Source organism: Gopherus flavomarginatus, chromosome 1 (assembly GCF_025201925.1).
Source record: "Gopherus flavomarginatus isolate rGopFla2 chromosome 1, rGopFla2.mat.asm, whole genome shotgun sequence".
Lineage (NCBI taxonomy): Eukaryota > Metazoa > Chordata > Testudines > Testudinidae > Gopherus > Gopherus flavomarginatus.
In genome coordinates this window covers 104815841-104875962 of record NC_066617.1, presented here as the reverse complement: position 1 = coordinate 104875962, position 60122 = coordinate 104815841, and the positions used below count along the sequence as shown (strand labels likewise).

Sequence of the window (60122 nt, the reverse complement as noted above, 5' to 3'; positions counted from 1 at the left end):
AGTTTTTCTATGCCCTAGATCATTCTTGTCAACATTCTTTTAACCCTTTCTAGTGCAGAAGGCTGATGGTAAAGAACAGGCCTTTTTGAGGTTACTGGCTCAACACTTCATGTTGCTTGGCTAATATCAAGTAAAAGGACTTGTGAGCTCACTGGCTCAGGACCTCTAGCTTTCTTGGCTGATGGTAAGGCTGAGCCCTCTGTGAGGTCACTAGCTCACTGACTTTAACATACCGGGCAGACGTGAAAGCACAAATCTCTGTGAGATCACTAGCTCAACACCAATGGTAAAGAAGATCAGTATAGCAGAGGAAGCTCACAGTTGTGGTGATGGTATGTTTTGAATATTGACATCATGTGGAATAGTGACATTGCATCATCTAGTGTGATGGAACATGGTGAAGAGAACGGGGGCAAAATAAATAAAAGTATCTGACTGGAGTCCATATCTCTGAGCAGGCCCTTAGCCAACCAAACAATTGTGCATGTGCACATGCCAAGTGTGGCTCTGTGCAGGGGAACGCTTGTGCTCCAATCCATCCTCGATACCCTGTGTTATGGTATAATTCCCCACTCTGAACCTTAGCGTCCAAAAGATGGGGTACCAGCATGAATTCCTCTAAGCTCAATTACCAGCTTAGTACTTGTAGCGCTGCCACCAACCAGGAATTCCAGTGCCTGGTACACTCTGGTCCCCTCAAAACCTTGCCCGGGGACCCCCAAGACCCAGATCCTCTGGATCTTAACACAAGGAAAGTAAACCCTTTCTCACCGTTGCCTCTCCCAAGCTTCCCCTCCCTGGGTTACTCTGGAAGATTACTGTGATTCAAACTCCTTGAATCTTAAAACAGAGAGGAAAATTCACCTTCCTCCCTCCTTATCTCTCCCCCTCCCAGACTCTCCCTGAGAGAAAAAGTAATCCTAACACAGAGAGAAATTAACCTTTCTCTCCCCCTTCACTCCTTTCTCTCCACCAATTCCCTTGTGGATCCAGACCCAGTCCCCTGGGGTCTCACCAGAATAAAAAAACAATCAGGTTCTTAAACAAGAAAAGCTTTTAATTAAAGAAAGAAAAAAACAGTAAAAATTATCTTTGTAAATTTAAGATGGAATATGTTACAGGGTCTTTCAGCTATAGACACTGGGAATACCCTCCCAGCCTAAGTATACAAGTACAAAGTAAAATCCTTTCAGCAAAATACAAATTTGAACTCCTTCCAGCCAAATACACATTTGCAAATAAAGAAAACAAACATAAGCCTAACTCACCTTATCTACCTACTACTCACTATTCTGGACATATAAGAGATTGTATCAGAGAGATTGGAGAGAAACCTGGTTGCACGTCTGGTCCCTCTGAGCCCCCAGAGTGAACAACCACCAAAAACTAACAGCACCCACAAAAACTTCCCTCCCTCAAGATTTGAAAGTATCCTGTCCCCTGATTGGTCCTCTGGTCAGGTGACAGCCAGGCTCACTGAACTTGTTAACCCTTTACAGTCAAAAGAGACATGAAGTACTCCTGTTCTATTAACCCTTAACTATCTGTTTATGTCACCCTGTCTGGATGCCCCACTATGGAGTGCCAGGAGAGGAGAGGAAACTGACAGGACCATTACCCTAGATTCTTTCTATGGGAAGGGGGAGGCTAGAGACAAGGTCTCCCTTTTCCTCTGGAGGCAGGAGGAGGGAGAGGAGGAGGCTGCAGAATCTCCCTTTTTCCTGCTTTGCCCCCTGGCCAACAGGGACCAGGGTCGGTGCTACCATTAAGGCGAACTAGGCGGTTGCCTAGAGCGCCAAGATTTGGGGGCACCAAAAAGCAGTGCCCCAATTTTTTTTTACAGTGGTTCCTCCCCGAGCGTATGGTCACTGCTCCACTTCTCCCACCTCCCAGGCTTGCAGAGCCAATCAGCTGTTTGGCACCGCAAGCCTGGGAGGAGAATTAGAGCGGGGACAGCATGCTCGGGGAGGACACGGAGCAGAGGTGAGCTGGGGTGGGGAGGTGCCGCAGAGCTCCGGGGGGGGTGCTTCAGGGGAGCTGCCATGGGGGGGGCGCCTCAAGGCAGGGGGGCGGAGGGGAGCGCAAGATGGACGTTTCGCCTAGGGTGAAACTTCCTTGCATCAGCCCTGACAGGGACAGAGATCTGCCTGGAGAAATAAGGAAGCAGGTAGGGGACTGACTCCCAGCAGGAAACAATTCATCCTGTCACGTCAGTGCTGTACCACCCACAGGCAGTAAAAGCTCCACAAATTCCCTCGACAGCCACCAGTTCCTCCTACTGCTCCCACTTCAGATTCTCCAACTTGCTGAGTCCTCACTTCATTTGCCAGTGAAGAATCAAGAGGAGAGGGGATGGCTGAGCTCCCACAAGATCAGGAGAGGGAAAGAAAGGGAATGGAAACTCACCCTCTTCTTTGAGCAGAGAAGAAGGAGCTGTGTTCCTAACAGGAATCGCTAAAAGGATGAAAATTCAGTGGCCTGTGTTATTCAGGTCAGACCATAATGGTCTCTTCTGGCTTTAAAATCTATCAATGAATAAGTTCCTCTCACACAAAATTTTAAGTAAAATAAGGTAGCTAAGTCAGAGAGGAAATTCCTGCAAATCCTGTTTCTGGGGCTATGCATAGTGGCCTGGACATGAGCTGGTTATGTTTGAGAGGGTGTGGGAAGAAGTGAAAAATTGTTTTTCATGCCTGCCCCAAAATTCTTGGCCAACTTAGTGCAACCTCATTTGAAGCGAAATGGACCAAGATATGTATTTCTGGCGTAGTTTGAAGGAAAATAAGTTAATAACAAAGTTTAGAAAAATTGGGTCAGGTTCTCGCCTGCATCCAGCTTTGCTGAGTGCAGGAGAGAGGGCAGGCTATTAGGGAGTCATTACAACTCTGACTGTTCTGCCCTGTGCAGCTCCAGCCCTGGCTCTGCTAAAAGTTACAGCAGTCTAGGGCTTGTCTGCCAGCTGAAAATTGCTGGAGGCAGGCAAGTAGCACTCCAGGCATACCTCCTCCCACCACTGGCATGCTTCTTAGGGCCAGGAGTGCAGGCTGGCATAGGAACTAGCTATGCCAGTCTCAGACTGACTGGGTGAATTTTTAGCTAGCTAGATACAGGGCAGTATCCAGAGCCTTTGCATATCTTGAGCAGCACAGAGGGGCCAATTCCAGGGAAGAGAATCTGCCCACTGCGTTTTGGTCATGGAGGGTTATTAATCTTCACAAGAAAATGTTCTCTTTGACCTGCCCATAAGCATACACCATAATCACTCTTATATGACTTCATATGTCATCAGTAATTGTTATTTATTCTGAATGGGCAGATATAAAATGTAATAATACTCCAAACTAAAACTCCAAATTAAAAAATGTCTTGTCTTTTCATAATTAGATGCAGTATATACAGTCATAAATACTATTCTCTGCTTTAAATCTCCATCCTATTGAACAAAAAGATAGAGGGGCATTGAACAAATCAGATATGTAAATTAGAGATAAGATATGGTGTACTGAATCTATCTACATGTAATAGCAATGATGATGGAGAATATGCCTTTCTATTATGGAATAAATATATAAAATGAGAGACACTAAGGTACCCACAAAAGATGAAAAATATCACAGTATTTCCTTTCTGTTGTGGAAGTATTGTCAGCTTTATGGTCAATTTTACATTTATGTCATTGTCAAAATCGAAAGTAACGAAGCAACAGCAAATCACTGTTCAGCAGCAGTTGGTGGTGTGAGGATACTGCCAGAGCCAGGTCATAGGCAGCCTATGGGCATGCGGTGAGCTGCTTAGTATCTGGACTGCAGAGTCAAAGATCAGTCTGGGGCAGCCCATCTCAGTGGTACCCGATGACAGAACAAGGAGTAATGGTCTCAAGTTGCAGTGGGGGAGGTTTAGGTTGGATATTAGGAAAAACTTTTTCACTAAGAGACTGGTGAAGCACTGGAATGGGTTACCTAGGGAGGTGGTGGAATCTCCTTCCTTAGAGGTTTTTAAGGTCAGGCTTGATGAAGCCCTGGCTGGGATGATTTAGTTCGGAATTGGTCCTGCTTTGAGCAGGGGGTTGGACTAGATGGCCTCCTGGGGTCCTTTCCAACCCTGATATTCTATGATCTCAAAACCACAGAGTAAGAGTCCATTACCAAATTGAGAGTGTGAGGTGAGAATCCAGGTCAGGCCAAACCAGGATCTTGCACCAGGGTGAGCAATGGTCCTACACCAAAGACATTTTACCAAGGTCAGGGTTAGGAGCCGGGCCAAAGTTGGGAATCTGGGATTCAGGTGAGTTACAACAAGTGGGATCTGAGGTATTGCTAGACAAACCCCAGAAAGGGCTTTCTAATTTGTATGGCGTGTGCCAGCCAGTAAGGGAATTACAGATTGCTGTCACTCATCCCCTTGAGGGCACGACTTCCTGCAGGGCTAAGCCTCTCAGTACTTCTCAGAGGTAACCCTACCTGGGCCATTGGTGGTAATGAGGAAGTGGTGTGTGCCCCAGACCCTGCTTCTAGGCTTATGAGTTGTTACAGATACTGAGAAAGGAAAGAAAGAAAATGGTGTAGATGATAATCTGAAAGTAATGCCTGGTTTAGACACTTTAGATATTCCTGATTATTCAAATAATTATGATTCTGAATCAAAAATATGATTCTGCATGATTTCTGCCCTCTGTATCTACAGAAACCAAGAGGGAGTTTTTCCACCTTTGCTGTTATGTTATGTAACATCTCCTTGTTCTCAAATGGCCAAGTCCTCACCTTTACACCAATGGAGATCTCACCATTAACTTCAAAGGGAGTAGGATCAGGGCCCAAATTTGCAAGAAAACAATAGACAACACCCATAAAAGCTTCTATACAAAATGAATATTCTTTAGTGCCTTATAAAATTAAAGAGATTAGCATTTAAGAGCTATAATGGGAAAAGAGGAAATGTAATGAGATAAATTCCTTTCTACTGTCAGCCAAGTAGGACATTCTAGCCTAGTTGTCAGAGCAGGCATCAGCGCTAGTTGTTGGAGCAGGCATCAGGCACCAAGAACTAGATTCGGAGTCAGTAGTCAAGACGCTGGAGTCAAACTAGAAGGCTGGAACTGGATACCAGAGTCAAGACAGAGATCAGGAACTGGAGCAAGCAGAGGCAGCAAGAACAAGGTAACACAGGAGCAGTCACAGTGGTGAACATAAGCATTGAGCAGCCAGTAAGCTGCTGCTGGCTTAAGAGCTGGCGTGCTGGTCCCTCCAGCCAATCAGGTGGTGTGGCCAATCGGGCAGCCTGCTGCAAGCTAGCTGTGCTGATGAGGATGCTTGAAGACTAGCTCTACTGCAGTCATTGATTCCTGACATTCATCCAGGAGAGGGTTTGGTAGTTCTGTAATGCTAATGGACCAACTTCTGCTCTTATTGGAAGACTTAAGTGGAGTTATTCCACATTTACACTGGTGTGAGAGCGGAATTTGGCCCCAGATCTATCTAAGGGTTTTACACTGCCACTCATTATCATAGTATCTGAGAGCCTTCTATGTAAAATCAAAAGCATAGCAAAGAAGTAGAAACACTTCTTGAGGGTGCATTGTTTCTTTTTTGAGGTGTGGGAGGTGTGTTTTTGGTGTTTTAGACTGTTAATTTCCTTTGGTTTTGGTGTGTTGGGGTTTACTGGGTAGAAAGTGTTGTTTCATTCTTATGATGGAAAGGCCTCAGGTTTTGCAGCATTTCCTAAAGATGGTCAGACTCTGGCTTTGGCTGATCTCCTCTGGGAGTACATTCCATAGCCAGATCCCCTGGATCAAGCATGCTTTGTGCCCAAGTCTCACACGTCTCATCCTGGGCTTTGTGATCAGCATTGTCCTACAGGAGTGCAGCTGCCACAACGGTTCACGAATTGAAATTCAGTCTTTGATGCAACTGGGGAGTGTGGGGGGGGGCAGGGCTGGCGCTATCATTTAGGCAGCCTAGGCAATTGCCTAGGGCGCCAGAATAATTGGTGGGCGCCGTTTTGCCGGAGGGGGCGGCTGGCGGCTCCGGTGGAGCTGCCGCAGTGGTGCCTGCGGGCGGTCAGCTGCTTGAGCGGCTCTGGTGGACCGCCCGTAGGCAGGACTGCGGCAGCTCCACCGGAGCCGCGGAGCACCGGACCCTCCGCAGGCACCACTGCGGCAGCTCCACCGGAGCCCTGGGACCAGCGCGCGGGGCGGCGAAATTGCCGTCCGCCTAGGCTGCTCAAAGCCCTAGTGCCGGTCCTGTGGGAGGGTGTCCATCACTTGCTTTGAACGTTATGACCGAAATGTTACACTAGCATTAGAAGTTGACTGGAACCCAGTGGAAGGACTTGGGCATGGCCCTGATGTGCTCACGGCAGCCTAACCATAAAGAAGGCAGGCAGCCACGTTCAAGCATCAACACTGTGGGGCTGAAGTCTTCTAACAGACCCCAGGAGCTTACAGGAAGACACAGCCTAGACAAGATCCAAACTTCTGGAACAACATAAGGAGACACATACTATTAAAAATAAAAGTGTTGGATTTTATTTATTTATTAGAAATTAGGGAGATTTTTCCCCATGGGCATATTATTGCTATTCTACCATTCTGCATGTTAACTTACCCTTGCAGAATGGCCAATGGACACTAATGATACAAAAACCTATCAGTGGTAGTTGTGGATGCTCAATACCTCTGAAAACCATCCCACTTATTTTAGTACCTAACTTTAGACAAGTTTGAAAATGTTGGCCTAATGGCTTTCCACCTAATATTTAAATCCTCTCACAAAAAACACAGCATGTGGGTGGAATTATACATCAGATGCATAGATTTTGATATTTAATTCCTCTCATGTATTTCAGTGGGAGGAAATAAATATCAGAACTCAAAGCAATTTCCTACAAATTCTACTTTTCAACACCGAGTGTTTTCCAATTATGTACATTATGTACCTTGCAGACCTGTTAAGTAAGTAGGTGTAATTTGTACATAATCACTTGTCTGGCCACAATCACAGTTAATATCTATGAAGCAGTGGGTATTATTATTACGAGAACTCATGGATACAATACAATGTTAGACAAGGATGTATGTATACCAAAATTGATGGGCTGGTCTTCTACTACTTGATCCTGCAAGATGCTGAGCACTGTGGTCCTGATCCACAAAAACACTTAACCATGTGATTAAAGTTAATGAGACCATTCATATGCTTAAAGTTAAGCACATGCTCATGAATCATAGAGTTTAAGGCCAGAAGGGACCACTGCATCATCCAATCTGCCTGCCTGCACATAACAGGCCACTAAACCCCACTCAATTCTACATTTAGGCAAATAACCTGGATTAGACTAAAATATTACTAAATTATTTTTGCTGGTTCAGGCTAGAGCTCACCACGAAGCAGAATCAAACCCCTAAAGAGTTACATATATGCCAATGTGAATATTCTTAATAGGGAAACCTAGCAACACACCTTCATCCTTCATTTAAATGTATTCTAATAGATGGATTTTTGGTAGAATGAAATGAAAACAGGGAAACCTGTTTCACTAAGTAACAGAGAATATCTCTTGGAGGCAGAGGTAGTTGGCATCTGTCTCCTGCTGCAGATTACAGTAATTCTTCACTTAACGTTGTAGTTATGTTCCTGAAAAATGCAACTTTAAGTGAAACAAACTAATCCAATTTTCCCATAAGATTTAATGCAAATACAGGGGGTTAGGTTCCAAGGAAATTTTTGGTGGGCAGACAAAAGGCATTATATACTGTACAGTACTGTACTGTACTGTGGTTGGGAAGTGCCCCTGGCTTACCCCACATGGGCACAGCCCACTGCAGGCAAGGACACTAGGAAGCACCTTCACAGCAGCAGCTTCCCCAGAGAAGAACAGGCACCGACTTTGCTGGGAATGCTCCAGGCCCGCCTCTTCCTGTCCCCGCTCCACTCCAGGCCCATCTCTTCCCACTCCCACTCCACCTCCTCTTCGGAGCATGCCACATCCCCGCTCTTTCCCCCCTGAAAGTCCTAAGGGCCGCCAAACAGCTGTTTTGCAGCGCTTAGGACTTTCTGTGAGGAATGGGGAGCAGCGGAGATGCGGCGCTTCCCCACTCCTGAACCTCCCTCCCAGAAAATCCTAAGCACTGCAAAACAGCTGTTTAGCAGCATTTAGGATTTTCTGGGAGGGAGGGGGAGGAGTGGAGACACGGTGCTTCCCCACTCCTCCCCCTCCCTCCCAGCGCTTCGCCCTTAGGACTTTCTGTGAGGGAGGGGGAGGAGCGAAGACAGCACTTCCCCGCTCATCCCCCTCCCTCCCAGCACTTACCTGCCACCAAACAGCTGTTTGGCGGCTCTTAGGACTTTCTGGGAGGGAGGGGGAGGAGTGGAGACGCAGGGCTTCCCTGCTCCTCCCCCTCCATCCCAGAAAGGCCTAAGCACCGCCAAACAGCTATTTGGTGATGGGGGAAGCACTGGGAGGGAGTGGGAGTAGGCAGCAAAATGGAACTTGTGCAATGCTGTCTTGTAAAGTCACTGCAGTGGACAGAGCAGGCAGCCAAATGACATTATAAGGGAGCATTGCACAACTTTAAACAAGCATGTGTCCTAATTGAGCAATGATATAACTTCAAAACAATGTTAAGTGGGAGGACGTTAAGTGAGGAGTTAGTGTACTGTGTATTATCAGCCCTGACAGGCCATCCTATTCTGCCACTTAACTTCTTTATATAAATACTTCATTAAAATGATGAGATTCCAGCAGATTCAGGATGTAATGCTGATATTCTTTATAACATTATAACAATGTGTGTGTGTGTGTGTTTATGTATAGTGTAAGGATCTATGGGCTTCAAACCCAGCTCTCTAGTGCCTGGAACAGTATCTATTCCCAGACTACCATCTGCAGGCTATTTTGTGTTTTTAGCTAGGAGCCCTGTAGAGCTGAGACACCACCCAAAGTAATCAGAGCACCAGCACCCTGTGTCCTTCTGATTGGCCCATTATTTAACCCTGGAGGGTGGCCCTGGAAGTTGGCTGGTAACCATGCAGATATCTGGTTTGCTGTGATGCCATGCCTCACTTTGCTGTCAGATTGCCAGTCTCTGATCCCAGCCTGACTCTTGCCTCCTGATTCCAGCCTGGTAACTATCTCTGATCTCTGACCCTGATTCTTGCCTATTGCCTATTGATCCCAGCTCTAGCAATTACTCTGATCCCTATTGTTGAATGTAGCCTTCTGACTATCTATGACTTGTGGACACTAGCCCAGCTGTGACTGCTTGGCCAGACTGCCTACACCTGGGTCCCTTAGATGGTGCCTCTTTCAGCTATGTCTCAACTGGCCTGTTTTGTATTTGTACTGGGTATCTTATTTCACCAATAAAGTAATATTTCAGTGAAATAATAAATGCCTGATCACAGAGATTTATGGGCAGTGAAAGACCACTGACGCTGAAGAGGAGTGGTTATGGGAAGAGGCTGCTGAGAGGCAGGAAGGTCTCTTGGCTATTTAGGCGGTGACTTCCATGGGGCTGTAATGGTGCCCACGGAAGGTGGAGCCTAGCTCCATGAGACCTCTTTAAGAGGCCTAGTCTCAGCCCGCTCCATCAGGTTGAAATGAGGGATTAGAATACGAATACATTATCATGGATTGTGACGAGTAATTATTTGTTACAATTTTTGTTATTGTGGTCAAAGGTTCTGCATGGGAGAGGCCGATCATTAGCTGGATTTGGAAGGATCCCATCCCTCAATAATTACTTACTTATAGTTATATCCGTGTAGCATCTGAGCACTTCACAACCATTCATGAAGTTAGCCTCACAACAGCCCTGTAAAGAAAGGGATTATTATCTCCATTTTATAGATGAGAAAACAAAGATATGGGGAGGTTCAGGCCCCCCAGTTTTCAAAAACATCCCCTAACTGTGGGTGCATCTGTTTTTAGGTGCTCCATGAAGACACACAGAAACCTGATTTTCAGAAGTGCTGAGCACATCCAACTCCAGCTGAAGTCAATGGGACCGCCACCTTCTCCCACTCCTCTCAGTTTAAGTGTTCTTTCAATGCCCATAAATCTCTATGATGACACAAGAGATTATTACTTTATTTAAATATTATTTTTACAGTGGAAATCAGATATACAGTACAAAGCATAAAACAATCCAAAGGAGCATTAATCGTCAGTGTTAAAGTCATATATATCAGCAGGTTGTAACAGAAAACCAACATTTCATCTTTCATCGTCATTAGCCGTGAGTTCAGGTTGCTAGACTGCAACATCCCATCAATACACAATGTACAAAGCAAGGAAATAAGCAGTTAAGTCACTCAACACCCCATTCACACGCCACTCATCACTTCCCTTTCTCATCCTCTATTACCTCCCTTACATCACCCCCACAGTTCTACCCTTATCCGGAATAACAGGCTGCTTTACCTTCAACCACCAATATACTACAACAGCACACTCAGTTTGTCATTTTTTTACATTCTACCTAGTGCACAGTGACTTAACTGCTTATTTCCTTGCTTTACATTCTGTTTAGATTTGCATACCAAATTTAGTGCAATCACTAACAACAAAAATCACCTGTGCACAAAATTGTTCCTAAACATTACAGAGAAATTTATCTTAGTCACCATTTAAAATCTGATGTTGTACCTTGCCTACTGACAATACAATGATATATACAGTGAGACTAATGGAAGCCATACCAGTCCTGTAACCCATGATCATATAACCAATAAAACCAGGCAGAGTTCAAGGGTGTCTGTGGGTTGTTCCACATAAGGGTGAAGATAATGTGGCCTGTGGGTTATGGGAAGGAGATAGCTGAGCTCAGAAAGGGAAGTGGAGTGCATCTGAGGCATCCAATAGCATAATTGCTTATTTCCTTGCTCTTTCTGCTTTGTTTTGGTGGGAACTGTAGTCTAAGAAACTTAACACAAAGTTAGCTAAGTATTTTTGTATGGGAATATAATGAGGAAGAGTGAATTTTTGTCATTTTGACCCATGCATCCTGGTGACTCATAAATAAGATGAAGCAAACAATCTGGGATTTCCTGGTCAGCCTGATGTAATCATGATGTCACATCCACTAAGTTGATCCCTGAAGAGTCTATGGTCCAGATTTATTTGTGACTCAAATATTGCACCGGAATCACAGTCCATTCCCTGGGATGCTTATGGGGTAGTCTAGCAAAGTGCCACCTTTTATTATGGGCTATGTCCTAGGACAACAATCTAGCTCTATAAAATCTTCCCTCAACCTTTGCCCTCCCGAAATTCTTACTAAAGATACTTTGCACTGATGCCTGTGATGAAGAAACGAAAATGTAAATTTTACTCAAACTTTGTTTTGGAAAGGTTGATTTGCCTGTGGACTTTTGTCAGGTTGTATAACTCTTCCACAGCAGGATTCCAGCAATGATATGTGGAACCAATTTTCTTTTAAAATTCAATTGTAGGTCTAGAAAAAGGAGCTACTTTGATGTAGAAAAGGAATGTTGGTAGCCTTTTCCATCTTTTTTAATTATGTATTTTTTTAGAGGTAAGCACAGAATCTAGCCCTAAAATTCTCTTCACAGGTGGTACAGCCATTGGATGGTAATAGATTTTGGACACAATGAGCAGGGCCAGCCTTACTGGTGGATGACATGGGCAATTGTCCAGAGTGCCATGGTTGAGGGGATGCGGTGGTCAAGAGGTTTCAGAAAGGCCATGCCCTCCTGGGAGGTGGGGGGAGAAGATAAGGGGGCTGAGTGGCTGGAATCTGGCACTCACAAATGTCCCCTCTCTGCCCTTCCAGCAGCATGACTCCTGCAGCACCGCAGCGGCTCCACCTGTTGCTGTGGCTGCCCGCAGCTCAGAGAGCAGTATGTAAAGGGCGCCAAAGAAAGTTCACCTAGGTCACCAGTTTCCCAAGATTGGCCTTGACAACTGGCCTAGCTTGAACTTCCTAGTGGAACTAGTTGTCTATCCACTGAACCATCCAGCATATTTTGGGCTATTTGAGACCATTGGCATGTTTTGCATGGATACTGAAAAAGCAGCCATGTAAAATATAGAATGTAATGTCCACTGTGACCATATATGGAGAAAATCCAGCATTCCCTATAATTATGTGGAGCCACCTGGACACTGCACTCTTATGAGTAAGGGACATTGCACACCTGCTTACTCCCTTTATGGAGCATGCGGGTGGGGAAGAAGTGGAGCCTGGGTCCATACTCCCTCTTCCTCCCCACATACACATAGCAGGTTGGCCAACTGCAAATTAATTGCCCCCAGCGAGCAGGGAGGGACTTGTGGCATCCTGAATAGTGGCATCCTGTCTGTTAGTCTATAAGGTGCCACAGGACTCTCTGCTGCTTTTACACCATCATCACAGTCCATTCCCTGGGATGCTCATGGGGTAGTCTAGCCAAGTGCCACCTTTTATTATGGGTTATGTCCTAGGGCAACAGTCCAGCCCTATGAAATCCTCCCTCAACCTTTGCCCACCCCAAATTCTTACTAAAGATACTTGGGACCTGGGATCCTTCAAATTTAACACAATATGCATCATGGCTTCTTTGCATAGCTGTAATTTTGTCTGCATGATTTCATCTTTGAAAATTAGTTTGTCAAGGTTAAAACAAAGCTAAATTAGAAAATACTTTCATGATCAGTCAGAGCAGAGGCTGCCTGCTTTATTTAGCTTAATTCCATTTACTTTTCATCTGTCTGTAGCCATTTCCTGCTTTAAATGCTGTAGCTGCCTACAACTTGTAAATCAAATAAAGTCATAAAATCTGTTAATAGCAACAATCATTTTATGAGATGTGATTACAGTGAGGCAAATAGGATATTATGGCTTTGGGGTATGTACCAATAAGATAGGGTGAAAAAGACAGTGAAATCCCAAAGAGAGAGTGCACACATTTCTTAAAAATCTCAGGCAGTGAGCTGGAAAATAAATTAAATGGTAAATTAATCTGTTTATGTGTTGATGCACATAATCAATTCCTCCATTCAAATCTTACTCAAATGTCAGTCATCCTTTATGCATGTTGCTTAGCTGAGTTAACTCTTTAATCAATGGCAATTTGACTAAATGACAAAAAGGATCAAAGTCATTATGCATAACAGTTGCATTTCATTGACTGGGTAAATGCAGTGAGACAGATTCTCTGCCCCTCCTTGTTTGCTGCTAATGTGGTACTACAAAGGGAGTAGACACGGGCTGAATCCCCATTGCTGGGGATACCCCCAGTGTGGGGGTGTCCCAGCAGACATAGAGCCAATGTCACTGGCTCAGACACCACCATCTCTGGAGTGCTCATGCAAGGAGAGTATCAGGAATGGGGTGGTCAGGGACAGAAAGAAGCATGCTGTGTGCATGCTGTCTTCCAGCTATGCTTACCTGATGGGCAATTTCTAGAGAATTGTTGACAGTTGGTGCATATAAGCATCTCTAACCTAATCTCGGTGTCTCTAACCTGCACTGGCAGAGAATCATGGAGCCATGCATACCTGTGTAAATCTGGTCAAGCAGAGAATCTGAGCCAGGATCTAAAGCTGCCTTTAAATTTGACTTTTCTTATCGCTCTTACAGAACTGGAATGGTCTATCCTGCCTCACGAGAATTAAATAAAAATAAAGCCCTGTCAGGCTTGCAGAATGCATAGCAGCTACTAGTAGTGTTACAGTAATTAAATAGATTTACTGTTTAGACACTGTTTGGAGGTCAGTTTAAAAAAAAGTATTCGATGCTAATAAGAAGAGCAATGTGATCTATAGGCTGTTTTTCTTTTTGCTTGGTTTCAGGGCAGAATAAGGCTCATTTTAATCCTGCATATCCTGACTTCAGCTGGAGTTCTGTGAGACGGAAGTCTACAGGATTGGTCTCTTTGTCAATTAAAGTGACTGCATGCTTATACACACATGACACCAGTTCGCCTTTTCAGAATAGGCTAGACTGTGCCACAAGGCCACTGCAAATTACTAAACCTCTCCCACCCCACATGCTGCCTCGGGTCCACTGACTGGTTTGCTCATTCCTTCCTCACTCACCTGTTCCAGGAAGAAGTAAAGTATGCAGAACTCATTTCCACCTTCACACCTAGATCCAAGGCTTAAGTGTTTTCTAAATCAGGCCCCTAACTGCCTCTATGTCAAGGCCTGGATGTAAAGGAAGGGCTTTGGAACCTACCTATACTCCCCCCACTCCCTCCCCAGCATATCAAGTGCCATCCGATCCCAAATAAAATGTGGCTGGGATTTTGCATAGTTAGGTGCCCAACTCCCACTTTCAGTGTGAATACCTGAGTGTGCAAGCTGAGAATTCATTTTCTGCTAGCGTTAGTGCAAGAAAAAAGGTGTGGCTTGAATGTCTGTGGAAAGCAAACACAAAAGGGGGAATGAAACAAATGCATTTTTAAATGCAAATAAATGCTTGTGGGACACTTTCCTCTCCAGTACTCTCTCACGTCTATTGCAAATGCATAAATCGAATAGCAAGTCACTTACTCTCCCTTTTTCTCAGTTTCCCCATTCATAAAATGATACAATGATACTGCCCTCTGCTGTAAAGCACTTGGAGATCTATGAATGAAAAACACTATATAAGAGTTAGGTATTATTTGTTATATGGGAAATGATTTAGCAGAAGTTATAACTTTAAGTACATGTGCAAGCAAAAAAGTTCAGATGGATTTCTGAGTCTTTAACCCTCCCATAGAGAAGCTGTATAAGGTTTAGAAATGAGAATGGGGTAACCTTGTTCACTGCCACAGAGTTACCCAGTTTGATATCTGCAGATTCTTCACATTGGAAACACTAACATACCTTGCAGTAGCACCACTAATTGGCAGAGTATCTGTGTATAAAAGTATAGGATTCAAAACACACACATACAGGATCTTTTTACAGCAACATTTCTTAATCCTTCTCAGCATTTTAAAGCATCAAGCCTGGTTCGTATGTTACTGACACTGGTGTAAATTATGAGTAACTCCCTTGAAGCCTATTGAGTTATACCACTGTAAGTGAGAGAAGACTCAAGCATGTTGAGTTCAAAGAAAACAGCTATTAGGGTCAAGAAAGGAGATAACAAAACCCGAATTGTTATTCTGGTGGTCCCTAGGAGCCCCACTCATGGAGCAGGATCCCATTGTGCTCAGTAGTAAAATTCTGCCTTGAATATTCAGTCACTGGAAGAAGCTGTGCTTTCAGATAGCCTTGAAGAATCAGAATCACTGTTCTGGTCATCACTGAGGGGCATTCCCAGTCACTTCCCTTGGTGTAGTACACAGAATCTGGAAAGAAATAATTTTACATGATCAACATTTTCTAGCCCGATTTAGAGCAGCCTTTGTTCTCCTTGCTCTTATGCTAAGAGCATTTTAGTCAAACCAAAAAAATCTGCCCCCCAGAGAGCATAAAGTTTATTACAATGGATCAGATCATGGAATTTCACCAGTAGAAAACTAGTGTAAATGAACTTAGAATCAGGGCCAAAGTCCTCAAGCTTTTAACAACATTTAAACCTTCAAAAATCTATTCAAGCTTATTATGTAACACATAGGTGTGACTTTGGTTTTTGCCAGTGGATATTCCTCTCTGCCCCCTCCACCCCATGTGAGTGGTGGGCAGGGCCTCAGGGGGAAGAGGCCAAGCAAGGACAGGGCCTTGAGGTGGAGCAGCAGTCAGAGCCTTGTGGAGGGAAGAAGCTGAGCGAGGGTGAGGCCTTGGGGGAAGAGGCCAAGCAGGGGCAGGGCTTTGGGACAAAGCATGGGTGGGGCGGAGCCATGGTCCAGGCACCGGGGCCCACAAAAGATTAATCCGGACCTGTGGGTGCTGTGTACCCCCTATGTTTTTAGGGTGTGCTTAAACCCCAGTGCACCCACGGAATTGGCATCTCTGATGTACCATGTCACTCAGCTTCTATGCGTCGCTTAAAATCTCTACATTAACCGACTGTAAATATCATTATGGCTCAGTTGATGGCAATTTGGCTCTTGGTCAGAAGATCACAGGTTTAAATTGGGCACCAGAATTTGCATTCATCATGGCCAATGTTGACATTATACAACTACCCCTTGCCACTGCATTGTTAAACATGCTCTACTTCTGCCCATCACAGGTGGCTGACCAGGCTGAAGAATCCCCGGAAAGTATAAAGGACAGCTTCCTGTGTCCCGACCATCATTCCTCTGCTTAATAAAGCAGGTGCTGATTGGCTGCTCTGTTTGCCCACATACAGAAGTGCATCTGAAATAAAGTGTAAGAAGCCTGTAATGACTTGCCCCATTTAGAAATGCAGCAGGAGACCCAGGAGCCGCTATGACGGCAACACGTGTTTGAAATGACGTTTTCAGCATAAAAGGCAAGGCTCAAAGAGGCCTTTTGAAGCAAAGGTGAAGCTTTGGGGATCAGTGTTTCCAAAACAGCAGCTGCAGATGCTGTGGTTGCTGGACTGCGATATGCTGCAATGTGTTCCTGTGGTGTGGAGTCCTATGGACAACAAGGTGCCGCTACGCTTACAAAGTGACAGAATCTGAGGTGGGATTTCTTTACAAAAAAATAATCGATCTATGCTGTTTTTTATTTAAAAATAAAATAAAATAAATGCCAGCAGCCCATCACCCCTCAGGAGCAAACATCCACCAGCCAAACATGATGGGGCTGATTTTCAGAGGGGCTCAGTACCCACAGCTCCAGCTGCCAACGACGGTCACCATTCCAGCTGAGAAGCACTGAATGGGGACTCCCTTCAATAGACCATTAAAGCCACTTGTTAATTGTCCAAAAGTGGAGGATGGAGGGGGGGAGTTCACCCTCTACAAGGCACTGACCTCACCCTCAGGGTCTGGCTGTGCAATCTACCGTTCACTGCCAAACCAGACTGCAGTTAAAAGCACAGGCCAAGTCAATATAAGTAGGTGGAAAATAATAGTCCAGACAAAAAAGCAGCATTGTGGCTTGCCAGAGCAAGTCAAAAAGACTTAACGCTCTATGGGCTTGAGTGTATAATGGCGTGAAGATAATCTTATGTCTTTGTACAATAGAGTTGGCAAATGTAAATACACATTCATCTTTGCTTCCTTTGTTATTTTTCTTCCCCTACTAGATTGTAACATGCAGCACATTCTTCCAAAAGCCATTTTTCTCTCTTTAGGGAGCTGGGTTCATGTCACGTTTGGCTTTTTATGTGTTCTTAAAACAAAATCACAGTGGGCTAGGCTATCTGAGTGTCATGCTGGAGGGCGTGGTGTAAAAGGTTAAAATAAAAGCTACTTTTCTCAGATGACTGTCCTCTCGCCAACTGTCGTCATTTCCCCTTCATAGCCATGGTTTCAGCATTCTAATAGGTTGAAAGATGAGTCCCTGAGGAGCCTAAATTAAAGACACCCCTTAGAAAAGGGCAGTGCCTGACCTTCTGCAGCTGTGCCTGGGCTAATACTGACTCATTGTGTTGCTGCGTGTTATATTCTGAGGACAGGGCAAAGGAACGATATAGAGGCAGAAACTGGTAGCTTGTTAGCTCATTCATAGACACCTGGTGCTCCGCCTCCTCTCCATGCTTCAGGGCCTCCCAGTCCTATTGTATATAAATCCACGCCTTTAGAGCTCTTAGCTGGTTTGGTTAAACAAAGAACAAAACAAACCCCACAGCTGCCCAGAAAAGGCTTTCTCCGCCAGGGGGTTATTATCATGGAATTCCGATGAGGGATCTAAGTAAGGAACTCTGGCTGTTGTTTGTCGCTCCCGGTTACAGGTTTAGAAGGCTGCCATTGCGCAGCATATATATTTTTGCCTTTTGTAAATGCCTAATTTGGGCCAGAACTTCAGGTGGTGTGAGTCAGTGTAGACCCATTGGTCCAGTACAACTACAGAAGTCTTATTAGAGGTGTCTAGCACACAGCATATGCCTTCTGTTATCTAGCCACACTTTCCTCTCACTTACCCTGTTTACAACCTGAAGGAAATGCTAGGATCACTCAGAAGTTGGGCCAGATGCAGTACTATAGCTCCTTTGGCTTCAGTGGTGTTACATCAGGGATGAATTTGAGCCAGTAAGGGACAAATTCTGTTCTTAGCTACACCAGTGTAAACCTGGGATAACTTCATTAGCTTCAAAAGAGTTATTCTGCATTTACACTGGTGTAAGCGACAGCAGAATCTGGCACTGCAGCAAAAGGAGAAGAATGATTTATATATATAAAAAAGAAACAGTGGCAAGCAGCACATGCAAGCTGCGTGGGCCTTGCTTTGAAGTAAAAAATACATAAAACTAATATTAAATCCCCTCTGAGACTATTAAATGTGTTTTATTCCCAAACCCTCTGTAGAGGCAATCAACTCCTTACCTTATAAAATATATGCAGCAGGTGCTAGGTTTGGGTTTTGTGCTTCACTGCCTTTCCTAGTCCCAGGTTACAAACCATATTTTAAGGACATTAATAGGAACCTTTTGGTCAGTGAGACTATGAGCAGCAACCAGGATTCAAGGGGCAATATTCTGCTCTACACCAATGAAAATCAGGAGGTATGCCACTGACCTAAGCCAAGTTACTCCAGATGTAAACTGGCGTGGCTGAGGCAGAATTTGGCACAGGGATTCGAAATCTGTATCTCAAAAGCTTTGCATTCATCACATTACAACTATCTAAATCTTGTCAAGTTAGTATTCTCAAATATTCTGTTGGTGACTCTCCTTCTGCTCTCTGCCACTAGCTCAGTTTTCCCAAGGCTGCGACTAAGGACTGGCAGGAGGGGGCTTATCAGACTTCCTCTTTTTTTTTTTAATTTATTTCTCTTTCTTGTCTGATGTTTTTCCTGAAAAGCTCATGTCCTCTTCTGTCACATCTATCAACATGAAGCTATTCAGGACAGGCAAGGACAAGTGGCCTCCTATAAGAGTGGTGCCAACCCAGCTGCACAAAGGACATCTAGCTGAGGGCTTGACAATGTGCTTACAGCAATATATGGAGACCTATGTTGGGACTTTCAAAGCAGCCTAAGGGAGTTAGGTACCCGTTTCCCCACTGAAGTGTAAAAAGGTTTGAACTCCTACCTCTCCTTAGGCTCCTTTGAAAATTTCCAGTTCAAATCTGAATTCTGTCACTTGCATGAGCTAGGATGCACTGCTGCTTCCACTCCACTGAGTTACTGCTGTGTAGAAAAGATGAATTAGAGGCTATAAGAGGATCTCCATGCACAAACTGAATTACATGTAAATCACCAACGCCTGGACAGCCTATGTGTTCCCTGCAAGTCTCTCACCCAGCTACCATATCTGCTCAGTGTTAAAGCTTTGACAAGATCTTGGGACAAAGTGGTTCCTTCATCCTTTTGGCAGCCCTCTGAGACTTACTTTGATGGTTGACTGCTGTGCTCTGTCTTAACATTTATTTTTGTCTTTGCAAAAGAGCAAACTGAGCCCAATTCCCACAACAAGTACTTCTAATGCAAGTAATAAGAGAATGCATGCTCAGGATAAGAGTAGCCAGTCTCCTGCAGTTAATTATTGATGGTTATTGCCAAGTAAGGTCAGCAGTATTTCACTGACAGCATGGAAAACATGGTATGCTTCAAGATACCACAAAACCTGGATTAGTTAATAAAATAGCTAAAAATAGACCTACTGCTTGGATTTCTGATGAGTTTTGCAAGAGAACTGTTGTAACACCAGACATTTCTCTTTGACCAGCTACAGAGGAGAATCAAAAATACTGTCACTAGGATATTTTCATCATCAGAAGGATGCATGTAATTACTAAGATCAACATTTATAATGAGAACTGCAACCATTTTCTAAATGTCACTGTTATTATTGGAAGCAGGTTAATCAGCAATCTAAAGCCCTCAACCATACCTTGGACCATTCCCAGGGGAGAATTTTCCTTAAGTGTAGAAGACTAGCTAGACATTTAATTTAGTGGAAAAAGTTTGGAGGAAGGGGAGATCTCCCTTACTAAAAACATAAGAGGGCATATTGGTGAGGAATGCCTACTACCTTAGAGATGGCAAAACACATAACTGACAGCATGGAACAGGGCAGGCTATAATAAGGAAACATTTTTTTTAAAAAAACCTAATTACAAACATGTGTAAAGAGGCAGCAAAATGTAAGAAACGAAAAGTAAAGAATTGCAAGATTTTATGGGGAAATGACGAATAATGGGCTGATATGCCCAAAGCCATAGGTTGAGGCCTGCATTATTGATTGCTCAGTGGAAGTCATTTTTCAACTCAAGGAACAATATTCTTCCTCTGCAGACTAAAAATCCCAGTCAGTATAGCATTTATTGTCCCCTTTGCAATGATATTTTTGTCTTAAGGGTACATTGGTTACCCTCCACTGAGGCTCCTCTGTTCTTATTAAAAAGGATCAAGTTCCATCTGTTCCATTCAGCGCTGTAGACGTGCGAACTCACCCATGTGGCGCCTCCTACTGGTGACTTTGGGAATTAGCTCACTCCAGCTCCGGAGCACCCTCTGCAGGCCAGTGATCCGCCTGTCCTCTGGCCCCTCTGTCCCTTCCTGGATCCGATGCCATTTTACCTGGGGTGCTGCCCCCCGGCAGTAACCCCTCAGTCTTAGGGTCTCCCCTCCCCGGGGAACTCCCACCCACTATCCTCACCTCCTCAGTATAAGGCTACTGCCAGTCATTGTCTAGCCCCACGCCCTGGGGCAGACTGCAGTATCAGCCTACTCATCACTGGCAAGGTTTGGTTTGGACCTGCTCCCTTGGCCTGCCCCTGGGCTGCCCTCTGCAACCCCCAGTACCCCTTGGCCTTCTGCTAGGCCACAACCTGGGGCTTTCCAGGCTGGACCTCCCCAGCTCCATTCAAGTACCCTGTCTCTAGCTCCCTGTAGATAGGTCCTTCTCTCTCTGAATGTAGAGAGAGAATTCTTCTGGGCCTCTGGCTCACAGCCTTTTATAGGGACCAGCTGGGCCTGATTGGAGTGTGGCCCAGCTGCAGCCACTTCCCAATCAGCCCAGCTTAGCAGCTCTCAGCCACAACCTTCCCCCAGGGCTGTTTTAAGCCCTTCAGGGCAGGAGCAGGGTAACCACCCTGCTACAAGCGTCTTACATTCCCGGAACCCAATAGGTACAAGCATCAAGCCTATGTTGGTTGTAGCAGCAAAGTACTTAAACACCTGCTTAACTTTCAGTTTAAATGTACCCATGGCTAAAGCATGTGCTTAAGTGGTTTACAGAATTGGGGCCATAGTCTTGGGCTGGGATGGAGGGGGCGTGGCCAATGCTTTGGCTCCGCCCACTCTCTGTGATCTGTAACTAACTCATCCTCTCAACCATCGCATCAGCCTGTTCCCTATGGAGCTGCTCCAAACCCCCTAGACACCAATGGAAGAGGGCTCATTGACTTGAAAAACCTTTGGATCATGCCTCATAAAAGACAGATAAAAAGTGGGAGCGGGACAGATGCCCCTAAAAACACCATATAAACAAATGTAACTGGCATGATGTCTGCCAGCTATCACCTTAATCGGTGCATTTCTTTGCCTACTCCATCCATTTACTCCCAACCTTTGTCTGCCTTGTCTATTTAGATTGTAAGCTACTGGGCAGGGACTGTCTGTTGCTATGTGTATATATGGTACCTAGCATTATAGGGCTCTGATTCTGAGTGAGGCCTCTGGGTATTGCTCTGCTACAATAATACTAATAATAAATATGTGATGTATAGAATATATACAATTCTCTTAAAGATCCTACTATGCAACCTGCAATCACTGGAGCTCCACTAGCTCTTCTGGAATGCTGTAAAGTTATTTGATTAAAAATTAATGTAAAAATTAATATAGCATTTGAGTAAAGTACAGAGATAGTATCCCAGGATCTGAACACTGTTATTATCACCTCTATTAATTAACTATAAAGATTCAGTTCCTAGAGTCCGTGGAAACCATTAATTATTCTTTCACCAATTTCATGTTCACAAAAGCCTACCAAGGCTGGTTTTATAAATTTCTCCTCTTTGTAGGGTTGAACTGTTCTTTATCTAGCCTGGCTTGTTTTAAAACATGCAACACACTAGAAAGAATATAATTTCTTTTCCAAAAAAGTTATAAGAATGTTGATAGCCTTGATAAATAGTTTATAAACATGTTAATAAACGTAACAGCTGAATAAGATTTGAATGTACAACCATTAGATGGGCTATATAAGGCAAAAGTCAGGATTATCAAAACTGGATGCCTAAAGTTAGGCTCATGAGTCCATATTTAAGTATATAAAAAAATGCCCTAATGGGAGCTGGTGGGTGCTCAACACTTTTGAAAATGCCGCAGGTGTCCAAACATGTATTTAGAGCCCTGACTTTATGCATCTAATTTTGGAAATTTTGGCCTGATGCTTTCAGCACCATGCTACAGAGTCTTTGCTTAGTATTGATGAGAATTTACCTAGTGCTAAATAAACTATAAAAGGGTTCCCTTAATGTTCCCCAAATGTAATAAAAGGAAGGATGGGCCAATGGCACAGGGAGACCCGGGTTCAGTTCCCTATTTCGCCAGATATGCGGTATATGGCTGTGGGCAAGTAACTTAGGCTCAGATCCCCGATGATATTTAGGTGCCTAACTTCTCTGTGCTTTAGTCCTCCATCTGTATAATGGGGATAAGAGCACTTCTTTACCTCACGGGGGTGTAGTCAGGATAAATACCTTAAAAGATTGTAAGGTGTTCAGGTGTGGCATTGTATGTAACTTATCTAGGAGATATGACTAATGTAAACCTTGGGAAGTGTTATGAGTTTCAAAGGACTTTTTTAAACAATGAGCTAAGCCATTGGGCTAAGACAAGAATGAACCGTTAGTTGACTAGGTTTCCTAGGAAATATGTGGGCGGAGGGGAATGCAAATGTCCACTGCCAGACCTGATCCTTTAAAGCTTTGCCGTAGGGAGGGGACCTTTGTCTACAAATTACCTAATCCCAAAATCCAAAGCCCCAAAGATCATAAAGGAGTAACTCATAAATTCATAGGGGTATGACATGACTGAACTGTTGAATAGCTGTGTCCACTCAATTCTCCAGCCTTTTACACAGCTTTGCTGTGAGAACAATTACTCCTGGCCCGCTCACGCACAGCCTCGAGCATGTAAATCATTCTCAGCTATACTGTATGAGTGCTATGGCCAGCCACTCTTGAAATTACACTGCAGAGCAACACCAGCAAACTCCCAGTCCCAGGCTTTTCCCCAGAAATGTGCATCTTGTATTGCCCAGCCCTCTCCTGGACAACACAAGCTCATACAAAGTCCATCATTTTATTAAAAGAAAATTATATGCACAAGTCCTGTTATCTCAAATGGAGTTTTCCAAACTCTTCAGTCCAAACACACTGGTTTAGGTAAATCAATAAAACAAGTTTATTAATACAGAAAGATGGATTTTAGATGATTACACATAATGAGGCATACAAGTCAGAATTGGTTACAAAGACATAAAAGGTAAAACGCAACTAATACCTAATTTAACAAGCTAAGTGAATTCAAAACAAAAGGTCTCTCTCACCAGCTATTCTAGCAGTCTTACTAGCTGAATTCATTTCAGCCAGGATCCCGCCCCAATCCAGTGATGCTTCCTTTGTCCTTCAAGTGTTGTCGATGCCGTGAGTAGAGATGAAGGGAGAGAATATTTTGGGGCATCTGTACCCCATTCTTATACCTTTTCCTCTTCTTTGAGAATCAACTCCAGCTGGGGTTCAGGAGACAGGAAGTCTGTGGGGATGGGAGCCTCCAACTGTTCCTTTGCCATGATGTAAATGTCTTACTTACACCCCTTTTCCTGCCAAAGAATGGCCACTTAACCAGGTGATGGTCCATTTGATTTCATTGAAACCTGACTGAGGTGTTAGTTTGCCTTTTGTCTCTGAGGAACTGGTTTGTGGCTGCTTCCCCAGATTTGTAATGTCTTAATAACATTATATAGTAGAATCTTAAAACTTTACCTACAATGTTGCCACACATATTTTGCCGGGAAAATAATGATCAGCAAATTATGAGTCTTCAAATGATACCTCATACAAAAGATACCGCATACTTTGTACAAAATGTATCATAGTCTCGTAAAAGGGGTGAACATAAGAGTACAGACTGTCACAGGGGGTTCTTCTTCTGAGGAAAAAATTATGAACTTGTAACCACAAGAAAACCCCAGTGTGGGGTTTGAAGTACTATTCACCTGTCAGAGCCCTTGTTGGATTTGGGGGTGATTGTTAGAGAGCTTATTCCTTCACTCTCACCCTTCCCTGGTCCTTCTCGCATGAACAGAGAGCAACAATACCCGAAGTCTGAAGGTGCAAACAATTCGATGTTTATTGGGGTGATCTTCCAGCAAGCTTAAATTCAAGTTCCTTTTCCTTATTTTCAAATCCCAGCTTACTTCCTGTTTACCCCTAATTTATATAGTAATATTTTCAGCTATACCTTAACCAATCATTCTACTAAAATTTACCTAACCAATCCTAACGTACTGTAACATGATTAGCTAACCAATTATATCCCACCACCTCAACTAGTTTACACCTAGCAAAATTAATTATACAGTGGACCGAAATAATCACAGAACCAGACAGAGACCATGCAAATAAACATACAAAACAATACAAAAGTAAGGATTTCACAACTACATCTATACAGACATAAAGGTTCTCCAGCTGTGTCTATTGTTAAGTGAGTTCTTACCAGACAGAAAACTATCAAAATAAATTTCTAGGCTCTTTCCTTTCTCTGGAGGTGATAGATCAAATCACCTTCCTAACAATCCCAGATTGCCTTATTTTAATATGACTAGTTTGGAATGTGAGGACATGACCATACATTTGCCAGTTTATGGCTGCTAAAGAACCAGACCTCAGACTGTCACAGTAAGAGAAGGCCACTACACAGACAGTGATATTTGATTCTCTCTTTTATACCTCTATAACTAGCTAAGTGATAAGAATACACCTAAATTCTTAAAGTATAGGCCTTTGCAGACAGGCCTGAATATCTATATCCTAACAGTGATCTCTGGTAAGGTTATCAGCATGCTTGTAAGTTCTTTTATTGTTTCTAATATGTCTCTGTAATGCTTTTATGTAAGTATAAATGTGGTAGCTTAGAAACAGCTGTATGGTAACTGTTCACAGCCTCTGAAGAGAAAGCAAAGCTGGCCTGCTGAGGCAGTCTGTGTAGCTGGGGAATTCACAGTGTAGGCAGGAAACTGCAATTTGGAAACCCAGGTCAGGAGAGGAAGAGACAGGTCTTCACCCAAGAAAGTTGGTGGCTGGGGAGATGGAAGCCTAAGAGTGGATGCCCTGGCTGGATCACAAGGGGGAATTACAGGTGCAGTTATCCTGAACTGCAACAGACATGTCAATGAAAATATCAATACAAAACTGAACATGAAGACTTCAGTGTTCAAACACAGCCTGGTGCTTAGTTCATACCGAGATCCGCATGTATGCAAAATTTCCGATGTTTTAAAGTTATTTACAGTGTACTTTCTCTTCAATTAAAAAATTAGAAAAATAATAGCTGTAAATTTTAGCTGCGAACTTCTCCATTAATGGTGATGCCTATTGCATGTTTGTATGTAGTGTTAGAATGACTGGGTGTGTTACCTGCCCACTCTAGGGCACCCACTTTTACCTAGTTCCTAGGGTTCAAGGCATAACCCAGTCGCTTTATGCACCCCCACCTTTACCCAGTTCCTAGGGCTTAGGGCGGACTCCTCTACAGGTTTGCAAGATCTTTTTACCAGTGAAAGAGCCTTACACAGTAATACCTTATCCCCTATTTATTAACAATTACCAAGCAAAATACACACACCATGCTCACCAATCCTGATCACGCAGGTAGACTATCCCTGTTGGCCAGGCAAGGTCAGTCTCATCTGGGTTCTGGTTGCTGCACATCATGGTCGTGCAGAAGATTCTTAGGTAGCTCTGATTTTAGGCTGTGTCTTGGGGGCAAGTTCTTCTTCTTCTTCTTCTTCCAGGTTTTTCCTCCTTATTCTTTTCCCTTTTCCTTTCTTTTTTCCTTCCCAGCTGGTCTCCTTCTTGGACCTCAGTTTATATAGTGAAACTTGAGTCTTGCTTAGCTATCGCTAAGCCAATCATTTTACTAAAATGTTACAATATAATTATTTGACCAATCCTAATATAGTGTAATAATTCTTTACCCAATCATACCCACCACCTTAGTTGATTTAAATCTTGTAAAATTAATTATGCAACAGATAGAAACAATCAAAGAACCAGACAAAGACCATACAGATGAACAATAGACAAGTGGGGGCCATAAAAGCCAAACAATAACAAAGTAGAGATTTCACACCCACAACTATTGATAAGTGGTTCCTTTTCAGACAGAATGTTATCAAACAAAGTTTTCTTTAAACATCTTAGGATCTGTTTCTTTATCTAGTGATGGTGGATTCTATTAAGCTAGGATCACCTCTTAACAGCCCGATATTACAAAGTTTTATGTAATTTAGATGGAATGTGAGGATGCAACTTTCTGCTTCTTGGCTCATGGCTGCTGCTCTCCTAACATGGCTGCAGAAAAAGGCCTCAGACCTTACAGGTGTGTGCAAGAATGTAGACAAAACATAAAGTTTCAAAGCCTGATACTGTCAGGACAATGTCCCAGATTCAAAGTGACCATTAAATTGAGTTTGATTGTTCATCCACTTATCCACACAAGGAGTGAATGCAGAGGACCAGGTCCTCAGATGGAATAAACCAGATTAGCTCTGTTGACTTCAGTGGAGCTCTGGAGCATAAATTTAAAATTCAAAAAACAATGACTTTATTAAAACAGCCCAGAACATTTTGACTGACCTTCAGTCTTTGTCAGCAGCAAGTTTCTTTCTCACAAGCATTTCATTAGTAGATCTACCTTACTATGGAGTACTATGTAGAAAACTTTAAAGGGACAGAACAAAATAATGTGTCACAGTTCAGAGCAAATGCATCAGTATTCCCCCTCTGTGGTCCAGTAAGGGCACCCGCTCTAGACTCCGAGCTCCTCGGCCATCACTTCTCTTAGTCTGACTCCTGTTTTTCTCTCATGACCAGGATGTTTCCAGATTGCATAGCTCCCTGCCTATACTGTGACCTCCTCAGGAAAGTCAGACTGCCTAAGCAGGCCTGCTTTGCTTGTCTCCTCAGAGATGGTTAACAGTGGGAATTGCCACAGTTATAGTTACCACCAGTGGTGAGCTGGAGCCGATTGCCACATGTTCCCAAGAACCAGTTGCTAAAATTAGACCTTCATGAAGAACTGGTTGTTAAAGGGCCAGGGAGTGGGCAAAGAACTCTGGTCCGCAGGCTGTGCTCCCAGGATTCCCAGCTGGGGAGGCTGAGACTCCCCCGGCCCTTCCTCCACTTCCCCCCAGCTGCAGCGGGGCCAGCTGCCTGCACCAGCTGGGCAGCTCAGCTGAGCTCCTGAGTCATCCTGCTGCTTTGAGCTGCCGGCAAGATAAGAGGGGAGGGGGCTGCAAGCTCTAGGGTTGCTGGGGGGCAAGTGGGCCAATTTGCCCCAGGCTCTGCAGGGGCCCCTGGCCCCACGGGGTGTGTCTCCCTCCGCCCCAGTCCGTCTCCCATTCCCCCTCCTTTAAATCAGAACTTTTTATAGGGAACCGGTTGTTAAGATTTTGGCAGCTCATCACTGGTTACCACACAGCTTTTTCTAAGCAAGCCCATTTATTCTTAAGGTAAAAGCATCACAGAAAAAAACATATTAAAAACAATAAAAGATAAAAGCTTATCAGAGATCCCTCCAACTCCAGCAAAGACTCTGCCGGAGAACAAACCGCACACAGGGTTTTCTCCTGTGGTCACAAGTTCATCACGGCGCTTGCTCAGAACTAGCACACTCATGAGTCCCTCCTTTATCCAGTTTGAGTCTCTGAAGAGACTGCAAATAGTTAATCAGCCAGATAATGGGTTTCTGCTTGAGAGGCAACTTCAAAAGGATGGCTCTGGAGGTGGCTTATTTTGCATTCCTCTTCTCCCAAGTATTTCCTAGGAATCCCCCCTCTCTGTCTAGCACATTGTTTCAAAGAGTCCTTTGAAGTGCTTGGGTTTACATTAGCCATGTCTTCTCCTTAAATAAATTATATACAATCCCACAATAACACGTCAACATTTGCATTTTTAATTCAATGCACTCCTAAAATACTTATACTTAAGTCAATAAGGTTTAACTGAGATAAAGCAGGAAATTACCTTCTCTCACAGCATGATGATAGAATACATTTTAAGCTTTTTTTAATTTGTCATTTTAACATCCTGTCATTAACATGATTTTGATTTCTAACCAAATGTATATGTTTCTTTGCTAGGGGCCAGCTGCTGCAAACACTTACACATGTGGGTAACTGTACTCCTGTAAGGAAAAAGGCAGTCAGTTAGGAGCTAGGACAGCTGGGGTTTGTTCCAGATTCTGCCACTGATGTGCTGCATGATTGTGGGCCTGACAGTTCACCTCTTTGTGAATCCCAGCATTTTTCTGCCTGCCTATTTGGCTTGTTAGCTTTTCAGGGCAGCTTTTCTTAGTAGATGTTTGTCCAGTGCTTAGCACTATGGGGCTGGTTGGGGATTCTAGGAGCTACTATAAATAATAGTCCCATTAACACTAATATAGGATTCAAATGAGTAAAGATATTTATATGCCTAATTGCAGGATTGGGATATGCCTAATTGCAGGATTGGGATGAGTGAGCGTGCAGTTGACTACAGCTCAAAGAAACTCTATTGGATTAAAAATTATATGAAAAGACCCACATGGCACTCCCTGCCTTACTGAAAACAGATTTCATTATTAAAATTTAAATCATTTATTAAAAATGTAATTCACTTTCCTCCATTTGTTCCCCTTGTTTATTTTTTATCCTTAGACTGTGAGCTCTTTGGGGCAGGGGTCTGTCTTTTTGTCTTGTGTTTGTTCAGTGCCTAGCACAGTGGGGTTGGGGCCTCTGAGCACTACAGCACTACACAAAACAAGCGATAGCAATAGCTTCATTCCAATAGGACAACAGAAATAGACTAATCAGTATCATTTGTGTTTCTAGCTCCTGTGGTTGTGCAAAAACTTTAATGGCATGAGCTGAATTTAAAGTGATGCAGTATTGTCTGCCAGAGTTTCCAGATATCTTGAAACAGTAACTCTGAGAGGTGTGAACAACCATGATTAATGCCACTTGTGTGTTAACTCTGGAGTCTAATGATGGTCATTTCAATATCTGTGGTGTTAACTATTTCACAACTGATCATTTGAACAGAAACTTCCAGCTAACATGCCTATTCCGCAGTTGCAAACTACCTCGTCTGATGCCAAAATCCCCAATTGTTACTTACAAAATTGGCAAAGCTCTCAACTTCTCCCCTTGACAATGCCCAGGATGTAGTGATGCACTATCAGTTCAAAAATCTGTGGCTTATTGAAAGTGTGGGAACAGCACAAAATCAGTTGAATACTATAGTGATTGCATTGTTCATTTCCATACTTATTTCAATAAAACCTTGGGTTTTCCATTTAAATGAAGCTGCCCCAGAATTTTTCAGTTGACTGCACCACAATGCCACAGAATCCTGCAAAATGTAAGACCAGTTTGCCACAGAATACATAGTGTTGATTAGCAAAAACATTGAGACTCCATGCTTGTATTAGGGCATGTGCTCTGGGATAGATCGACTTTAAATAGATTACAACTGCTCCCTTGGGAAAATAATGTAAGTTTAGTGAGGGGCTGCTGAAGAGGGATGAATTATTCATTTTCCACCCCCTTTTGGCTCTGTGTTGAAAGCCACTAAAGAAAAGCCAAAAGAAGCTTTCCTGGCCAAGGCCGGTTTAGCAAGAATAGCTTCATGCCCTGTGCATTAGTTATCAGGAAAGGAGCCCTAAGATTGCATTTGAGATATGGTCAATGGTTGATCAAGGAATGTGGCTACCAGCCATTCAATACAGGGCTGCCTTTGCTATCATACATAGCTGATTTGAGCATTAAACACCCCTAAGGCATGTACTTCATGGTCAAATTCTGGCTTCAATGGCACCAGGATTTGGCCCTTAATGACAGAGGATGCAATTAAGACACAGTCCAGTGGGCGTTCAGCATAGCATCACCCCTTAGGAGGGTACAGCATACATTCTCCTCTGTCACCAGCCAGCTGTACTGGCCAATCCACTTTGGGGAGGCATGGTCTTGCCTCTGCCTCACTTTCTGTGGAAAGGCTATGGGACCCCACCTTCCATGTGGAGAAGTGCAGGGGCTGCAGTTGTAGCCAGTCTCTGCATAGGGTTTACAAAGTGGGGAAGATGATAACAGCTTCCAGATGCTTACCAATGGCTCTAACTTTCTGTAAGGAGAGGAAGGGTAAAGATTGGGTAAAGAGGGCCACTTGGCTTCCTATCACTCTTGTACCAGTGACATCGATGGGAATTGGCCACTGACTTCAGTGGGAACTAGATCAGACTCATAATCTGTGTCTCAGTTCCCCACCTGTAAAATGGGAATGATAATAGAACTGGTTGGAAAAATTCTGAAAAAGCGATGTTTCATTGGAATTTTCAGACTTGGTGAAATTGGAACATTTTGTGGTGATGGACTGATTTTTCCAATGTTCCAAAGGAACCCAGGCAGGTTTTGAAACCCTCTTGCTAGGCTGGTTTCCAGCCAATTCACCCACCTGGCTTCTCAGTAGCTTGACTGGTGGGCTGCCGGGAAGGCCAATCTTCCAGGATCTGTGGCCCCATGCAGATTGCTCAAGAGTTAGGGACCCCAGGACTTCCAGTTTCTGTGGCTCCAAGGCAACCCAGCAGACTGACTGCCTCTGGGTCAGAGCTCCCTTTTGCAGAGAATTTCTGGTTTTCATTCAGAACAAAACCACATTTTGGGATAGCCAAATCTTCCATGGAATGGAATTATCTTTCTCCACACTACTCTAAATAATCTACCACCTTTTGTCTGTCTTGTCTATTTTGATTGTAAAGCCTTTTACAGGTACTGTCTCTAAGCATGTGTTTGTACAGGGCCTAGCATAATGGGGCCCTAATCTTGGTGGTGACCTCTGAGCGCTATTGTAATACATGTAATAAATATAGCTTATTATTCCTCCCTCAAACCACATACATCTATGTGGATGTTTTACCAAATGGGAAAATGGACTGTTTGCAGCAAAACCTTATAAAAAAAACTTCATTCTGAACTCACAAATCTCAAAACAAAACTTCAGAGGGCCAGAAAGGATCCAAGGAAGTTCTGAGTCTCAGTCTGCTTATTATGCTTTCCCTCCTTACTTGTAACTGTAGGATTTCATCTCTACTCTGACCCAACCAACAGTGACAAGAAAGTCTTCTCCACAGGATTCAGTCTATTTATGTCTGGATAGTACCAAGGGGAAAATCCTTCCGAGTAGAGTAAGGCATGGCCCATTTCAGTTAGCTTCTTCCTCTGGAGTTGTGGGTGGAAGATAAGGAAGGAAGGAGATAGCTAATGTTTTGTTTAAAATCATTTTTCTGAAGAGATGTGTAGTAAAATAGATTGTTTCTTTTGGGGTTCATTTCTATCATAGCAAAGCTAGAATCTTTCATGAATAAATGTTCCCATAAACAAAACCATGGAGAGCACTGGCTCAGCAAGGATTTCTGGATCAAATATCTAAATGTGCATACTTGCCAAATGAATACCTGCCCCATAGTCTCCAATCAATAAAAAGAGATGAGGGGCAAGGGATTTCTTTGTCTTAGCATAATGGACTACACTTGCTAAATTGCCATGTACATTAATTATATTATTATTTATGTATTTGTATTGTTATGGTAGACATCACCAGGTGACATTGTTACATATAGACCTCCACATTCTTTTTCTTAGCCTGCGAGCAAGTTTTCACTGTTGGGAAGATATGTCACGTTGGGTTTATGCATCCGTCCTTTCAGGTGCCTGGTGCAATGTTATAGAACTATATGTGTGTATGGGGTTTTGCAGTTTTTGAACTACTCTTGGATTTTGTACAGAGGCAGATTCTAGAGAGAAGGAGCTGTGTGAGTAGCAGGAGGTTTTGCTTTCTGCCTTGGGCTCTGATTTGAGTCAACTCTTCAGGCAGAGTTGCTCCCTGGGAACTGCACATTGATAATGGGCTGAGATTCCTGGAGGAAGAGATTGCCTGGCATGCTGTTTGACCATATCATGTCAGCACAGATGTCTGGGTGTAAATAAAGGAAGTTACAATGAAAAGATATCCAGGCTCTGTGTCACTGATTTCTCCTCCGGGGGAGGCTGACCTGCAAGGCCCTGGACACCTGCTCCTGGTCAGCACAGAGTGACGCAGATGTCAGAATGAGGCACTGGTGTAGGAAAAAGGGGCACCTAGTGGTCCAGCCAGGAATTTGGGTCCCATTATGTTAGACATTGTACACACATGAAATGAAAAAGAACAGCCCCTGACTTGAAGAGCTGACAACCTGAGACTATGATGAGAGACAACAAACAAGGCAGGGATCAGGCAATAATAAAATGACTGTATTTGGAATAATAAGTAGCAGTCATTTCTATATGTAGCTTTAGCACCAGAGCTGGGATTAATCTGGGGTTGATTCCATGTACTACAGGTAGTTTCTAAAGCTCTGACCATGCTATGAAGTCAATGGGACTTAACACAAGCATAGGGATCCACCTGCATGGATCTGATTGCAGGAGCAGGGCCAAGACAGGCCCTTTTCCAGGCAAAGAGGAGAATGCTGTGGTCAGAAATAAGGGCAGTTTTTTCAAAGGGATCTCATCACATAAGAAAGAGGTGACAAAGGGCCATAAGCTAGGCAAAAGGAGCCTGCACAGCTGTGAGGCTCAGAATATCTAGGGAAGCTTCCTAGGCTCTTTAGATGTAAAGGCTATTCTATACTCCATGGGGAATGGAACTTCTCTGCAGACAGGAAATGCCCATTGAGGTAACTTCTAGGTCCGTCTTAATACTTATTCAATGAAGTGTGAAGGGACAGGATGGAGCTGATTAGTTTGTGTACCCAGGGTGGCCCTACGCCTGTGTCAATGTACAGGTAGAAGGTGTCACACTTTTGGAGCCACTGTCAACCTCACCTCAACTTTCCATTAAAACTTTCCCCACTTCCGGATGCACTGTGCCACTCTACTTTGAAAGATGAATATAGGGAATCAGTGCTCCCCCAGTGATAAGTGTCACTCCTCTTTCCCTGCTAATAAGCCCTGCCTCTCTCCCCAAATGTCCTACCTGGATTATGGAAGTCTGTCTGAGCCCCGCTCTTCCCCACCCCCATCTTAATTTGCAGAGAGATAACTCTGTGCTGACAAACTTTTGGTGTTGGTTCAAAATCACCCTGTCCATTTCCAGCAACCAGATGTGCATTTCACATGCCTGGGGGCTGGTCGCAGAACCCTAAAACATTTCCAAGGTAGAAGCTGGAAATGGCACTTGATCCCCATTTATATATGGATAAACAGAGGTGCAAAGATGTGAAGAGACTTTCTCAAAGTCCCTCAGCTGGTATGTGGCAGAGATGGAACTAGAACCCAGGTTTCCTGATCCTCAGTCCAATGCTAAAGTAAGAGATTAGGCCAAATACCTCTGCTTTAGTATCCATTGTGAGGCATCAGCCACTGATGTGCAATTACCTGGACTCACCACACATCAGAGCTTTTTTACTTTTATTTTTAAAATATGTAAAATTTAAATTAAAAAAGTGAATAACTATTAGTGTTTTGTCTTCTAAAGATAATCTTCAAGAGCATCAAAGCAGGGGCCAGATTTTTAGCAGGGCTCAGCACATCTGGGTGCAGATCCCTTTTGAAAAATGTGGTCCCTGTTTAAGTGCATTCATGGGAGCTGAATTCTTTTGAAAATCTGGCTCAGTTTATAGCTGCTGAGCTCTTGAAAAATCTGGTCCTAATAGTTTAGAGGAAGTATCCACATTTTGGCAGGTACTTCTGGGAATAATGCCTACCTCCCTTTGTCAAGCACTTTAAGAGCTATGGATGGATGACAAACGTTATATGCGTGCTAAATTAGTACTTAGCAAAGGCCCAGTGTTTAAAAACACATTTTTAAGTGTTGCTATTGCAAACTATTGCCACTAGATGGCAGTTTTCAACTGTTTGATCAGCAAATTACTGTCAGCTGGTCAAGCTTGTGCTACCTACATATGGAAAATACTCTGAGAGTCATGTATATTCTCATCTCAGCTCCTTCACCCTGGAATTCTTTTTAATGTTGGAAGCCAGCTGGAGGTTTGATCTTAAAGGAGATGTCAGATGAGTGACAGCAAGAGGAGGACAGTCAGAGTCAGTGTGGTCAGGAGGGGCAGGTGGAAGGAGATGTTACAGGAAACCAGAAAGGAAGGCAAGGAGAAGCAAGATCAGTGGGGGAAAGGCAAGAGGGAGGCAAATAGGTGGTGAAGTAGGTTGAAAGAGCAGCTGCTGAAGACACAGTCAAGAAGGAGAGAAGTAGGAGACACAGGTTGATAAGCCAGGGAGAGCAGCTGCAAAGTAAGCAGATTGGGGCTGGGCTGGGGGCCTGGCAGATGCATACCTAGTGGGTCAGACCCCATGAGCTAATCCTGTGTGCTGACTGCAGGAAAGGAGTTGCATGCTGGCTGGCCAGAGGGCATGAGGAAGAGGCTGATTGGAAGGAGGAGAGAGCAGTGAACAGAGGAGCTAGAGACTTGGCCAGCTGTACTGGGCCAAAAGAGGCAGTGTGAGGAGGAAGTGCTAAACTTTACTCACAGAGCTGTCCCCCATGCATTGATGCCTTTACACAAGCACTACCCTGTGCACTGCAGTGAAAATACACCCCTGCCCTGCTTTAATTACAGTAACCCTGACAAATTTTGGGTTTGAGTATGATACAGTAACACTGTTACACTATTCATGCTTTACTGTCTGATAACACCTTCACAGCTGAAGATCCCACGGCTCTCTCTAAACATGAATTAAACCGCACAACACCCCTGCAAAGTAAACAGTTATTTCCATCCCCACTTTACAGTTGGGTAAACATCTACTTGGAGAGCATAATGACCAATGACCTAGAAGATCACATATGCACAGTCAGCATTGGGGAGCGAACAATCCCAAATCTTCGGATCACTGATGACATTGATGGCCTGGCAGGAAGCGAACATGAAGAGCTGGAGACAGTGAAACAGTTCAAGTATTTGGGGGCAACCATCACTGATGAAGGATCTGTCAGGGAAAAACCAACCCCCACCCCCCTTAGTCTTGAGGCCTAATAAGCAAAAGCTATGAAATATTAGAACTGCAGCTAGGCTTGTTTCAAGTATTTGGGGGCAACCATCACTGATGAAGGATCCAAGGCAGAAATTTGGGCAAGAACTATGCAAACAAGAGCAGCAGAGACAAAACTAAAGCCAAGTAATTTGAAGGAATAAGAACATCTCCCTGGAATCCAAACTAAAACTGCTGCATGCATTGGTCATCTCCATTTTTCTGTATGCATGCGAGATATGGACCCTTACAGCAGAACTTGAACAGAAAATACAGGTAATAGAGATGAGATACTTCTGTAAAATCCTGGGCATCTTTTACTTTGACCACGCCACTAATGAAGAGGTCCACAACATCATCACCCAATGCACTGGTTCATATGAAGACCTCCTAATGACTGTGAAGAAGTGCAAGCTGAAGTGGTATGGCCATATAACAAGATCATCTGGCCTATCCAAGATCATTCTCCAAGGGACAGTACAGGGGAAGAGAAGAAGAGGTAGGCAGAAGAAGAGATGGATTGACAACATAAAAAAGTGGATAGGAATGGACTTCACGGAGACTCGAGAACTGACACACAATCATCAGGGGTGGAGACAATTGGCTGATTGCTCATCAGTGACAGTGCCTCAATGACCAATGCGGTTATGGGAGTGATGATGATGATGATGAAACTGAGGCATGATGGTTAAGTGACTTCTCATGGCATATCAGTGTGGGCAGTAGGAAGAGAACCCAGGATTCACCAGTTCTCTGCTCTAACCACAAACTTTAGGAGGCAGAAAAAGCTGGGACTTGTCACTTATTCTAGTCCATGTGCAAATGATGAAGGACATGGGAAATTCAGTAGAATCAAAAATGACCTTAAGAACAGAAGAGAACTGGAGACTGGGTTAGTGCCAGAAGATTGGAGATTCTTCCAGAGTCAAGTTAGAGTGGGAAAAAGTTAAGACAGATATCTGAGTCCAACTGATGGATGTGTCTATAGTGCAGCAAGGGGAGGGTTTCGAATTCATGGAGTGTTTAAAGCAGGGGTGGGCAAATTACAGCCCTTTGGCCAATTTCGGCATGTCAGGGCTTTGGATCCGGCCCGCAAGATTGCAACCCTGTAGCACCGCGGGCCCCACGTCACTCCCAGAAGCGGCCGGCACCACGTCCCTGTGGCCCCTGGGGGTGGGGTGTGTGTGCAGAGGGCTCTGTGTGCTGCCCTCACCCACAAGCACCGTCCCCCGCAGCTCCGGGAACAGGGAATCGTGGCCAATGGGAGCTTCAGGGGAGGTACCCACAGGAGAGGACAGCATGCGGAGCCCTCTGGTCCACCTCCCCCGGGGGCTGCAGAGACATGGCGCCGGCTACTTCTGGGAGCAGCATGAGGCCAGGGCAGGCAGGCAGGAAGCCTGCCCTGGCCCTGGTGCATGCTGCTGCCACCCCAGAGCCACTCCAGGTAAGCGGTGCCAGGACGGAGCCCGCATCCCTCCTGCACCCCACACCCCTGCCCTGAGCCCCCTGCTGCACCCTGTACTCCCTCCTGCACCCCAACCCCCTGCCCTGAGCCCCTTCCTGCACACCGCACCCCATCCCACACCTTGCACTCCCTCCCACACCCCAACCCTCTGCCCCAGCCCTACATTCATAGCCCTGCATGCAATTTTCCCACCCAGATGTGGCCCTCGGGCCAAAAAGTTTGCCCACCCCTGGTTTAAAGCCTTCTGTGATCAGAGACCTGTTGTTCTCCCCTTAGCAAATGGGATTCCAACTATCTGGGTTCAAAAATGTTAGTCCTTGTTAGGCAGGCTTTAACCTGGTTAGGGAGGGGCAAAGATGTCAGACACTCAAATTCTCGCAGGAGCTTTGCTTACGGGAAGAGGCTAGCTTTTTGAGCCAGAGATCGTAATGCTGTGCCTATTGCCACTTTTCCTACTTTGAATCTGGTAGCTCTTTGCTGTCATTCTCTGGTAGTTAATTTAGTATCATGCCTCACCCCAAAGAGGAAGTGTGCTGAGAAGCAGTGGCAGAGGTCTGTGGTGTGACTCTGATGTGATTGGGGGAGTCAGTGCAGAGACTAGGTTGCTGTCAGCAGCTGTGCGTTCCCCTTCATGCTCTGTAACTGCACAGAAATTGCTGTTGGGGCTGAGCAAACCACTGGTGTTTTGCTGCAAGCTATTTTTACGCTGACCATTACAGTGTAGGGAAGGCTGGAGGCAAAAAGGTTTCAGAGTGGTAGCCGTGTTAGTCTGCTTCAGCAAAAACAACAAGGAGTCCTCGTGGCACCTTGGAGACTAACAAATTTATTTGGGCATAATCTTTCGTGGGCTAGAACCCACTTCATCAGATGCATGAAGTGAAAAATACAGGAGCAGGTATAAATACATGAAAGGATGGGGTTGCTTTAGCAAGTGTGAGGTCAGTCTGTCAACTATCTGTAATGGGCCACTTTCTTACCACTTCAAAAGTTATTTTTCCTCCCTTGGTACCCTTCTGTTAATTGATTTATCTTGTTAGACTGTCAGAGAAGATTGGTGACTTAGGCTCTGTAGTGTAGACATAGCCTATATTTGCATAGCTGTGGCGACATGGACCTAGTTTGATGCAGCATACATCCACAGAGTTTTTCTGAGGGCTTGTATTTAGTGAATGTTACAGCAACCTCAGGGCTGCTTTAACTCGCGGTCGGCTGCCCACAGCCAGGTATGACCAGGATGTAAGGATGCCCCAGTTCCTTTTCCCAGGATCATGCCAAGTGTACAGGAGCCCTGCACTACCAAGGAGTTCTCCCACGCAGAGTGAATTCTCAGGGTGTTGAGCCACCAACACTATGGCCATTATGAGTTGCACAAGCAGCCAGAATGGGAGCCAGGATCTGAAACCTGTAGCACATGGTCCCTGTATATACTTTGAAAATAAATAGAGTATATCCTGTAAATCCTATTGTCTTTCTGATAGAAATCATGTATTTCTACAGCTGATGGCTCATGAGATATCAGATCTTAAAATGATCACTAATCCTTTGCCAACATGCTATTATTGGTATCAGTCTGGGACAGAACACAGCAAGTCTAAAAGCAGTGGAATTGTCATCCTCTTAACAGAAACAATTCTGCTGGTGAGCTCGTCTACCAAACCCAAAAAGTCTTGCTGTAAATAAGATGAAGACACAGATCCACAAAGGTATTTAGGCCTAGATACCTTTGTGGAGCTGGGCCAAATTGAGATTGTCAGTAATGACTTCTGGAAAGCACCACTAGAATGTTCTCAACACCAAGTAATTTCTTCTTTTGCTCTTTTCATTGGTGGGCCTAAACTGCAAAATTCTGGCCTGGATTTTGAGCCCCTGAGGATAGCAGGTGTTCGAATATGCAGAGGTTTGGTTTTGTTCTGCTCATTCTGAGACTGGTGTCAGCTAGTTTGGGCTCGACTCCCTCAAATTCAGAGGGAGCTTGTGCTACAAGTTTATTTGAGACCCATCTTATGCTTAATTTCTTTATGAGGAAAAAATCTACATTAAATCAGCATTTCCCAAACTTTTCAAGTATATGAGGTCCCAGAGCGTCAGCTGCAGCCACAATTAATCAGCCCCTTGGGCTCGCGGTGTGTCTGCTGGCACTGGCCAGCCACAGATATCTAATTGTAGTGTAGACATACCCACTGTGACAAATAGGGCAATCTCCTGGATAAATCTGAAAGTTTGTTTTATACCTTTGGGGTCCATTGTATTTAAAATGCAATTGTTTATGTGTTATTGTGGAAGTACATGTAACTACGAGACATGACTAACATAAACCTTGGAAAATGTTAGGAACGTCAAATGATTGTTTGAAAGAATGTGAACTTGTAAAATTAAGTGGATTTCCCAGGAAAACTCTGGTGGGGTCTATGCTAATATAACCCCTCTGGTTAGGCAAAGATCTCATCCGTTTGAAGCTTTGCCCCGAGGAGGGGACACATTGTCTGGCTGATTACCTATTCCCAGTCTCTTCAAAGACCCCAAACTTAAAGGACTCACTTACAGATTCATAGGAGTTCTTGTTCAAAGCAAGGGGTGTTACGAATTTGAAACCCTAGGAAAAGGGCTGCTCACCTTTCAGAGCCCACATCAGAGTTGGGGTGATCTCTGGTAAGTTTATCAGCATGCATGTAGGTTCTTTATTGTTTTTAACAGGTTCTTTCTGTGATGCTTTTACCTTAAAAATAAAATCTGCTTGCTTAGAAAGAGCTGTGTGGTAACTTAAAATTGTAGCAATTATACTGCATATCATCTGAAGGGAGAAGCGAAACTGGCCTGCTTAGAGTACTCTTTAATGAGAAAAACACAGTGGTAGCAGGGAACTGGTCAGCCTGGAAATACTCTGGTCAGAAGGAAAAGAGATTGGGTACCCACCCCAGAGAGGTGATGGCTGAGGAGCCTGGACTGGCTATCCTGGCTAGACCATAAAGGGGGAATACAGGTACAGTTGCCCTGAACTGACAAATATTTCTCTTTTACATGCTTTGGGCAGTGAAATAGTTAATTGGCATTTTAAAATATCATTGCTGGGATCTGAACTAGCATTCACTGAAATAAATGGGACAGTTCACAACCCAGAGCTATTGTTTCAGGCTCTTTGCAAACTCAGATGAACATTGTTGCATCACTTATGCTCAGGCTACATTGTCAAGGTTTTCTTCACAATCATAACAGCTGCTAGATTGTTACTTTTGGTTTTGAAATTAAACCTGAGGCTCTGATGAACAATTGAAAGGCTTTTCCACCCCACCACCAGCTAACTCCTGAATCTCAGTGAGAATATTCTGTAAAATGCTAAATTAAGTACCTTTCACAATAAGCAACATGAAAAAATCAAAATACAATTCCAAGTGTTTATTATGTATTAAAAATACTGTAAATAAGCCTACAATTCACTTCACAGTAACCTAAACAACTGTTAAAAACTTGCAAAGGAAAGTCAACAAGAACAGTGCAGTTCAAAAAGTAACAACAAAATTATCTCAATGCAGTGCATCCACCTCACTTATTAAGACTTAGTTGACTTATTAGCAACTTCTCAGTATGTACAGTGGGAACAGCATTACAGATGGCTGGGTATTTTATTCCTAAATATCGAAGGGGACTCCCTCTTTACCTCTGCTATTCCCAGAAATTACCCCTTTGGAAGGTGCTAATTCTATTAATCATTCTCTAATGCAGCCAAAGAGTTGGCTAAGATAGGGCATGCAATACACTCTCTGTAATGTGGGCTAGCAGATATCCCCATGTACAGAGCGGTCTGCACCTAGGCATAAAAACCTTTGAAAAACAACCTTTGAAAAGTAAACCTCAGAAAGAAAAGAAATCAGAAATCCTTTTCTAGGGTACAAACCCCCAGAAAGTTCCATGTTCAAGAGGTTCTGAGAGTGCTTGAAATTCTTTAATATTTGACACATTCTGTTCTCAGCCAAGCTGAGGCTTGCTCCCACTCCACTGAAGTCAATGACACACTTCCACTGACTCCAGTGATACAGAATACAATAATACTAATTAAAGTCACTGTCACCTCAGAGGCAATCTTGAAAGGCATTTTATTTAGAAACAATTATGTTGGTATCATTCTGAATCTTCTCTTCCTCCTCCTGTGGTATTATTAGGAGGCTTAGGCCTGGTCTACACCTAAAACATACCCTGGCATAGCTACGTCAGTCAGGGGTGTGACGCCCCTCCCCCATGCAGCAACATAGGTATGCTAACAAACCCCTAAGTTTGTGTGCTAACAGAAGAGGGGTTCTGTTGGCATAGCGAAAGTCACTGGGGGAGGTGGTGTTCCTACACTGGCAGAACAACTGTGTCAGTGTATGTTGCATCTACACTAGGGGAGTGTGCCAGCATAGGCGGTGGTGTTTTTAGTTCCTCTCCTCAGTTTTCCTCACTCAAAGCTCCGATCATCTCCACAACAACTAACCGTGATATCACAAAAAGGGAATTAGGACTTCAAGGGAAAGATTCTGACAATGTAAATAATCTCAAAATAACATGGCAAAATGTTACTGAGCTCTCTGGCAATGAATTCAATTCAGATTCCCCCTCCCAGCCATGCTAATCTGTACATGGGGGTTTGGAGGTGCTGGGGAAAGGGGCATATGGGCACAAATGTGTACGTACTCTTTAGCAGCGCCCTGGAACACCCCTCAGCAGCTCTCAGCTCAGGTTTTTTGGAGATCTAGAATGTGTAGTTGCCCTATACTTCTCCCAGCTCCATGAGTTCTCCTGTGTGCTGTTATGTATGCATGGCAGTCAGAACTTGCTTCTTTCCCTACCCTGTGGAATAAGCTGAAAAAACAGACTAGTTGCCTCAGGCCTAGTCTACATGTAAAAGTTTTACCAGCATGAATATTTTGATTAAGGCTGTGTTTGGTTTTAATCAAAACAGTAAATACCACTAAAAGCCCTAGTGTGGATGCAGTTACAGCAGTATAAGGTACCTTATGCAAATATAGTTACTCCCCTTCCACTATGGGAATAGCTAATCCAGTATAAAGCACCTTTATATCAATATATCTATGGGTATGTCTACACTACAGCTGCTACAGTGGCACAGCTATGCATTGCAGCTGTGCCACTGTAGCATCATAGTGTAAATGCTTTCTACAATAACAGAAGGGTTTTTTTTAGTTGATGGAGAGATGAACTAACTACAAGAGGTGGTAGCAAGGTCACCAGAAGAATTCTTCTTTTGACCTAGCTGCATCCAAACAGGGAGTTAGGTCAACCTAATTACGTTGCAGAGAGCACATTTTTCACAGCCCTGAGCGATGAAAGTAGGTCGATCTAATTTTAAGTATAGACCAGGCCTATGTCTACAGTAGGGATATTGTGCTGCTGTGATTATACCAGTATAATTAAAGCAGTACAGCTTTCTAGTGTAGACTAGGCCTTAGTAATTTACCCTACTCACCCACCTACCCATCCAAACACACAAAACTTTAAAAAATGAAACTAAACAGGAGAGAGATCCAGGAACTAAACAGAACGGTCTCTAATTATGTGTCCTTGTTTTCTTTGGAGGTGTCAAAACACTGGGTATACAAAAGCTATTCTTTTAAATTCAATAATTGCACAATTAGCACTGTTCACTTAAACTTTTTCATGTATCTTTTCTACTTTCATAAACAATCTATCCAGATCATTCCTTAGGTCATCTACCAAACTCTTCACAGACTCCACGTTGTTCTCATTAGTTTCTATTTTCACTGAGTAAGCAACCAAACTATCTACTGCAGTTCTTATCATTTTCAAGTCAGATGCGACTTGATTGACAAAAGATCTTAATTTTTCTACAGAGTCTTCTACAGAAGACAGTTTTTCAAGATAGTCTTGAGATTGTGCTTGGCCCATCTGAGGCTTTTCTTGATCCAGCAAAGCACTAACTTGTTTCTGGATGTTACGAAGTGCATCAGCAGAGTCTGGTAGGTCACTCATACTTCTTCTCAGTTCATCAACATCATTGTATAATGAGAGCTGAGATTCACTAAGACTTCGCACAGTGTCTGCTATTGAATGTACATCAACATCTGAGGTACTACGTAGAGATGCAATGGCTTCCTCTAGTGCAGCTAGCTTGCTTTCATAGTCTTCATGCTTAGAAAGAAGCGATTCCATCTTTTCAGTCTGTTGAGCATCAGTAGAACTTAGAGACTGAAAATGGTCTTCTACACGTCTGAATCTGAATTCAAAGTCTTCCCTGTTCTTTTCAAGGGTTTCTAACACATTTTTGGAGAGTACATTTTCTTCCTGTTTGTTAAGGTTGGCTTTAATTTGCAGTAAATCTTCATCAAGTCTTTTAATCTCATCAGGGAGCTGCATAATGGATTCTTCAGCTTTAAGAACTTTCTCTTGAAAAGCTTTTAATGAAAGGTGTTCTGTGTCTGCAGTCTCTTTGAACTTCTCAAGTTCCTGTTTGAGGTTGACTAATGCTTTGATTTCAGTATAAACATCAGATTCCATGGACTCTATTGTACTTTTCAGAGACTCTATGGCCTTTTCTTTGGTTTTCATGGATGTTTGCATCTCATCAACAGCATCTTTCAGTGCCTTTAATTCATGTTTATATACATCTGTTTCTCCCAGCAAAGACACCCTTGTTTTCATATCGTTGATTTCATTTTGGCTCCTTTTCTGGACTTCAGTGAATATGGCAATGTTATCATTGATAGACCTGGTCAACTCCGTTAATCTTTCTTCCACAGTGTTTTCAAGCGACATGAAGTCTCGTTCTCTTGCGTCCTTTACCACATGGATGCCATCAGATAGGTCTTTCAGGATTTCATTTTGTAGTTTTTGAAGAACTTCACTGATTCGATTTATTTCACTCTCCCCTTGTTTAACACTCTTCTCGGTAACTTCTTGTTTATGCTGAGCACTTTTCATCATGGATTGAAAATCGCCAAACATGGCTTGAAGGGAATGCACCTAAAAAACAGAAATCCACATATTTGCAACTTAAATTTTCAGTTTATTTTAGTTGATGAGAATGTTGCTATCTACCTAATTTATTTATAACCCCCACTATTGTAGTGTCTGAGCACCTTGGAATCTTTAATGTTCCCTCCCTCAAAGCTTTCTTGTGATGCTGGGAAGTGCTACTCCTCTACCCCGATATAATGCTGTCCTGGGGAGCCAAAAAAAATCTTACCGCATTATATCGAACTTGCTTCGACCCGCTGGAGTGCGCAGCCCCCCCCCGCCCCTCCCCAGAGCGCTGCTTTACCACGGTATATCCAAATTCGTGTTATATCGGGGTAGAGGTGTATTAGCAAATAGGAAACTGAGGCACAAAGAAACAAAAGCTAGGGCTACACTGAAAAGTTATACCGGCATAGATGTGTTGGAGAGAGGTGTGAAAAAACACATCCCTGACCGACATAGTTATGGCTGACAAAACCCTCTGTACAGATGCAGGCATCTTGACAGAAGAATACTTCCCGCCAAGTGGCTAATGTTGCTTAGGGCAGTGGTGTTCCTACACTGGCAGAACAACTCCTTCCATTGATATAGGCAGCATCTACGCTAGGGGACTATGCTAGCACAGCTATGCCCAGCAGGGGATGGAGATGGAGCTTTATGCCCAGGGGCAGCGCTGAAGAACCAGTGTCTGGAGTGGGCTCTGTCCAACAGAGGGAACAGTGCTCAGGAAGTGCAGCCTTCTGCTCCCCTCCTGACCCCAGCCCATCAGTGCAGACAGCCTTTGCAGGGAAAGTGGACAGACTGGTATTGAAAAAAGGGTTGGAGTCAGGAGGAGAGCTTGTCGTGTACAGGTTCTATCAGGAAGGGAAGCAGATGGGGCTGTGTGCCCCCTGGCTGTGCTGATGGGCCAGGGTCTGCAGGGGAGCGTCTCTGAAAAATTTTCAGGTCGTGAAAAAGCCAAAATTGAAGTGAAGTCAGTAAAACCCAAATAATTAGGGTGACCAGATGTCCCGATTTTATAGGGACAGTCCTGATTTTTGGGTCTTTTTTTTTTTTTTTTTAAATATAGGCTCCTATTACCCCACACCACCGTCCCGATTTTTCACATTTGCTGTCTGGTCACCCTACAAATAGTGGCTTTTTCAAAACCCAGGAATTCTTCTGAGAATATGAAGGGAGTTGCCTGTTTGGTATTAGCTGATGATCTCAGTCCAGCTCCCTGTCCAAGTCACAAAAATTACCTCCACAGTTGGCTATGACTGGCACACTTGTTGGCAGTCTCAGCTCAGAGGCCAAGGTATCACTGGGCATGAAGACTGAACTACCTCTCCCTAGAACAAGAATCTAGGCCTATGAGTGGGAAAGCTTGCACGGCAATTGCCTGTCTGGTCCCATTCTGTGGATAAACAGAATTTCAGTCATTGGGTCTATGAAGGCGGCATGTTCCACAAGCACTAAATTCACACAATTAAAAAAAAGTGATTTTAAAAACTCACGCTGACTTCAGTGGGGATCCCGCAAAAAAGAACTCCTCCAGGTTTTGGCTGTGTGGCAGTGGTGAATAATGCATGTTACAGGAGTCCTGGAGACGCGGTCTTGACTCATTCCCCACTACACATGTGGAGTGTGCATTAATCTGTACTACCACACAGTCTGTCAGGTTTATTGATTAGATAAGCTGCTTCAGAGCTGGTTTCATTTTGTAAATAACATTATTAAATGGATGCACTTAAAAGAAAATGTCTTATTTTTAACTATAAAAGGCCAAGTCCTGAAGTCTTCATTCAGCTCCCGAGCCTGCAAATACGTCCCACATGAGTTACTTAATTAATTCAGTTATCAATGAGTACGTAAGTTATTCAGATACATGTTTGCAGGTTTGGGTGCTCAGGTTGAACCTCCCTTGGTTTCAGTGGGAGTCTGAGCTGAGTAAGGACCGCAGGATTTGTCCAAAAGTCTTTGAATTTTGTTTTAAGGGCAAACATTAAATGATCTACTGTTGACAGGTCCAAGTAATCCCTAAACTTTACAGTTGACCTGCAAAGGAAACATGGTTTTACTATCCTTTTTTTCCTTCAGTATGTATAGAGAAGGGGTAAAAGGTTTCTCCCCGTCCTCCAATTTTTTTTTCGAAGTCTACTAAATTTATTCCTTAGGGCTTGTCTTCACCACCGCACTGTGCCGATGTAGCACGTCTGGTAAAGACGTGCTATGTCCATGGAAGAGCGCTCTCCTGTAGACGTAATTACTTCACCTCAAGGAGAGGTGGAAGCTATATCGGCAGGAGAGCGTCTCTGACTGACATAGCATGATGTACACAACGCTTTAAGTTGATGTAACTTACATCACTCAGGGGGGTGATTTTTTCACACCCCTGAGTGACGTAAGTTACATCAACTTAAGTAATAGTGTAGATAAGCCCTAAGAAACACCAGGAATAATATATCTATTTCTTGTTTTGCTGGAGCACCAAGGGGAGTTTTCTCAGCCTTCTGTTGAAGGGATAAGAGTATTTGAATCTTTAACAAAGACATTCTTTCTCCTAAATATTTGTCAGGTGTCTGAGGTAAACGGGTGTTAACAAAAAGCAAAATTTTAAACAGCCTGTTCAAAAATCAAATTCCCTCTCAACTGCTCAAGTTTAAATCTAATTTGATTACGTTATAATCTCACTGCTTCTCCAGTTCAGGAAAAACAGAGTGGATAAGACCTGATATCTCTAATAGAAAAATAAGCAGGAAAAAACCCACTCTTGAATCCTACTTTGCCCATGCCCTTAACTCCTTACCCCTCTCACATCAAAAAAAAAGTCCCAGGTCTCCTTTATATATCATAAAGAACCAAAAAGTGTGTGGGTGGGTGGGGGTGGGGGTGAACAGAATCCTTTCCTTTGCAGGCCAATTTTAAAACTTAAAGGAAGGATTACATTTTAAGCAGTTTGTACTCTGAAGATCTTATACGAGACTAGAAAAAAATTAAATGGGAAAATGTGGATAGTAATGTTAAACATTGCTGTCATAATCAGATAGTTAAGGGTTAATGTCTCTTTTACCTGTAAAGGGTTAACAAACAGTGAACCGGACACCTGACCAGAGGACCAATCAGGAAACAAGATACTTTCAAATCTCGGTGGAGGGAAGCCTTTGTTTGTGTTTTTGGGGTTTTGCTTTGTTCTCTCTGAGTCCTGGAAGGGACTAGACGTGCAACCAGGTTACTTGCCAATCTCCCTGCTACAGTCTCTTATATATTCAGAATAGTGAGTATTTAGTAGAAAAGGCGGTTATAGTCTTGTGATTGTTTTCTGTATTTGCAAATGTGTAGTTTGCTGGAAGTATTTTAAATTGCATATTGCTGGGGGGAGGATTCTTTCTAGTGTCTATAAGCTGAAAGACCCTGTAACTAACTTTTACTTTTTTCTTTCTATTAAAAGTTTTGCTTTTAAGACCTGTCTGATTTTTTCCCCTTGTTGAGGCTCAAGGGAATTGAGTCTGTACTTAACAGGAAAGGAGAAGGGAGGGGAGAAGGGTGGAATCCCTTTGTTTTAGATGCATGGAGCTTAAATCTGTCTATCTCTCCAGGAGCCCAGGGAGGGAACACCTGGAGGGAAAGAGAAAGAGGGGGAACAAACCTGATTTCTTTGTGTTGTGATTCAAGGAGTTTGAATCACAGTAATCTTCCAGGGTAACCCAGGGCAGGGAAATCTGGGAGAGGCAACGGTGAGGGAAGGGGTTTACTTTCCTTGTGTTAAGATCCAGAGGGTCTGGGTCTTGGGGGACAAGGTTTTGGGGGGGCCCAGAGTTTACCAGGCACTCCAAGTCCTGGTTGGCGGCAGCTTATCAGATCTAAGCTGGTAATCAAGCTTAGGGGAATTCATGCTGGTACCCCAACTTTTGGACTCTAAGGTTCAGATTGGGGAAATATACCATGACAATTGCCACATAGCAATTTGGGTATTAAACTGATAATGTGGTTCTATCAGTAGCTACTGCCCAGGGGTCTTTCAGTCTGATTTTACCATATATAGAGGTTTTCACTACAGATTTTTTTTTGGTATCTCTTTAAAAATGTCATGTCACACATCAGATGTTTAAAAGCCTTACATTGGGCAGGGAAACTATTGCTCACCCAACTCCTCTTGGAGATACAGCTGTAAAATTAAACTAATATGCTAAATTCATCCTATTAACTAACCTGTCTCCGAATGTTACTGTTATCGGACCAGAGAATCTGGCTCTCTAATGTCACAATGTGGCTATCCATGTCAGGCCTAAAATGCCAGATATGGCCAGTGGAGGAGTCTCTGTAACTGGAAGTCTTTAAAACATGATTTGAGGACTTTGGTAACTCAGTCGGAGGTTATGGGTCTATTACAAGAGTGGGTGGGTGAGGTTCTGTGACCTGCAATGTGCAGGTCAGACTAAATGATCACGATGGTCCAGTCTGGCCTTAAAATCTGTGAGTCTAGGAGTCAGATCCCCACTCTCTTTCCTGACATAAGGAGAAGAGTGTGTGTCAGGGCATGGTAGAATGGAGCTCTACTATGCCTGATTCTCCTCTTGTAATGACTCTGATGGACCATATGCCAAGTGATGTAGATTGAAGCTGTTCCCCTGCACCTTTAACTTACTACAGGGCCATGTGGTTGAGGATCAGACCTCTGATGTAACTAAGAATCAAGCCACCCACAATACTCAAGCTAGACCAATTCCTAATTTAATTCATCTTAATATGTACTCAGCCCGTTTACTCTAAACAACGGCTAGCTGGTCCCTATATGAACCCTTTGCAAGAAAGGTATAAAACCCTAACTTCAGAATAACAGGTCACATTCATTATAAAACAAGGGTTTGGAATGACTTCCATTCAAGAAGAGGCTAAAAAGATTAGGGCTGTTCAGTTTAGAAGAGAGATGACGGGGGCCGGGGTGGGGGAAAGAGACATCATAAATGTCTAACATCATGAATGCTGTGGAAAAAATGAATCAAGAGGTGTTTGTCTAGCTGTACCCCCAAAGGCACAGATTTCAAGCAGTCTTTGAAAGGCTTAATATCAGATATAAGACAGAAAAATATTCTACTGACAACCAGTTTTCTTCTTGAACCAGTCATGTTAACATAGCAAATTATCTTAGATCCTCAGTCTTTGTAGTATAGCACAATTTACAAACTACAACTTTCCCCTCATTTCCCTTCCCTTCCTACAGCTGCGAATAGCAGATGAGCTTATATAACTCTTACTTCTGACAATGGCTCTGTATGGCAAAAGACTAAAGGTGGGGGCGGCAGAGTTTCCTCAAAGCAGCCTGAGCTGCCAGTGCTGTATAGCACAGGATCCTATAGGAATATAAAACCATGAATTGATCTCCTCCCTCTGCCTTTCATCCTTACGATAGAAATGCATGCCTAAAGTTAACCTCCCAGATATACATGTAGGTGGAGTTTTATTTCCCTTTGGAACTAGAATGCAGATATAAGAGCTGCCATATTGGGTCAGACCATAGTCCATCTTGCCCGGCATCCTGTCTCCAACAGTGGCCTTTACCAGAGCTTCAAAGGAAGCATACAGAACAGGGCAATTTTGGAGTGATCCATCCATGTCTTCCACTCCTAACTTCTGGTAGTCAGAGGTTTAGGGTCACCATGAGCATGGTTGTGTCCCTGACCATCTTGGCTAATAGCCATTGATGGATCTATCCTGTATGAATGTACCCAAGTTCTTTTTTTAACCCAGTTATACTCTTCAACATCAGAGCATCCCAAGGCAATGAATTCCACAAGTTGGCTGTGTGAAAAAAGTACTTCCTCTTGTATTAAACCTGCTGCTATTAATTTCACCAGGTGACCCAGGTTTTTGTATTGTGGGAATAGGTAAATAACACTTCTTTATTCACTTCTTCCATGGCATTTGTGATTTTTTTAGATCTTTATCATACCACCCCTTGGTCACCTCTTTTCTAAACTGAACAGTCCTAATCTTCTCTCCTTGTATGGAAGCTGTTCCAAACCCTTGATCATCTTTGCTGCCCTTCTTTGAACCTTTTCTAGTTCCACTATATCCTTTTTGAGATTGGGCAACCAAAACTGGACACAGTATTCAAGGTGTAGGCAAACCTTGGATAACTAATTACTTGAAACATCATTTGTGCGCCTCTCTCTCAGAGCCTGGTATTAACTTGTGATTTTGGCCACAGCAATGTAGAGATGAAGGGAGCACATTTTACATATCCCTATGCTTGGTAGGCCTCAGGACAAATGAAGGCTGGGATTTTCAAAGGGAACTATACACCCAAATCCCACAGATTTTGAAAATCCCAATCTAAGTATTCAAACTAGTAGAGTGACGCTTATGCTTCAATAACCTCAGCTTTCCCTTTGATAAGCAAGGGAAGCATAAAAGAGACACCACCTGGTGTTACAGGACCTGAACTTGAATTGCCCTCTTTCAATAAAAGCACTCCTTAAAAATGTCTTGTTGCTACATAAAAAAATATTAGCCCTGGGAAATGATGGCTGTAACAGGATTTTCAAGAGGGAAATGATAATATGGTTATGTCTAGAAACTTAGGCGTAGGCTACACTACAAAGTTACACCTTGTCTACACTGCCACTTTACAGTGCTGCAACTTTCTCACTGGGAGGTGTGAAAAAACACATCCTTGAGTGCTGCATGTTTCAGTGCCGTAAAGTGCCAGTGTAGACAGTGCACCAACGCTGGTAGCTACTCCCTTCGTGGAGGTGGGTTTTTTATAGCACTGGAAGAGCTCTCTCCCAGCGCTCTGCCGCAACTACACAGCAGCGCTTTAATGTGGCTAGCGAAGACATGCCCTGCAGTCAGCTTCACTACATTTCTCGGGCTGTGAAAAATTTCACGCCTTATGCAGCATAGTTAAGCCAACCTAAGGCCCAATGTAGACATCACTAGGTTGACGAAAGAACCCTTTCCATCCCTGAAGGTTTATGCTACAGTGACACCACTGCAGCATTTCTAGTGTAGCCATAAAGAACTCTACTTTTAGCGAGTGCTTGGTGAGAGAGGGATAGTATGTGTAGAAGAAAAACTAAAACTTGAATGTTGCACTTTCTTGGTTCTCTCTTTTGTGCTCACACAGAACACACAGCAGCCAGCCCCTGTCTGTTGAGTAAGCAGAGGACAGAAATTGATCTGAATTGTGTGCCAACGAGTTTCACAGATCAGGACTCCTCTTAGTTTAGATTCCTTGTCAGCTATTAGAGGACAAATAGGCTTGTGGTGATGGCACTGGACTGGGACTCAAGAGATCTGGCTTCTGTTCTTGGCTCTACCATAGGTTGTCTGTGAGACCTTGGCCAAATCACTTAATCTGGCTGAGCCACAGCATCCAATCTGTGAAATGGAAAAAACAATACTTCCCTTCTTCACAAGGATGCTTGAATCTGATTCACTAGAGTCTGTGAGTTGCTCAGGTACTGAAGTGACGAGTGCCATAGAAAATACAATATATAATTATATAACTACCTAAGTTCTTACACTGTGGCTATGTAGTATATTCCTATGTCATACATGCCCAGCTTTTGATCCCAAAATCTCCCTTCCCCCATATAGCTTTAAACAAATATTAGGCATATTAAAATGTTGTGCCTGTCAAGCTCATCAGTACCATGTGAACTTGAAATCCAGTCAGCGTGAAAACCTGAGTTCTACAATCACATATTCATTTTAGGTGTTTTTCTTCCCCCGGTTGCTGTGTAAAAGACCCACACAAACAAACAAGAAACTGACCAACTAAACCCCCTATCCTGCACACTGACTTATGTGGGCAGACTCTTCACCTACACGGAAATCCCTCATCTCCATGGATCAGGTTAGTTTGAGGCCTTAATGATCACACAGGGGAAACAGTGAAACTGAATGACTATACACAGGGTGCTCTCAGTTGAACAAATGCAAACTGAAGAAACCAGACCTATTTTTTCTCTGGTCCATTTCAGTTATAATAATCTCAGGTGTTACCGTATGTAAAACAACTTTCTAACAGAAGTGTGATTTTTATTTTACACTGACAGTATTTCTAATGTTTGTTTAAAAGGTGAAATATTTTAAGCCATCCTGGAAGGTGTGGGACGTACATTGCACTGCCGTGCCTGAAAACCTAGCCTAGAAGCTGATTCCATTTGAGCAAAAATAGCATTCTATAGTTTCAAGGAAAAGGATACCTCTCTGACCAACTGGGCCACACCATTTGCCGACTACCGTACTTCATTACACTTCTGTGGACACCAGTTGCAACAGAAGTAGCTGGTCTCATCCTCTTGGCTGGAAATAATGTAGGAATTTAGCAGACACTGTAAGCAGTAAAGGGGTAGCCAATCAGCAGTACTGGTGCTACCTCTATTGCTTTTAAAAATAGGTGGGATTTTTGCTTTTCATAGTGTGCAGCAGATTCAACTGCCACTGAAAGGTTCAGGAAAATAAGGGCGATACTCTGCATAGTCAAAAACAGTGAAAGCAAATCATGCTCTGCTGCTATTTATGGTATAGTAATATCCAAGATTACTTGGGTGTAACTCAGGGGTATGAATAAGCCACCCCCCGAAAAACGTACATTACTCTGAGTGCCAGCGTGGACAGCACTAGGTTGGCAGGAGAGCTGCTCTGCCGCCGACATTGCTACTGCCTCTCCCCGGGGGGCGGGATTGTCATAAACAGATAGCTAAGGGTTAATGTCTCTTTCACCTGAAGCACCTGACCAGAGGACCAATCAGGAAACCGGATTTTTTTCAACTCTGGGTGGAGGAAAGTTTGTGTCTGAGTCTCTGTCTGTCTGCCTGCTTTTCTCTCAGCTTTGAGAAGTGATTTCTGTTTTCTAATCTTCTGTTTCCAAGTTGTAAGGACAAAGAGATCAAATAGTGAGTTATATGGTTTCTTTTCTTTGGTATTTACATGTCTATAGTTGCTGGAGTGCTTTGATTTGTATTCTTTTTGAATAAGGCTGTTTATTCAATATTCCTTTAAGCAATTGACCCTGTATTTGTCACCTTAATACAGAGAGACCATTTTTATGTATTTTTCTTTCTTTTTATATAAAGCTTTCTTTTTAAGACCTGTTGGAGTTTTTCTTTACTGGGAAACTTCAGGGAAATTGAGTCTGTACTCACCAGGGAATTGGTGGGAGGAAGAAGTCAGAGGAGATCTGTGTGTGTTAGATTTATTCGCCTGACTAGGCATACCCTCTGGGTGAGGGGGGAAAGAGAGATTAACTCTCGGTAATTCTGTTCTCCAGGACTGGGAACGGGGAGGGGGGAGTCCCTCTGTTTAGATTCACAGAGCTTGTGTCTGTGTATCTCTCCAGGAGCACCTGGAGGGGGGAAGGGAAAAACGATTATTTCCCTTTGTTGTGAGACTCAAGGGATTTGGGTCTTGGGGTCCCCAGGGAAGGATTTTGTGGGGACCAGAGTGCCCCAAAACACTCTAATTTTTTGGGTGGCGGCAGCCGTACCAGGTCCAAGCTGGTAACTAAGCTTGGAGGTTTTCATGCTAACCCTCATATTTTGGACGCTAAGGTCCAAATCTGGGACTAGGTTATATGACAGGGATTTATTAGGGCTAGTCTATACTGGCAATGCTAAAGCGCTGCACCGCAGCAGCACTTTAAAGTGGCTTGTGTGGTCACTGCGCAGCAATGAGCTCTCTCAGCGCTCTAAAAAAAGAAAAAGACCCACCTCCACAAGGGGCACGGCTCCAAGCGCTGGTGCCCGGTCTACACTGGTGCTTTACAGCACTGAAACTTGCTGCGCTGGGAATGTGTGTGTGGTTTTTTTTTCACACCCCAGTGCAAAAAAGTTGCAGCGCTGTAAATCAACAGTGTAGACAAACCCTTAGCCAGGAGAGCTCTCCCCATCGGCACAGAGCCTCTTCACCAGATGTGCTCCAGCCCCTGCAGCTGTGCGGATGCAGCGTTTCTAGTATAGACTAGCCCTCTGCCTGCTTATGCCTCGCGCCAGCACCGCCTTGCCTCCAGGGTTGGCCTGTCTTAGCGCAATACTGCCACGCGCTCCCTCGGCCTTCACAGCAATGGAGTCTTCAAAGTTTGGGGAGTCCTGGCAAACTCTGTGAGCGCAGAGCGCCGCTCCCCTGCCAGAACGCGCCGCAGGCCGCGGCTGCCAGCTGGGGAGGTGCGGGCAGAGAGCACGCGAGCACCTTCTTGCCCTTACCTTCTGCGCGACGCCCTCCAGGGCGTGAGCCAGCTCCTCGCGCTGCCGCGCCGAGCCCTCGTGGCGCAGGCTGAGCTGGCTGAGCTCCCCCAGGAGGTGCTGCACGCCCCAGCCCGAGAACGCGGCGGCTGCGACCAGAGCGAGGGAGAAGAGAACGAGAAGCGCCTTGCCCAGGCTGCAGGGGGACGGGCGGCCTCCCGCCGCTGCGGCCGCCGCTCTGCTCCCCTTGGCGGGAGCCGCCTGCTGCTGCTGCTGCTGCTTCTTTGCCACGTCATCCGCGCCGCCGGAGTGGGACTGGGCTCCCTTTTCCGAGCCCGCCGAGCCGCTGCCTTTGCTGCTCCGCTGTCTGGCGGCGGACATGCCGAGAGGGGAGCGCGGGCGGCGCAGCTGCTGCCCAGCGAAAGAGGCCGGCGGCGCTTTACGCTGTTTAATCAGCGCGGGCTCGGCGGGAAGGGCTCAGCGCTGCGGGAAGGAGCCGCGCTCACTCCCCATTCAGTTCGGGCAGAGGCGATGGGGTAGAAGGGTGGGGTGACTCCAGCCACGGCAGCGAAGGCTTCCCCGCCCTGCTGCACACCCAGCACCGCCTCCCCAGCCCGGGGAGAAGGGGGAGCTGCCACGCACACTGAGAGAAACCAGCTAACCAACCCAGCTCCATTCCTCCGCGGGACCTCACAGGGGAGCCATGCACTGCTGCACCGGGGAGAGGAGAGAGTCGCAACTGCTGCGCCTTGCCTCTGTGGCATTTTCCGTTTGAAGTCTGTTAGCCAAACTAGAGGCAAGGGAGCCATGCCTACAGTTAACGCCCTGTCTACACTGGCAAGTTTCTGCACAGTAAAGCAGCTTTCTGCGCTGTAACTCCCAAGGGGTACACACTGCCAAGCCACGTAGTGTGCAGTAACTGCACACCTGTAGCACAAAAAAAAACATACAAGTTTCAGAGTAGCAGCCGTGTTAATCTGTATTGCAAAAAGAACAGGAGTACTTGTGGCACCTTAGAGACTAACAAATTTACTGACAAGAGGTGTATAGCTTTCTGTGCTGGGGTACAGTGCCGTTGTGACAGTGTAAAAACCCTGGCAGTTACAGCCCTGCGATTGGCATCTGGGAGGTGTCCCACAATGCCTGTTCTCAGCTCTTCGGTTTGCACTCTACTGCCCTGCCCTCAGGTGACCAACTGTCAGTCTCACCCCATAAATTCCTTTGCAAATTTGAAAGTCCCCTCCTGTTTGCTCGGTGATGCATGCAGTGGTCTCAGCGCATCTTTTCAGGTGGCCATGCCTGCTCCATGCACCAGGTAATCCCCCACTTGGAGCAGTGCTGAATTGCTGGACCTCATCAGCATTTGGGGAGAGGGGGCTGTTCAGTCCCAGCTGTGCTCCAGCCGTCAGAATTATGATACCTATGGACAGATTTCACGATGCATGACAGAAAGGGGCCATGACTGGGACACATTGCAGTATAGGATAAAAGTGAAGGAGCTGCGGAACATCTACCATAAGGCACAGGAGGTAAACTGCTGCTCCGGTGCTGTGCCCACGAGCTGCCAGTTCTACAAAGAACTGGACGTGATACTTGGTGGTGACCTCACCTCCACTGTGAAGGCCACTGTGGATTCTTCGGTGGCTCGTGTGCCAATCGAGAGTGGACTGAGCCAGGGGGAGGGAGAGGCAGGGTATGACTGGGAGGTCAGAGATGCATGCAGCCAGGAGCTCTTTTCTACTCTGGAGGAGTCTAGCCAGTCACAGCTGTCTCAGATGTTGGGGAATTGCAAACAGGAGAGGAGGCCCCTGGTAAGTGGATTTGATTTTGGGAATTGCTGAACCGAGTTGTTGGGAGCAGGAGAGTTGCAGAAAGCAGGTTTATCTCCCACCACATGCCTAGTCTGAATGGCAGAACAGGCTATTGATTGATTCCCTCGCTTCACGGGAATCTCCCTCAGAGATATCCAGGAAACACCCATGGAGATACTAGGTAATCTGCTGCCTCAGGTTCTTCAGTGGAACTGCTTGTTTGTTGCACAATTAACGATAACTTTCCTGCAGCACTCTGCCGTCATGGGTGGGGGGACCATTACTGCACACAGGCGAGCCAAATAGGGGCCAGGGTGGAAGCCACAGTCTTGGAGCAGACCCTCCCTTGATTTCCTGCTCACCCTCAGCAGTGAGATATATTCCATAATGATCACATCCTGTGGAAAATGTGGGGACAGGAATGATTATCAGGCCTACGCTGCACCCCTGTAACAGCCCTGGTCTCTGGCTGTTCAAACTCAGCCTCCAGGCTCTGAGCCTTTGCAGTCCAGCTCTACAGAAGCTTTCGCCCTTCCTTTCACAAATATTATGGAGCGTACAGCACACGGCTATAAACATAGGAATATTGTCATCGGTCAGGTCCATCTTCCCATAGAGACAGCGCCAGCAGACCTTTAAACAGCCAAAAGCACACTCAACAGTCATTCTGCACTTGCTCAGCTTGTTGTTGGACTGCTCCTTGCTGCTGTCAAGTTGCCCCATGTATGGCTTCATAAGCCATAGCATTAAGAGGTAGGCAGGGTCTCCCATGATCACAATGGGCATTTCGACTTCCCCCATGGTGATCATCTGGTCCAGGAAGAAAGTCCCTGCTTGCAGCTTCCTGAGCAGGCCAGTGTTCTGAAAGATGCTTGCATCATGCACCTTTCCGTTCTAGCCTGCATTAATGTCTGTGAAATGTCTATGGTGATTCACAAGCACCTGGAGAACCATTGAGAAATACCCCTTGTGATTAATGTACTCGGTGGCTAGGTGGTCTGGTGCCAGAATTGGAATATGCGTGCCATCTATCACCCCTCCACAGTTAGGGAAGCCCATTTGTGCAAAGCCAGCCATAATGTCATGCACATTGCCCAGAGTCATGGTCTTTCAGAGCAGGATGCGATTAATGGGCCTGCACACTTCCATCAACACGAGTCTAATGGTCGACTCTCCCACTCTGAACTGGTTAGCAACCGATCGGTAGCAATCTGGAGTAGCCAGCTTCCACAGTGCAATCGCCACATGCTTCTCCAAAGGCAAGGCAGTTCTCATTCTCATGTCCTTGTGCCGCTGAGCTGGGACAAGCTCATCACACAGTCCCATGAGTGTGGCTTTCCTCATCTAAAAGTTCTGCAGCCACTGCTTGTCATCCCAGATGTGCATCCTGATGTGATCTCACCATTCAGAGCTTGTTTCCAGAGCCGAAATGCAGTGTTCCACTATGGTCAGCACCTCCGTGAATGCCACGAGTAATCTTGTGTCATAGCTACTACATGTGGTGAGATCAATGTTGCACTCCTCTTGCCTTTGTAGTTTAAGGAATAACTCCACTGCCACTTGTGATGTGTTGGTCAGAATGAACAGCATACTGGTCAACAGTTCGGGATCCATTCCTGCAGCCCAAAGAGGCAGGGTACGCAGTACACAAACTGTTGAAAGATGGTGCCAAATGTGGACGGAAGCACAGGGATTGCTGGGATTCGAAGCACAGGGCACTGAGAGCCGGTTTGGGTGCTGGTGAAAAAAATTTTGGGGGCCCCCCAGCAAGAATGGACCGGCTAAACAGGGCTGATGAAGCTGGGCTCCGGGCCCCTTCCAGACTGCCGGGCCCCGGTAATTTGTACCAGCTTCCCTCCCCTCTCGTCAGCCCTAGCTAAGTAATGCATCACTGAGCATTGGACATAAAGATTCATCTTTAGTGAAAGATTATGTCATGTGATGAAACTTCCAGGAATATGTCAAACCAAAACTGGCAGCCCTATCAGCCTTGCCAGCCCCAAAAGTCAGACCTGCCCCAAAGTCAAGAAAATGAAAATAATGATAAATTACATTGTTTTTTGCATGTGGCTTTTGATTTTTTGAACTCCTCCTGCCCAGCCCCAAAGTATTTGGGACAGCAGCAGTGTTGCCAACTCTCTCAACAAAGAGAGGATTGTGGCCCCCCACTGCAAGTGCTCTCAGATGGCTGCCAGATGATGCAGAGCTGCCAGCTTCTCCCAAACCATAAAAAAATCTAATGCCTGAATGCTGGTCCCTATACTCCACAGCCCCCAGTGCAGCCCCCAGACCACATACATTCTGCCCTTTGCTCCTGTTGCAGTTCTAAGGGCTCTTCCCCCAGAGTCCAGGTCTGGGAGGGCAGATCCAGCATGTCCCTTTCTCCCCGTTCCCAGGCTGGGGAGATGGGCAGCTCCAGGGGTTCTTCACCTCCACTCCCCTTCCCATGCCTGGTGTTCCAAGATGGAGAGGGGCGGGGTAGGAGCACAGAGCAGACCAATCACTTTTTTTCACAAGAGGGGAAGAGGAACCAGACCTCTCTGAGCTGCTGGGGACTATCTGCTCCTTCCTCTCCCCATCCCTCCCCTATCCCAAAATGCCTCTGGGTTTCTGAGGGGAGAGATAGCAACTTATCTCCTGCAGCAGCCCTGGTTGGCTGCCTTCCCCATTTCCTCACCTCCTGGGTAAGAGCAGCCAATCAGAGAGAGCTTTTCCATTGGCAAGGCTGGCATGGCAATACTGCAGTTATCAGTTTCTTATAACTTTACCAATCTTTAACCATTTGGTCTGAAACTTTCTATACTGGGTGCTGCTTCAGACTGAATTTTTTTTAAATGTCATTTCCAAGAATGAAGTTGGGGGAAATAATATGTGATCATGTATCATAATGAATACACAAAAGGGGGCATAATTAAAGTTGCACTGGCAGTCTTAATTCTGGTACTTCCTAAATATTGAGAGTTCGACTTTGCAACCTTATCATTCTTGTAAAGTAGGGATTTTTTGTGAAATATATACAGAGAGAGACCTTTACGCCACAGAGCTGTCCCAAATTGGATGGAAGATGTCCTCATTTGGGATTAATTTTAAAGTTGTTTTAAACATTTGTCTCTCTAATGCCGGATGGTTTGGTGTGTGTGGTTACCTTTTAAATGTCTTAATCTATTTCTGAATCCTCAAATGGACCTAGAAGGAGGTGGCATTTTTCAGAGGAGATATGGCAGGGAGCGGGAGATGATTTTTCCTTTTTTCTCCATTAATTCCATCTTCCCCTTCCCTTTCCCCACTTTGTTGGACTGAATATAGAACAAATTGGAAGATATCAAAAACTGGGAAATATTTCAAAACTCTTTTGAATTTTTGCTATATTTTCACCCTTTTTTGCCTAGCTCTGGTTCTAGCTCAGGGCAGCCCTTATAGATAAACACCTTCTGATGTACAGTATATCCATCTGTTTTGCTATTTAGCCATGGTGACTTTTGTGACGTTTGGAGCCCAATCAAACCCCTATTCTGAGGGATTTCAAGTGGAGTCAGGGCCGGCTCCAGCCTTTCTGCTGCCCCAAGCGGCGGGGGGGAAAAAAAAGCCACGATCAGTGGCACTTTGGTGGCAGCTCCACTGCGCTGTTTCATTCTTTGGCAGCAATTCGGCAGCAGGTCCTTCCCTCTGAGAGGGACTGAGGGACCCGCTGCCGAATTGCTACCGAAGAGCTGGACTTGCCGCCCCTTTCCATTGGCCGCTGCAAGCACCTGCTTGCTGCACTGGTGCCTGGAGCCAGCCTTGAGTGGAGTTAGTGCACCTATATACAATACCTTCATCTGTACAGTGTATGTCATTAAGGCCGAGGTGTTTTATTGTTTCTGCTTCTGTGATTCTGGGCCTCAATTTTTAGGAGTAAAACTTAGTTTTGATTCAGTGTTTAAAAGGTCATCTTTGATTGTTAGAAACTGGGATTTTCTGAAGCCACTGTTTAACAGCACAGGGAACAACTGGACAAAGTTATTCATATGCTGTCGGCCAACATGCATCACTCTTGGCTTGGAGGGCCCATTTCTAGCAGCAAGCTCCATCAACCCACATTAGCCCTTTGCCTCTCTGCTGGGACTGCACAGGGATGTCAACTGTAAGATAGTAATAAAAATACTTACAGAGCATTCCACATTTTTCAGAAAGTGTTGCATGAACATTATAATTACTTCATATCCCCTTGATGTAGGGGAATAAGTATTCTTTTCCTCATCTATAAAATGTGGCCACTGAGATGGAGAGGTTAAGTGGCTTGTCCAACCCCACAGGGAAGTCAACTGGCAGAATCTGATTGGAAGTAATGACTTCTTAGTCAAGTGACTGCTGCTCTGAGCACTATCAACAGGGTGCAGAGGGACCTGGATCCACCACTATTCAGTTGTGACAGAAGGCCCAGGGATAATGGTGAGAGAAATGGGGGAATCTGGAGGATTTTA

At 44.4% G+C, this 60122-nt stretch overlaps 1 protein-coding gene across 1 annotated transcript; it reads right to left on the bottom strand.

Annotated features, from left to right (window-relative positions):
• Positions 1-40088: 40088 nt before the first annotated feature.
• Positions 40089-54411, bottom strand: CKAP4 (cytoskeleton associated protein 4). The gene is made up of 2 exons (XM_050926705.1): positions 53870-54411; positions 40089-43685 (listed from the first exon to the last, which is right to left on the bottom strand). The coding sequence occupies exons 1-2, from the start codon at positions 54227-54229 to the stop codon at positions 42351-42353; spliced, it is 1695 nt and encodes a 564-aa protein (XP_050782662.1). The 5' UTR covers positions 54230-54411; the 3' UTR covers positions 40089-42350.
• Positions 54412-60122: the final 5711 nt, after the last annotated feature.

What these genes read in the sequence shown, in the direction of transcription:
- CKAP4 (XM_050926705.1), bottom strand. Translation starts at nt 54,229, where the DNA reads ATGTCCGCCGCCAGACAGCGGAGCAGCAAAGGCAGCGGCTCGGCGGGC. An exon ending in TGGAGGGCGTCGCGCAGAAG is followed by an intron (nt 43,686 to 53,869) that starts GTAAGGGCAAGA and finishes TCTGTTTTTTAG; the next exon opens with GTGCATTCCCTTCAAGCCAT.